This window comes from Eubalaena glacialis, chromosome 15 (assembly GCF_028564815.1).
Source record: "Eubalaena glacialis isolate mEubGla1 chromosome 15, mEubGla1.1.hap2.+ XY, whole genome shotgun sequence".
Taxonomy (NCBI): domain Eukaryota; kingdom Metazoa; phylum Chordata; class Mammalia; order Artiodactyla; family Balaenidae; genus Eubalaena; species Eubalaena glacialis.
Genome location: NC_083730.1, coordinates 14120368 through 14185596, shown reverse-complemented (window position 1 = coordinate 14185596; position 65229 = coordinate 14120368). Strand labels below are relative to the sequence as shown.

Genomic DNA, 65229 nt, shown 5'->3' with positions numbered 1-65229 from the left:
GCTTCTTTCTGTTTGGTTATATGTCAGCATGAATTTTTAGTAGAGCAGAAAAGTAATTTTAGTATTCATAATGGCTTTCACTACAATTGGGTTGATTAACAGCACGAAAAATAAATATTTAAGTCCACCTTCCCTCCAGGATTCTGAATACACATCCTCCGGTCTCTGCAGCTCAGCTCACAGAAATGTTTTGTTTCTTCAGCTTGGGGTTTCTCAGGATTAGACCCAATATGGCATTGCATTGGGAAATAAATCCACGGAGCTTTATAAAGACAATTTTGATGTACAATTTATTATCTCCCTCCGGCCTCCCAAAGCCTTGCACAGACTGTGGACATGCTTATTCCAGAAGAGTTTGTCAGCCGTTAAAATTAAATACCAGCCCGTATGCCCTGAAACAAATATACACATGACACAAAACACACAAGAAAGTGAGGCAACAGATGGCCAATAAATCAGATGTATTGTCTTGCCATTTTAACTCCTTTATTTAGACTTTCCAAGGAATTTATATGGGGGGAAAGGAAAGGCAGGGGATGTAAAGGATACTTGCTATAAACAGACTCTAGTGTTTCTTTATACATTCAGGGGAAGTCTGTTAGAAAGCAGAAGTTAGTCGATGTAAACTCTGTGGGCCAAACATTACTTCTGTAGTTTATTGATTAAGAACTGTGGTAGGACATGGCTGGTTTTTTAGAAGACTTCTAAGTACCATGCATGAATCAAATCGTATTCCCCAAAACACAAGCGCTGCAACAGACCTGATTTTGAATGTATGTGACTGTATTCTTTATTCAATAAATAGACATTTTAGAAGTGGTTCTGCTTTATTTGCTTAATGAAAACAACGATGGCTCAGAAGCTCTATTGTTTTAGAGGGAAACAGGTCAATCCTGAAGGCAAACTAGACAAAAACGTAGGTAACTCAAAAGTTTGTACGTCTCAACTCAGTTACCAAAGGCCTTCTCTTGCTACATCTTGGGCAAAGAGAGGAGACTGGAGGTGGTTGACAAAATCACCCCATGAACCGAAAATCTGCAGCCTTCTGCTGAATCCCCCCATTCCCTGGGAGGTTGCTTCCAAAACACTGAAGCAGGAACATGTTTTTATCAAATTACTGCCTTACTAGGATTGTTACCAATAATAAGAGCTACCACCTCATAACCATTGGGAGCTTGGTCTTGGGGGCTAGAGTCAAGCCCAAATTCTGAGCTGTTGGGAGGCAAGGGCCAGAGGACCAGGAGGGGCTTGAGCAGCCTGGAGGCTCTCCCAGCTGCTGTTGAGATGGGAGATGTCAGAGCTAGAATCTGTAGGAAAAAGAAGGGGTCATACCGTATGCTAACACATATATATATTGAATCTAAAAAAAAAAAAAAAAGGTTCTGAAGAACCTAGGGGCAGGACAGGAATAAAGATGCAGACCTAGAGAATGAACTTGAGGACACGGGGAGGGGGAAGGGTAAGCTGGGATGAAGTGAGAGAGTGGCATGGACATATATACACTACCAAATGTAAAATAGATAGCTAGTGGGAAGCAGCCGCATAGCACAGGGAGATCAGCTCAGCTCGGTGCTTTGTGACCACCTAGAGGGGTGGGATCGGGAGGGTGGGAGGGAGACACAACAGGGAGGAGATATGGGGATATATGTATATGTATAGCTGATTCACTTTGTTACACAGCAGAAACTAACACACCATTGTAAAGCAATTATACTCCAATAAACATGTTAAAAAAGAAAAAGAAGGGGTCAGACTGGGAGGGGCTGAAGGGCATCCGTTCATTCACATCAAAAAAACGCCAGTCTGGGGATGTACTTGGCAGGCTATCCAGACAGAGGGAGGCTGGTGTCAAGGAGATCCAGCTCAGGCTAACCGGAAACCGAGCCCAAGAAGGTTGGACGCGGAGACTTGGGATCGGGGAGGCAGGCAGGCAGAGCCCATCTGGCCTGTAGCATGGAGGGACAAGTCCGCAGGGGATCAGCAAAAGGTGACAGGCCAGGGTGTCCAAGATCTGGATTTCCTAATAGTTACAAATGCGGGGACTGCAGTGCAGAGAGCAAACCACAGGGTTCCTGGACGTGGAGCTCGGGATCAGAGTGAGACCAGCACAGGGCAAGCTTTACATGCTGTGTGAGGTCCGGGGAGCTGCACATCCTCTAATAAGAGGGTCATCCTAGAGCTGCAGCTCTGCCAGTGGGGGAAAAGAAGCAGAGAGCTTCTTAGAAGCAGAGAGGCAGGACAAGAGAAGGAAAAAAACAACAAAGGCACATCTTGCCTTCTGAAGGTGTAGGCCTCCTACAGAGAGTTTTCCAGATTCTTATTTACCCACAAACCACATTTCCTTAACCATAACTATGTATGTATGTTGCCTTTTGAGTTGTATATTTATTGCCATTTTGAAGGTTTGAAGGTGTACTGCAAAGTATCTGATGTAACTCAAGAATAAAGTAGGGTTCAGTTTAAGGTATACCTTAAATTAGATAAATTCCATAATTTTCTGCCTCACCATAGCCAATTCTCCCAGTAGCAGAATTGCTTATGCAACTTAAAAGATCTGTAATCCTAGAGCTGTGTCAAGCAGACATACCAGTTTTGGAGTGATGAAGGTGTTCTGGAATTAGACAGCAGCGGTGGTTGCACAACTTTGTGAATATACAAAAAAAAAAAAAAACCACTGAATCACACCCTTTGAAAGGGTGAGTTTCATGGTATGTGAATTATATCTCCATTTTTTAAAAAAGAAGACATGTCCAGGTGTAAAGTCACCGTAAGCTTAGGAGACAGATATGGATTCTAAGGAATAATCTGTGAAAATCTGTTTAAGAGCTAGGACATCTGGTCACCTCTGGAATCAGTCGCTTCCCCATTTTTGCTAGGAGGTATTACGCTCCTGGGTTAGATGGTGGATGGGTTGAATGAATCACTGCCACTCTCCTAAACGTGTAAACAAATTGTCCACATATTCAGGTCAATGATGCTCACCAGGTACCAGGATTTGGAGCCCAGGGCACAGCTTGTAGCACCTGACAGAGCTTCTAAGCTGCTGCTTCGGGGGAGTCCTTTTACCAAATTCCCCTAAAAAGAAGCTGTGTGTGTAATACAGACAAAGTCTGTGCTTATCTTACAGAGACTCTTGCAGCTTTCTCATGGGTCAGAAACAAACGACCTTTATCTCCAACCACACATTTCTCTTGTTTGCCTTTGTCATCAGCATCGCAGGAGCGCTCACATACCATCAGGCTCAGACAAATCCTGTTTGTGAGACGAAAGTTGCATTGACCGAATTCAGCTTCACCGTTTTGCCTCTGTGCATCTTTCTTCTGTGTGCACACATTACTGTGCCAGGCGCAGAGAAACAGATTCCTATAAAAACAAAGAGAAAAAGAGACCCAAAAGGAGAGGTGGGGTGATTTCTGTTACATCATTCTTCCTAATGTTCAGTGGGCTCACTGCACTGTCCACCAGACCCCGTCATGTGGTGAATGCTCGGGGAACATCAATCCATGTTTATCAGGGGTCCACAGACAGTGTTAGACAGGTCTAGGAAGCAAGTCCAAATACAACCTTCCTGGCATACCTGGCTCCAGAAGCACATTTGACCTTCTCATCAGCCTCAGAGTAACTGTCCCTGGCCCCAACCCTCCTGGAAGCCCTTTACCTGGCCTGGGGGAGGTCGGAGAGGTCCATACTGGGGGCCTCCTGCACACCCTACTCAGCTAGCCTGGGCTTTTCTGGGTGTGGTGCTCTCTCTAGAAAACTTCCTTCATAACTGAGGTATTGTGAGGATGCACGGCTTCTTCCAAGCTACACTATTTCTACACCTCCCATCCAAGCTCTTTAATAGGCAGGTGAAGCCCTCTGATTGCTCTGACAGTCCTTGGCCTCGTCTCCCAGGACTCTGCTGATGGTCTCCACTGCCAGCCCCACCCGACATGCCACTACAGGCCTCAGTATCCCTGTTTGAACATCTCATACTCTGCCAAAGACGGCTTCCTTGCCCTGTCCCCCACTTCCACGGGCCAGTTCCTTTTTCCTCATCTGGCTGAGTTCTTTTTTATCCTGTGAGCCTGTGCTGACTTGTCACACTCCTTAGGACACCTCCCCTGGCCTTCAGCTGAGGGAGGGACCCGCCTGGCTCCATCATAGCACTCACCCTGGTGTGCGGAAGTCCCTTGAGGGCAAGGTTGTAACTTTGGATCCCTGGGACCCGGCGGGAAGCGGGCCCTTGGTGTGCACAGTGTGAAGTCTGTGCAGCTGAGCCCAACGCTTCCACTTCATCGTTCAGTCTGTAACTCCACTGCCTGCCTGTCAACAGGAATGTGTGGGTTTTTTTTCTGACACTGAGAAAACTGATAAAGAAAAGAGCTTTTCTGTGGCAAACTGATAAGAATCTGAGTGATTGTAGGGGACTTGGCTTTTTGTTTTGTTCTGCTTAGATGAGCAGACTTGGAAATTAATATTGGTATTAGAATCATACAGAAAGGAGACAAGGTTCCAAGAGCTGAAGCAGCTTGTCGGGGATCCCTCAGCCAGCGGGCGGTCGGTCAGGGCTCCTGGCTGTAAGCCAGAAGGCTTCCTGTAACCCCTTGCTGTCCCACTTTTTCAGGTTCTCTGCATGTTTAAAATTTTAAAAGGTAAGCGGTATTAAGCATCTTTTTAAAATCAGAGCTAGCTTGTAAGACCACAGCTGGCCTCCCCTGGTATAAGACACGTATTAAGAGGCCCCACTCTGTCCTTCTGCAGTTGTATGACCAAAGTGGACTGAGCAAACTGTCCACCATGTGATGACACAGAAGTGGGACCAATGTCATACGTGGGTTGTGTAAAGCGGCTTTCAACCTTCTGTGTACCATTTGTAAATTTCCCTTTCATCCGGCCTATTACCATGAGCATGACCGAAATTGTTTTAAATGCTTAAATGGATTTTGGTGCCAGAATCATTGGTTTTGTACATTGTTAGGGAGAAATGGGCTAGAATAGGAAAGTGACATCTTTGGGAGGGGGGTGGTATTATGCAGAGCAGTTTCAGGACTGTTTATGGTGATTTCTTATACTTTGCAGAAATGTGAGTCAGTAATTCACTTTTTGTTTTCTCTAGAAAGAACTTGTGCCTAATCTCTACCTGATGCGCATTTTCTCTTTAGGTGACTTTTCAGATCACCTCTCCGTGTACTAGCGAGAGGCATTACGAGCATCTGGGACGATGCTGTCGCAAATGTGAACCAGGTTTGTACTTCGAAACCTCCTGTCATTGTCCTCCAGAAGTGGGTGGGGTTCTTTTTTTAATCTAAGGAACCATTTCTATCCTGCCAGACAAAAAAAGAAATTGGGTAGGCTTTTTACGGCAGTGGCAGGTAGTGGTGTTTGTCACTCTGAAGACAAAAACTTTTCTCTCAGTAGATGAAATCACTTAAAAATCAAGAGCAGTTTCAGAAACTGGTACTTGAATTAAGTACATGCTGGACCATGAATTAAGTACCAGCTTTCCAAAACGCTGTTTCTTGAGAAGGCAAGATGTTTTGTTTGTTTGTTTGTTTGTTTAATTATTTATTTATTTATTTTATTTTTGGCTGTGTTGGGTCTTCGTTTCTGTGCCAGGGCTTTCTCTAGTTGTGGCAAGTGGGGGCCACTCTTCATCGCGGTGCGCGGGCCTCTCACTGTCGCGGCCTCTCTTGTTGTGGAGCACAGCCTCCAGACGCGCAGGCTCAGTAATTGTGGCTTACGAGCCTAGTCGCTCCGCGGCATGTGGGATCCTCCCAGACCAGGGCTCGAACCCGTGTCCCCTGCATTGGCAGGCAGATTCTCAACTGCTGCGCCACCAGGGAAGCCCCCCATGATGGTTTTTGAAACTCTGTTTTAGAAGTTTGTGATTCAAACTCTCAAAATATGAGATACAACTCTTATTTAAAAGTATTATTTTGGGAAATTCCCTGGCGGTCCAGTGATTAGGACTCGGCACTTTCACTGCCAAGGTCCCAGGTTCGATTCCTGGTGTGAGAACTAAGATCCTGCAAGCCATGCGGTGTGGAAAAAAAAAAAAAAAAGTATCATTTTCACAGAAACTAGCAGGGGATGGGGATGGTAATCTATCCTAGAATCACTGCTAAAAATTACCGAAACCCTTTTATAACTCCTCCTCACAATACCTGCTGAGGGGTAGACAGTGGACTGGTCACCACTTCCCCAAAGTTGTTCTGCCAGAAGGTGACCAAGTGTTTCTATGGCCTCAGTGAAGCCCCACGTCCAGAGGGTCCTCACTCACTCACTGCTCTGGGGAGAGGAGGAGAGCTTTGAGGAAAAGGTGCTTACCTTATAACAAGATCCTTTAGATATTTCAGCTACAAATATTTTTGGGGGTTCGTAGAATGAAGATCCAGTGATTTTCATGCACGCATGTGTGTGTGTTTATGTGTGTGTGTATTACTCTCTGATCAAACTAAGTTAACCGTGAGCCCACAGTATACTTGGGACAAAAGAAGTTAACTCTCCAGGTTGACAGTAGAGGGGTTTTGAAGATGGGAGGGGAGGGGTGAGAGGAAGTTCCTCTTGCTTAGCCCCCAGGGAACCCCTCAAGTTCTGCAGGCACCAGTTTGAAAACCATAGTTCTTTTCCTTAGTCAGCAGAGGTTTGGGGTGGAAGGGGTGGTCTTTTACTTAGAAGATCTAAAAGACTGCCATGAACACAGGCACAGCAAACCCAGGAGAGGTTATCTGAGCCAGCCCGGAGGCCTGAGGAGCCCTCACTGTGAGATGTGGTCTTATCTCATGTATCAGTCTACCTTTGGGGGATGTCCTGGGATCATGGTCATGTAAGGGCTCCAGTAAATTGGTGCTTTTTTTTTTTTTTGGCCACACCCCGTGGCTTGCAGGATCTTAGTTCCCTGACCAGGGATTGAGCCTGGGCCCACAGCAGTGAAAGCACGGAGTCCTTACCACTGGACCACCAGGGAATTCCCAGATTGGTGCATTTTTGTTGATTTGTTGGCTTTTTTGGGAGGGAGTATTTTTGATTGGTGCATGTTTCCCCTTCTAATTTAAGGAAAGTACTTGTCTTCCAAATGCACTGCTACCTCTGAAAGCGTCTGTCTGTCCTGTGGCCCGGATGAATACCTGGACACCTGGAATGAAGAAGATAAATGCTTGCTGCATAAAGTTTGTGATACAGGTGAGTCAGTCATGTTGGGGGCTGTGTGGATAAATGATATTTTTAGATACAGCAATACTGTCTCTTTTAGGGGCCATGGGAAGAAGTTTTGACCACAGACCCCCAGAAAGATGTGCTTCGGATCCCAGAAGGATTGTGTTAAAATTCTTCATGTAGAACTTCTGTTCTGGAATAGTTTTGTTTTGTTTTGTTTTTATTGAAGTATAGGTGATTTACAGTGTTGTGTTAGTTTCAGCTATACAGCAAAGTGATTCAGATATATATATATATCTGAATATTTATATCTCCGATATTTCCTGTAAAGGGGTTATTAGACCTAGAAGGCTGATCAGAATCTGGGTTTTTCTGCTTGTTTTTGACAAAACTCCTTAAAAGGTGAGCATAATGTGGTGATGTCAGTACTCACAAAGTAGCTGCTTCTCTCTCTTTTGGGTGATATTAGCAGCTGTTGATGATCATGGCCTAGATCCATTTTCATTAGGGGCTGCAGAAAGGTGATGTTCTAATTCCATCATCCCTTCTTCCTTTATTGGCTGGAATGCTTTCTAAAGAGAAACTTCCCTCATCAACGGGTTGTTACCCTGAAGTACAGTATATACAGGAAAGGCAGAAAGAATGCTTGTAACTTTATTTACCACTTTTCAAAATAATGACTCGATCACCAAGTTGTCTCCAAAGGATTTGTATGAATATTATGAACTCATGCATTTACGTATTTGAGGTGTTTTAGTCTGTTGCGGTTACTAGTTTTACTGGTGCTTGGATTATCTCACCTCTCCCAGGTGGCCCCCAAGTCTTTCGATGTGGCCCCCGGTGTCTTTCTGAGCTCTCTTGCTCCCAGCCTCATCTTGGACGTTTCCTGCCCAGAAGCTGGAATCAGCCATTTCTCCAAGGATTTCTCATTGCTTTCAGCAGAACATCTTATTTAGCAACTTCAGTCTGGGTGCTGGGAAGGCTCCTTGCTACTGGATTGATCCTTGTATATAGGTTTGTTTTTTTTTTTTCAGTAGACAGAACTAGGAAATAAGCATTTTTCTAAACATCGTAATTTTTCTAAAGTGTTAGAGATAGCTGGCAGATTTTGTCCAGAGAAGGTAACATGGAAACTCCATTGAGCAGAAGCATCTGACCAAGTCTTTTTTCTTTCCCACTGCTTAGTAATGAGCTTGACTCATTGCTGTCTCTTGGAAAGAAAGATTCACTCTGTCTACTGCCAAAATTGATTAAAGCCCCAAACCTAGTGCATTAAGATATTTAAAAATATGTCAAAATTGTTCATAACCACCCAGGCTTATATGCACTTACTTTTATATATATATATATAAAACTTTATTTATTTTATTTACTTATTTTTGGCTGCGTTGGGTCTTCGTTGCTTCACGCAAGCTTTCTCTAGTTGTGGCGAGCAGGGGTTGGGGTTCGCGGGCTTCTCATTGTGGTGGCTTCTCTTGTTGCGGAGCATGGGCTCTAGGCGCACGGGCTTCAGTAGTTGTGGCTCGCGGGCCGTAGAGGACAGGTTCAGTAGTTGTGGCGCATGGACTTAGTTGCTCCCCGGCACGTGGGATCTTCCTGGACCAGGGCTTGAACCCGTGTCCCCTGCATTGGCAGGAGGATTCTTAACCTCTGCGCCACCAGGGAAGTCCACATGCACTTACTTTTGAGTGGGATACTGGAATTCGAATTTTCCAAGGAAAATGACACTTGTCCATATGTTCCAGACAGTATGTCCATGTTTATGCAAGTTGGTCTTGGTGCTTCAGAGCTGACCTGGGCCTCGGAGAGTGGACACAGAAGGGAGTGGAGACTTCTCAGGTTCACCCAGCTCTGGTCTGAAAAGAATGGGAACAGGAAGCATTCCCTCCCTGCTGGTTATAACTTGAGACAGTGAAGGAGGGAACAGGTTTCTGGTTTCTTTGTTTTCTCTTGGAACTCTGTCCTAGGCAGTTCAGGCTGCTATAACAGAATACCACAGACTCAGTGGCTTAAACAACAAATATATATACCGAACAGTTCTGGAGGCTGGAAGTCTGGGATAAGGGTGCCAGCATGGCGGGGTTCTTGGTGTGTTCCCTATTCCTTGTTTCAAGACAGCCACTTTCTTGTGTCCTCACATGGTGGCGAGCAGAGAGAGAGCGGAAGCAAGCTTTGTGCCATCTCTTATTATAAGGGCTAATCCCATTCATGGGGGGCTCCACCCTCATGACCTAATCACCTCCCAAAGCCCCCACCTCCTAATATCATCACACTGTGGGGGGGGGTGGTTTTAGGATTTCAACATATGAATTTTGAGGGGACACAAACATCAGTCCATAACAAACTCTGATAAGTATTCAGAAATATAAAGTACAAGGGCTGTTTGGACAATCCAGGTGAGATGGGGATGTATAGGAGGAGTAGGAGGTCTGTTTTAAATAAATGTTATTGTGTTGTTTCATGTATGCATGTGTGTGTGCAGGTGATTCTTGTTATTCATGGTAGTTATGTTCTATAAAGTAACCACAAACACTGAGCTAGCAAATACTGAACCACCACTCCTGGGTGGGTGAACATAACCTCATTTTGTGTGTGTTTCTATTTAAAGACACCTTATTTAAGAAAAATTTTGATTCATTAACAATGAACTCACAATAAACAGCCTTGAACAAAGTTTATCTAATGTATGGATTTTCTCCAGAAGACACATCATCGCCTTCTTGGACTTAGAAACACTCGACAGCACTTCAGCCCTATACTTGGGGGCCATTTTAAACAGTGAACTCACCAATAAAAAACACGAAAATGCCCAAAATAGGACACTAAATAGACCACAAAAAGGACTCTGATTTCCAGTGTGAGAGCTAAAACTAGAAGGCAGTGTCACCCCATTTGCCCTTGGCGGGGGACATGCATGTCCAGCCAGTGACTCAAAATTTTCGCTGTTCTGCATGTGTCGGAGAATAACTGCAAAAGCGCCAGGAGTTATTGATTTGGGGGTTACGATTAAATTTTAACCAGTAGGCGAAATTGCCAATATGAACCAGCAAATAATGAGGGTCGACTGTGTGTGAGCATTTACCTCTATTCCACAAAAACTGGAAAGGGCCAGGAGGTTTGAGATAAGGAGAGAGCGCTTTGCTATGTGTTGTGAGAAAAGAGACAACGAACGTGTTATCCTTAGTTTTGGGGGAGAGATTAATTTCCAAGTATGTCGCCAGGCCCAGCCTCCTTACTTTGCCCATATCTAATCCCACAGTGACGCCTGTTTTCAGGACTGAATAATCCTGCGGCCCTGCAGGATCCCAAGATGAATCCCCAGTCTCCAGAAACCCAATTCTCTTAGGTCTGATCTAGCATTGGTGTTAAGAATGTTTATCACATTTGAATTTACTAAAACTCAGGAAGCTGTGAAGTCGACTATTTTGCATTCGTCAAAATAGTCAATGATCAGAAACTCACCAGGCCTTAATCTTCCTACCAACATGAAAACTGACTTTTCAAAAACCACAAGACTCTTAATTATTGAGAGAGAGAGAAAAAAAAAAACAACAACAAAACCTTCTGGGATGTTTTAGTGCCAGCACAGGAAGTGTGAGGGGGAACTTGGGAGTTCCTGAATCCCGGCGTGCTGAGTGATTCATCCGTGCGCTGCGTCCGGGGGGTCTGGGTGGTTTGGGGCTGGTGGTGCTGGAGAGCGAGTGGCACGAGGTGGAAGGTGTGTATCCGCCCTTGCTCCCGCTGCCTCACCGCCCTGTCTTTCTCTCCCGCAGGCAAGGCCCTGGTGGCCGTGGAGCCCGGCAACCGGACGGCTCCGCGGCGCTGCGCCTGCACCGCCGGGTACCACTGGAGCGAGGACTGCCGCTGCTGCCGCCGCAACGCCGAGTGCGCGCCCGGCTTCGGCGCCCGGGTCCCGGGTACGAGCCGGGGTCCCGCGTCTCGCGGCGCTCCCCAAAGCCGTGCAAGTACCCCCAGGCCAAAGCGGCCTCTCAGACGGCTTCCCTGAGTCATCACATTCTGCGGGAGCAGGGGGCGCTGGAGGGGGCTGAGGGTTCCCTGGGAACGGACCCCCGGTTGTGCGCCTCCAGGGGAATGTGAGAGCTCGGCCCATGCGCTCTGCTCAAGGCTTCTCCTTCTGAACCTTCCCATGCCCACTAAGGGGGGAACCGGATCATGCAGGGGTCCCCAAACTTTTTTTTAAAACATGTGCACCCTCTTTGGAGAATTTTGAAAAGCCGTGCACCTCCTGCCAAGATTTTAAATAGACAGCTAAACATTTTTATTACAAATTGAAAGAGTCGCTTAAGGACTTAGTTTCCAGGGAATTGGAACAACAGTAAGTTACACTTTCTAAAATATTCAGCGGGATCAAAACATGGGATAGCAACTGAATAACCATCATCATCCATTTAAAAATGCACCAATCGTCTTTAACTGTTGGAAATTTTATATAGTTCTTTTCTCTCCTTTGATTTGTATCCATTTCACCTTCCCCACAGAGTTTTATCCTAATGTATTTTTAAGCTCGGGGGGTTTATACTAATCACCTTTTCATACTCTTTCACATGAAAAAAAATGCACCTATTTGAAATTTTAATTTTTAAAAATTTCTTGTGACTCAGGGTTCTAACCTTAAAAACATTTCTTCTGGACTGAGTTGTTACTACAGTTATTATTATACACAGTTGGTCCAAAAGATGAATATATTATATTTTGCTATACTATAATTATCAAAGTAAAACACAGGGTTGGGAGAATTAAAAATATTATTCATTTCATTTCATATGGAGGAAAATGTCCATCACAGAGTCTGACACAGTCAGTCCTTCAATTAAACCAGACAGGCTTTCTCGTGGGAAGAAGTCTGACGATTTTTTAATTACTAAAATAAATCTCCCTATGACAGCCTGCTCCCTTCTGAATTCTGGTTCTGAGATATAGGCAAGACCCAGAGCCTTTCCAAAAGTTTGTTAGCTGCATGAAAAAAGGTGCTGGTCCCTTTCTGCTTTTTTTTTTTTTTTTTCTGGTCAGTGTTCTCTCTGCTTTGCTCCTTTGGAAATGGTGCATTCTTCAGCAATAGGTGGAGGGTAGAGGGGGTGACGTGGATGACTGAAAATTTTACCCCTGCCTTGCAGTATATTTGAACTCAGAACAACTGAACCTGATCCCAAATACCCCATATCTGTTGTCACACCCTTGCCCTTAATAGATAGGGAAAGACAGAAGCTGTAATGAGGTGCTCTGAATGCAGGAGCTTTCCATCACCAATATTTTGACTTGTTGCTTTGTTTGGCATCTCAGAAGTTTGGCACTGTGGTAGGATTTAGAGAAGGTATGAACTGTGTGCCTTCTTTTATAAAGTGGGAGTGTGATTGTGAAAGGAAAAAAGAGAAAGGAGAATGCGCAGGATGCCCCCATCAGGTCAGTGTTACAAAGAGCAGACATGAAAGTCGTGTCCCTTCAAACTCTTCGTGCCTTGCAGCCCCTTTAGGAAGTCGCTTTGTTTTTAAGGGTTACTCTTCCAGAGGGTGTTTATCTTTTTAAAAGCTGTTTGAATTAATACGAGTGACTAGATGTTAAATGCACCTTTGTTGATATCATTTCAAGACAAATCAAATTGCTAGAGTAAGGGGTGGGTACCCTACTTATTGAGGCAATTGCAGAAATCAAGAATGTACTTCCCACTTGACTTTGGACAAAGAAAATGTAATTCCTTATTTTAGGGTTTTATTCATGAAAATAAACCACAGAAGTGCTACTAATTTCAAGAGTAATTTGTGGTTTTGGCACAAGCCAATTGCTTATTATGATATCACATGGTAGCCAATGTCCTTCTTTACTGGAATTACCAAAGGGTCATCTTGTGTCAATTGCAGTAAAGGTAATAGACATAGGAAATCTGAGACATTTCCTATTTTGATAATGTAGTTCATGTGGAATATGAGGGGGGTAAAGACCGCTTACTAACCAGGATCAATTCCTGCTTTCAGTGCTATGGCTTAAGGCGGGGGTCCAAAATCCATCCCACCACTTGTGTTTGTGTAAATAGGATGTTATTGGAACACAGCCCCATCCATTTTTTTTTACTCATTATCTGTGACTTCTTTCACACTACAAGTAATTTGCAGAGACCAGAAGGCCTGCAAAGCCTAAGATATTTATTGTATGGCTCTTTATAGAAAACTGTTACTACCAACCCTTGGTTTAAGAGAAAGAGACCTATAGTGTAAGTTGGTTCGTTTTTTTCTTTTTTCTTTTTTTTGAAAACTTTGTCAACACTCCGATACTTAGACTGGTGAGAGTATTGATCAGAAAGGGTCAAGACAAGAAGTTTCCTTTAAAAGCGGTAAATGGGCTGCCATTCTCTGTACCCAAAGCCTGGTGTAAGCCCCAAAGGGGAGACAGGGGAGAACAGACAGGTGCTTGATTAAAACAAAACAGATAGCAGGCTCCCTGGCCAGGAAACAAAGGATCGGTGACCAGGACGGTGGCTCTGACCGGCAGAGGGTCCGGACCAGAGAGCTGGATCTAATTCAGATCTAATTCAGATCTGGCGTTGGCGCCCTGACACTGAGCCAGTTCCCCTCTGGACACAGTGCTGTCACCTGCTGTGGGGTCTCGGGCCCTCTGAAGTCTGTGAGGACTTCAGCCACCGGCCGCAGGTGGTGAGGGCAGGAATGGGGAGGCAGGAGGCAGGCGGGGCGCTTCTGATCTCTGGTCCTCTGGACCGTCCTCCTGGCCGATCTCTAAGTGTCCTTGTTTGTCTTGTGTTCTTTTGTCCGTTGGTCTTTTTGACAGTGCAGCTCAACAAGGACACGGTGTGCGAGCCCTGCCTCGCAGGCTACTTCTCCGACGCCTCTTCCTCCACAGAAAAATGCAAACCCTGGACCAAGTAAGTGACAACGAAGGAACCCAGAGGGTTTGTTGATTTTAAACCCAACTCAGCCTCTGCGGTCTCGTCTGTTTTGAAAACAGACTGATTCAGTTTGATGAGGCTTCCTCTGGAAGCCAGGTTCACAACAGAAAAAGTCTGTCAATTGGGCGTGAGGGAAATAAACCAGTGCAGCCAATCTTCACCCTGATGTGTGACAGGAATTGTGTATTGCTTGTTAGATTCAGTTTGACTGAAGCTTTGACTTATAGTTGCAGCTGCTTTTTCCCTTTTTCTAACCTTATTTAGTTGCAAATTACTTAGGATGCTTATTATCACTCACCAGTCCCACTTTTCCCAGCTTCCCAGCATCACTGGTTTACTTGTACAAAGATGTGTGTGTGTGTGGTGTATGTGCAAATAGAAGCCTCCTGTTTAAATAAATGTTTACACACTTGAGGGTTTTTTTTCCGCATAATATATCCTGAAGGAAGCTCATTCCATATTAGTTCACTTAGATCTTTGTGGCTTTTTACAGCTACATAGTATGTCATCTTAGAGATGTACCATAATTTATTTAATAAGCTCTCTATTGATAGTCATTTAAGTGGTTTGCAGTCTTTTGCAGTAGTAAATAAGTTTGCAATGAATCATCTTTTCTATATACTATCTCACACTTATGTGAGTATATCCAGAGTGAAATTCCTGAGTCCTTTCATGGCATGCTTGTTGTTGAATACTCATAATCAATGTCATGATTCTTTTCGTTCCCAATAAATTAATTCTCGTAAAATATTTATTTTCTGATCCACTTATCCAAGTTTTATTTTGAAAAGATTTTCTGTGTTTTCAACTTCGAAAGGGTATTCATCCAAAGTTTATCACTTAGCTATGGTAATTGAATTTGGAATCTTCTTTACTGAAGACGCCAATCTTTTCTCTTTTGGACCATGCTCTCAGAGTAGTTCTTAGAGAACACTGGCAGTAGTTACTCTTGCCTTTGTCCACCTTAATGATGTGTGGATAGACACTGGGGATTCAAACATCCACAAAGACCTGGTTCCTCTCCTGAATGAGCTTGCAATCTAAAGGGATAGAACCTTTTGTAGCTTTTTTTTTTTTTTTTTTAATAAGAATATAAAACCAAAGCACTTACCTACCTTTCCCCTCACAGCTGTACCATTCTTGGAGAGACAGAAGCACTTCACGGGACCGATAAATCAGATGTGGTTTGTAGTTCTCTTCCACCTACAAAACCACCAAATGGTATGTTGAATAGAGCAGGTTGGTTGGGTAGATGTGCCCCAGTCTAGTCAGCTCTTCTAGATTTCTCCCGAATTACATGCTGTATCCAGAGGCGTCCATTTCTCCCTTCTCATCTCATCCTATCCATGGTCAGCTCAGTATTTCATTTTTATTAGTATTTTAATTCCAGATATGTTGTTTATTTGATAATTTTCTACTTTGGAATGGATAACTAGTAATTTATTCGTATATGCCAAAAAAAGAAAGAAAACTGAGGTGCAAACATAAATTAAAATGCCCAAATATGATAGGATGGTGGTGGTCACAGTGGTCACAGTAGGGTACCTATGGGAGATTTTGGTCACCAGCCAGAGTTAGCAACTTGTTAGAAGATAGCTATCATTATTTCTGGAACATCCTGTGGATCAAATCAATCTCAAGTACAGTTTCAATGATTGACAGAAAGTTGACAGTTAATGGCGGAAGCTGCTTACCCAGGTGAGCGAGATGCTGTGAAGGTGGGTCCAGGTATCACAGCACAGGAGGAGGCATAAGTGGCAAGAAAACCTTTCTAATGAGGCGAGAGAACCTAGGCCACAGAGCGATGGGGTTGATGAACATTGACTAAGAAAATCAAGGCCTTAGCTTTGACATTTTGGCAAACAGGAGAACATCAAAGGGATCTGGATAAGGAATTGCACAGTCAGAGCAGCACTTTAAAAAGGCCATTAAGAGAACATTAAAAATAACTGAGGGAATAAAAAATTGTCTCAAAAAAGACAGAAGGAGAGGACTTCCCTGGTGGCGCAGTGGTTGAGAATCCTCCTGCCAATGCAGGGGACACGGGTTCAAGCCCTGGTCCGGGAAGATCCCACATGCCACAGAGCAACTAAGCCCGTGCACCACAACTACTGAGCCTGCACTCTAGAGCCCGTGAGCCACAGCTACTGAGCCCGTGTGCCACAACTAATGAAGCCTGTGCACCTAGAGCCCAAGCTCTGCAACAAGAGAAGCCACGGCAATGAGAAACCCACGCACCACAACGAAGAGTAGCCCCCGCTCGCCGCAACTAGAGAAAGCCCGCGTGCAGCAGCAAAGACCCAATGCAGCCAAAAAAAAAAAAAAAAAGACAGAAAGAGAGGAAAAGCAAGAGTCCAGAAACCAGGTCATGTAAACCAAGAGCTTACAGTATAAAGGTACTAGCATTTAAGTGATCAAGGGGGGATGAAAAAAATGGTTGAGTCCACACTGTGTTGTAGATGAAGTACCTGAAACACTTCGCAGGATGGCTGTGGTTCTGTTCTCATGACCAGCAAAACCCTGGTGCCATGTTGTTATTTGGAAAGAGATTTGATAAGGGGCTTCCTTTTGCCTCCAGAGCCCATCCCTGGAGAGAGTGAAGTGTTCTGTAGGTAAGCAAAGATGATGGATGGTGTGGTCATCCCTATTAGAGTTATTCTAAAGTAGAAGCATTTAAATATGGTCCTGGGCTGGCCCCTCAGAACTATGGCAGCCGGCAGGACTGGGCTGCATTGTCGATTTCACCCTTCTGAACGGGAGCTCTCCCTGACAAACCTACAGTCAGGGTCGGGGACCTTCCTATTGCTCTTATATTCCACACCAACATCCTTGATTCTGGGGTTTGATTGAAAGGGTTATGTTTTTAAATGGAGAAAGTAAAAACAATCTTTAATGCCATTTTTCTCATTTTCTTCCAACACAGAACCCCAGATTTACTTGCCCAGTTTAATTATTCTGCTTCTCTTCATATCTGTGGCATTAGTTGCTGCTGTCATCTTTGGTGTTTACTATAGGAAAAAAGGGAAAGCACTAACAGGTATTGTGTCTATGGTGGGGTTTGAAAATGAATGTTAAAGCCAATAGATACGTTTCTAGGTGTATGCTTTGAAGAGGCATATATTGCCCTCTGACTGCCTCTGGTGATCTGTTTAAACTAAGGTGACACACGCTTTATACCTAATTCATTGTTCTCTGGCAAAACAAACAAACGAACAAACGAACAAAAATCCATTGTGCCTGTTTATGTATATGCAAACAAAAATATTCTAGGTGCAGGAAACCAATGACTGTTGTATAGATTATATAGTGTCAGATATGCAGAGGTTGCATTTATCCTAGAATACAAACACTTTTAATTACTTAAATTTAATTAATTACTTAATTAAAACAGAGACAAAATGTTCAGGTAAATGGCAGATGGAAAGTTTTGACTGGGGTGTTACCCTGATAGGTGAATTTAAAATTCTGAAAATAAGTGGTCTTATATTCAGTAAAATGCAGGTGCTCATTCTCAGAATGAATAATCAAGTGTCGTCTTGTTTATTGGGAATAGTTTTTCCACAAAAAAAAATTGTTTGATAGTGTCTTTTAACATCACATCCTGTTTGACTTTTATACTACAAAGCTAAAAAGTATAATTTTTAAGAAAGTGTTCAAGGCTTCACTAGGTTTCCTAAACCTAGTGCACATCATTGTCTTTTGAAGCACCTGTGGTCTCACCATCCTTTCCCATTTTCAGTTGCTCACTTGTTTTGTCCGCCTTTGCTTTGCTGTGATTCCATCAGTTCTCTCACAGTCACGTCCATAGACTTCATGAAATCCTGCATATCTTACTATTTCCATTAACATTCCATCGCCTAATGTAACACTGGGCAATCAAAAGATTAAAGAGGGAAGATGGTGACTGACGATGCCAGTGTTAAGCAGAGAGTATTTGAAGAGGAAAAGTTGGAATTAACTTTTTAAAAAGTCTATCATTATTGAATATTGTTATTTAATGCAACTTCACCTCCCCAACATTGGAACTGGGGATTTGAATAATGCATGTTCAGAGATGCTGATGGATTGCTCACTCATATAGCCATGTTTTCATGAGATAAACAGACTCCCAGTGTTTTATTCTTTAGTTTTTTTCTCTGTGATAATCTCTTTTGGCCATATCTTACCAATGCCAAAGGCAATGGGCCTGCCCACCACTGGGTCGGGATGTGTGACTGTCAGCTTTCTCTTCATCCCTTCATTCAACACATATTTTTTGGCCCCCAGGGACTGGACAGACACTGGGGTCTCAACACTGAGCAACAAAAACAGAGCCAGTGCCCTCAGGGAAGAAGCTTCTCTGTGAGCAAGGCAGGGATTGGCCCATACAATGAGGCTGAGTGTGGAAAGGGAGGTGCAAGAGCTCCAGGGGTGACAGAGTTGTCTGTCCAGCCTCGGGGTCGGCCAGGGCCTCCCAGGGCGGAGGCAGGGGACCTGAGATCTGAAAGACAAGTTGGAATGAACTAGCCCAAGGGGAGCTAAGGAGAATCAAAAGCATTCCATGCAAAGAGAATTGCATGATTGGAGGGAGCAGAGCAAGTTGGGGGGATTGGAAGGTTAGCGCAGCTGGAGCAGAAAGTCAGAACCAGTGTGACATGAAACTGCTAAGAAGTGCGCTCCCATCCTGAGCAGAGGGGGGCAAAACAACCCTGTGGTTTTAGTATCTGGCTATTTTAGTAATTAAAGCAAATTTGGGGCTACGGAAAGAGCGGATGCAGACCCACCAGTAAGGAGGGCTTTTGCAGTCAACCAGGAGAGTAGTTACGAGTAATTACCACCTCCGTGTACAAATGTTATTTTTAGTATCATCTGTAACTGTCTAGTCCTGATCCCTAAAAGGAAAGAGCTGCAACTTTCCTTTTATTTGGAGTATCTTTATTTTTATGTAATTTTAAAGTGATAGAAAATAAGCACGAATAATAACGACGATGATAGTCGTAACTGACATATTAATTATTTATCATGTGCCAACACTGCTCTACACATTTTACGTGTCCTAAGTCTCCACAACAGCACTGAGAGGGAGGCATTATTATTTCCCCCGTTTTATGATGCGGAAACTGAGGCTCAGAGAGGTTAAACAGACCAGGCAACGTCACATAAGAGGTATCATTACCTATTATGATGACGTCATTATCTTCCAGTGGAGAATGGACAACCTCTTAGCTTTAGTCTTTATAGTGAATTCAACATCACATATTCAGTGGAGGTGGGATAAAATTTTATCTTTGTATTATATACATTCATAGATTTTTTTTAATTCATAGATTTGACCTTTTAAGTTTCATCAGTTCTATTTTAAAAAGTTAAGGAAGATATACTTTGTACACGCCACAGAACATATTCTTTCTTCTGAGAAGCAGCAGGGTGAAAAAGATTCGGGGCCCGCTGGAATTCAGTGGGGCCTGACACAGCCTTCTGGCATGCACTTTACTTTTATCATACGTATATTTGTGCTAAGTCCCCTAGACCCACATCACCTTTGTTCCCCTACAATACCTAACAGGGTCCCTAATAGTCAAAGAAAAATTGCTAGGGGCATGAGAATGTCTGTAGTCAAAACAGCAGCTCTGACAGCCCTCAAATGTGCCTGAAGGTATTCGATGGAACATTAGGGCATCATATTTGGCTTTACATAGATCAAAAAGTTCTGTTTTTGATAGGAGGAGGAAGATGCCTTCATAGTCTTTAAATTGGTTGATTTTCTTTTAAATGTTTCACTCTCAGATTTGCAGACGATTGTGTTTAAAGACAATATTGATCTGACATAGTGGTCAATAATACTGAATTAGAAATAGGAAATAATAATATGAAGCGCTTATCCTTACTTTGTTTTTCTAGCTAATTTGTGGCACTGGGTCAATGAAGCTTGCGGCCGCCTAAGTGGAAATAAGGTAAATTTTAAAGTCTTAAGTGCCTCCTTTAAGTACTGTTAACAATTTGGGGGAATTCCCTGATGGTCCAGCGGTTAGGACTCGGCGCTTTCACCGTCAGGGCCCGGGTTCCATCCCTGGTCGGGGAACTAAGATCCCACAAAGCCAAGTGCACGAGACCAAAAAAAAAAAAAAAAAAAAAAAATTGGCTGATATAAATATTATTAGTCAAATAGTGAATGCGTACTTCCTTGAGAGGATGGAACCTCAAATCCCAGGATTGATCCCCACAGAGTAACCCAAAGCCCAAGTCGGTGCTCATCCTAAATGCTGTTTTCTTTGTATTTCATTCCATTTCTGTCATCTCTGTGCCCATGTATTATTTATATTATTATTTTAGTGCCAATCTCTATTGCCTAGGACAGATTCCTAGGAGGGAAGAACGGTCACATTCCTGTACTCTGTAGTTATTTTGGTGGCTCTTAATTTTGGTATAACTTCAAAATTGTCGGAAAGCAGTGAGATAGTACAAAAACTTCCACCTGCCCTATACTCAGATCCACCGATTGTTTATATTTTCACATTGCTTTATTATTTGCTATCTGTACGTTTGTATATGCATATGTATATTTTTTCTCTTGAACCATTTTTTTTAAATTTATTTATTTAATTTATTTATTTTTTGGCTGCATTGGGTCTTTGTTGCTGCAATCGGCTTTCTCTAGTTGTGGCTAGCAGGGGCTACTCTTTGTTCCGGTGTGCGGCCTTCTCATTGCGGTGGATTCTCCTGTTGCGGAGCATGGGCTCTAGGCGTGCGGGCTTCAGGAGCTGTGGCTCGCGGGCTCTAGAGCACAGTCTCAGTAGTTGTGGCACATGGACTTAGTTGCTCCCCGGCATGTGGGATCTTCCCGGCCCAGGGCTCAAACCTGTGTCCCCTGCATTGGCAGGTGGATTCTTAACTGCTGTGCTACCAGGGAAGCCCTCTTGAACCATTTTAGAGTGTGTGGCAGACATCATGTTCCTCTACGCTTAAATACTCCCATGTGAATTTCTTAAGAACAAGGACATTCTCTTATATAACCATAGTACCTTTATCAAAATCAAAAAATTTAGTAGTGGTACAATACTATTATATATCAATAATTTACATTTGATCTTGAAATTTCATTAATTATCCCATTATATCCTTTAGGTCTAGGTTCTTAGGTATAAAGATATATAAATTTTTAAAATTTTATTTATTTATTTTTGGCTGCGTTGTGTCTTCGTTGCTGCATGCAAGCTTTCTCTAGTTGCGGCGAGCAGGGGCTACTCTTCGTTGGGGTGCTCGGGCTTCTCATTGAGGTGGCTTCTCTTGTTGCAGAGCACAGGCTTTAGGCACGCGAGCTTCAGCAGTTGTGGCTTGCGACCTCAGTAGTTGTGTCGCACGGGCTTAGTTGCTCCGTGGCATGTGGGATCTTCCCGGACCAGGGCTCAAACCTGTGTCCGCTGCATTGGCAGGCAGATTCTTAACCACTGTGCCACCAGGGAAGTCCCTAAAGATATATAAACTTTAAACCTTGAGTTCATACTGATTTCTCCAATTCTGGTCCCAACACTACAGGATTTATTGTAGTCTTTCTTTAGCTGTATTTGAATCTTCCCTTCTCCAACAGTAAGAAACCCAGCTCCTATTATTCTCAGTATATTTACTCATTTACTCAGTTCCAGAATACACAGAAAGTAGTTTCAGAATCACTAAGCCATATCACAGCAAAAAGCAAAGCTACTAACCAGAGTTCAATATTTGTTCACAGGATTTTTAAATATTTAGATTGAGGGTATAGACAAAATCCTGTGTTCTAAAGTTATTTGGGTCAGCTCTCCCCCTTGCTTCAGTGTAAACATGCTATCCCATTGCAAATGCAGTTAGATTCATCTGATTCTGGTGGTACTCTATCTGAGGGTTCTCCCCACCCCCTAAACTTAAATAACGCAAATAAAGCGACATAGTGAGTATTCCATCTGTACTTGTTATGGTGGAAATAATTACTATAAACACCATTTTCAGCCACGTTTAGCAGACCCATGTTCTAACATTGCTGGTATTAATGCTCTGCCTTCTGAATTTAAATCAGCAGGAGTCCTCAGGCAGCAATCTTAGCTGCACTCGTGTGGAAGCCCCTAGTCAGCGTGAAATCTGTGAGGGTGTCTTACTGCTGACTCTGGAACAGAAGATGTTTTCTGAAGATATGTGCTGTCCTGACAGTGGAGGTGTGTGTGCAGGTGGCGGTCCCTGTGTGCCGGGAGAAGACGCCGGGATGCTCACCCTGGTCAGCGAGATTGAGGGGGACCCCTTCAGGAAGATTCCCACGGAAGACGAATACGTGGACAGGCCCTCCCGGACCCCAGACTCTATATTGTTCCTCACTCAGCCTGGAAGCACATCCATACCGCCTTTCCCTGAACCCCTGGAGGTGGGAGAGAATGACAGTCTAAGCCAGTGCTTCACTGGGACAGAGAGCTTCGTGGATTCCGAAAGCTGCCACTTCGCCGAGCCTCCGTGCAGGACTGACTGGATTCCTATGTCCTCAGAAAAGTACTTGCAAAGAGAAGTGGAAGGTGGCAATTGCCCCCACTGGGCAGCCAGCTCCAACTCTGCAGATGGCTGTGCAGGCTGCAGGAACCCCGCTGGGGAGGACCGGGAACCCCTGATGGGTTGCCCCCAAAGTGGACCCTTGCCCCAGAGCGCCTATGGCATGGGCCTTCCGCCCGAAGCAGCTGATGGGGCAGAGGCGGGAGGCCAGCCCATGGATGGGGCTGATGCACGGCTTCCCAGCTCGATGAGGGGAGGTCCTGGCTCTGGAGGCCCTTCCAGTGACCAGCCACCTGCATCAGGTAAGTGACTCTGCTGGTTTCTCCCTTCTGAGCAAAAAGGCCTGGTCTCTGTGCAGTATCTGGGGACAAGTGTCACATGCCGTTCAGGAAAGAGGGATGCTAACATGGGAAAAGTTCAGCTCGAGCATTTTCTCCTGATAAGCCTCTTTACATGCTGGGTTTTGAGTCAGTCCACATGTTGGGTTTGTGGATTGTACCCCTGGGGCTCTCTCTCTTGGTTTATACGTGCCCCATGCCCTTTTGCATTCAGGCTTCTCACAATGGGATTAGACCTCAAATCCCAGCATTGACCCCTGAAGACAATGCCAACATTGACCGCAGGACTGTCTGAAGTCAAGGCATTGCCTCAGATTTCTGGGTTTGGGTTTTTTCTTTAAAGCGACCTAGGCCTCAAATTTCCCCCCAAAAAAGCTCTTATAAATTTCAGGACAACAAACAAAATTGTTTAGTTAATAGTTGATTAATTAATATTTATTGAGTGTAGCTTGTTGATTCCGGGCCAAATTAATGGGGCAGTGGCTGTCCTTTGATGCTTTTTATGAGAAGCCCCTTTTATAAACACTGCATAGGATATATTTATGGAACCAGGAGGATGGTTTTACAATTTAAAATCATTATTGAGATTTATTGCTGCACCACTGCTTGAGCGTGAATAGGCCACCAGTTGTAATATTATAACTTTTTTCTGAGAAGGTAAAACATCCTCTGTTTTATTATGTAGTTACAGGGAACTTTTCTGCTGATGGTGAGGGCTTCCTCTGGTTCCGGGGATTGTTTGCTGTATTATGGGAAGGGGTGGTCAGGGATCTCTGAGAATTTTCTGAAAGCTATAGACCCTCTCTCCAGAAAAATGAATATATGCATATGTACTATTTAAGGGGCTTCACAGAACCCTCCCACTCTCCAAAACCACAAAGCCCGTTCATGGGCCACCTTTATCCTGGGATGCTTTTTCTTTTTCTTTTCTGCGTCTTTATTTAGACTGCCACCGGGTCTAGCAGCTGGTCTTTGAATTATTTTATAACCATGAGGTAGCTCGATCGGGCCCTAAGTGGAGACTGTTTTGCCCCATGCTGATGATGGCTCCTGGCTTATTGGGTAGAACAATGAATTTGAATCTCTTCTCCAAGGTTTGTGGTTTTGCTGCAACTACACAGATTCACTGATGGGTAAATTCTCTATCAGTTCTCAGTCAAACTGAAAGGAGGAGATAGGCCTGGGGATATTTTTCAAAGAACTGATATGTTTTTCCTCCAAAAGACCTCAACTTTTTTTTTCAAAGATTTTAAGTAATTTCCGTGTCTAAAAGTTTGGCTCTATGGTTCGGTTGTATTGTTCTCTTTCTTTTCTACAGGTTAATTTTCTTCCCACTGGTTGCCCACACAGAGAGAACACGAGTGTTTGGGGGTGTGGGGAGGAGGGAGGCGGAACCTCAGTGTGGCAGCTGCCACGTCTTGTGACACTGCCAGGGGACAGACCTGTTTTTCAGTTGCTAACATCAGGAAGGTGATGTTTGCTGCTGTGTGAAAAGCAGCAGCAGTTCTTGGAAGAACAGCACTGGCCAAAGTGAAAGAGATCAATTTTTTCGTAGTGTCATGAAACCAAAAAGGTGGATCCGAGCTCTCCTATAAGGAGTTAAAGCAGTGCCCATCTCTGCTTTTTTTATCTTTTTTTTCTCCAGCACTAAACATCTAGGCGTGGAAAGAAGGAAAAAAAAAAAGTGTGTCCTCAACTAAGTGGTGTTAATTTGCAAAAAGTTTACACTGCTTTTTCTGTCTTAATCTGGTGCTCAGCCATGTAAAACATCCGTAGAGAGTTGCCAGCAAGTGGGCCAAATTCATGTTGGCCTGAGGAGAAGTAACAGCCAGATTGATTTTTGAGGCTGTGCAGGTCTCTCCAGAATTACTTCTACATAAACAGGCCTTCTGATTCCTGGTCAAAATAGCACTTCCTCATTATTGTTTTTTTTTAATTGTCATAGTTTATCTTCTATAAAATGTGTGAAAGAGGATGGAACTTGGGTGAACGTTATAGGTGGGGTTAATCCTACATGATCTCCTGAAAGCCACTGTGCTCTCAGGACTTGAGGGAGGTGACCTTTTTATTGGCTTTTGGATTTTTATATGTGAGTATTTAAGAAGAAAAAAACTTACAACCAAATCAAGTGGTTTCTGCAGAAATGACAGGGTTGGGTGCCACCTAAGTAGGGAAAAGTATCTCCTTTACACCCAGCTTCCTTTTGAAGAGGATGATTGTTCTTCCAACAGCTCCACAAGCCTATCTTTCAAAAATAATACCCGACGGTAAGTCTGTGTTAGCAGTGTCACAGCTCTTAAAGCACAAGGAGAGTTATCAGCAAAAACCAATGAAAGGGGAAAACATACTTGTGGTTTTGTTTTGCGTAACCATGTCTTGATTTACGTCTTAAATTATCCTGATGACATGACGGTGGTTACTTTGGTTGCAAGCCCTTTCACCTGGAGTTTGGAGAATTCTGTGTCTAGAAAATGATGTCATGTGAAAGAACAACTTATGATTAATGTGTCACTAGTTGACCTGTGACTTGCTTCTTGCTCCTGAGATCACTTAATTGGTTCAGACACTTCTGAACTGGAGAGAGGTGTTTGTTCCCAGGGCCCACAACAATTCTTCATGAGCACCAGCTACATGATTCTCTATCAAATCTTTATTGAGGTTCCACTGAGACACGAAGACTTGGAAAAGCTTGGAAAACAAGTAGGGATTGGTGCTAGGGAATGGACAACACAAAGAGAATCAATAATTTGAGAAAGCAAGGCCCTCCGTGGCCAGCCCTCCTAACCTGCAGCCTGTTGGTCCTCTTCACCTGCTCACCCACCTAAGTTTGGCCAACACCAGCCTCAGCCATTTTTAGTGGGAATCTCTCACTTTCCTGCTTCTGCACTGTAACAGGCCTCCCCTAGTGTGGCTACCCTGTCCCCGCACGGTCCCCTTTTCCAGAGCACCCAGCTCCTCCTGACCTTCAAGTCCCAGCTCAAATGCTGCTTCCTAAACCAGGGATGCATGTTGGCTGCCTGGGTGGCCACTCTCCCCTTCCGTGCCCTCGGCAGCCCCTCGTAACTCGTCTTGGCATCTTTCTCACCGAGCCCAGCACACTCATACCTTTATCAACAGCCGTCTCTAGGCAGCCACGAACAGTTAGTTGGTAGGAATTGCCGTGACCTTCACCACTCCCGATCTTTCTCGTCTCTCCCATGGCAGCTTACTCACAGTATAAGTGAATAAGTGTTCATAAACTCATTCATTCATTCATTCATTCATTCATTCATTCCTCCATCCATCCAGTCATGAATAACTAAAGGAATAAGAGCCCATAGCTTCCTGTTTGTTCCCTAACTCACTCTCAGCCTCCTACCTCTTCGGTCTGTTCAGGGGAGCGGGGGGCCAGGCAGGGGATGGAAGGATGGCCGCTAGCTGTCCTGGGCAGACTTAGGTGTCCTGGGCAGAGGAGGCAGAGATGGCAGAAACAAGGATGCGCTGGTCCATCCAAGTGGCATAGACACACCTAGGCTAATGCCTGGGAGCCAAGGGCACTGGAGGATGAGGTACACGCCTGACTCCCACATCCCCCACCCTTGGTCTCCCATCCCTGGGCCCCACCCCGTCCTGAAATGACTATTCTTGACCATCCACTTCCATCCTGAAAGACAGATAAACGTTCTCTTACCCCAGTTTTCTTCCCCTTCCTCCCCTCCCCCTGAGCAAAGGACAGTCCTGTTTCTAACTTTCTTCTCTCTCCTGTTGCAATGCCATCCACTAACTTGTGTTTGACTTTTAGCTAAGTATCGTAAGGGCAGGTATTAGCTCACTGATTCTATAAGTTAAAAATATTTTTTAATTCAGTTATTTGGTAATAAAATTCAGCATTCATTGATGCTAAAGGTCAATGCATTATTTCAAAATATAAGAAAAATTTGTTCACTGGATCTTTTAGTTTAGCCCTACTTCCCTTCCTTCTGTTCTAATGGGGCTCATTTTGAAAGGGTTTCATTTGTGAGCCATTCTAAGTAATTTTCAAGCATGATTCAGAATGGAACTATTAAATACTGTTTCCCTTCCCATATCATCATAGACCCAGTTTCTTCCAAATGCCTGAAACAGATCTTGCATTTCCATAAAAAGGAAAATCACATGAGAAGCATATGGGTTAAATATAAAATAAGTTTTAAAAAAATTCCAAAAGAACCCAATATAGCCTGGGTAATTTGAGTGGATTTGTGTATATTTTTAGTTCTTTTCCTTGGAAGAAAATCTACATGACAATTGGGTGATATTATTTGCTATAGTTCTTGTGATTTAATATTCATACATTATGCATTTTAAACAACATAATAAGCCTTTGAGAAGACAAGTATGCATTACCTTGCTTAAAAAATGTAAATTGTGTCAAGGATTGAGATCTTAAAAGGAATTTTGTTCTCTCTGCCGGAGAAATAGGGATTCCACAGGGCCTGCTATGCAAATCAGGGACTTAGCAAACTATAAACATCTTTCTGGTCATGATGAGACACTTCATTTATTCATTGTTTCTGTTGACTTAACATGCTATTTTTAACTCTCTCAAGTGACCTGAAAATTTTTCTAGCTAAGTCACATTAAATATTAATGTTAAGCCAACCAACCCATTTTAAATGTTAGAAACTCTTCAGGTTTTCTAATTTAATAAAAACCCTCATGTCATGCTAGTTCTCAAATCATCCTTTTGGGTAGCCTTCACATAGAAGTCTATCAATCCCCTTGTGTTCAGAGACACATTAAGCCTGTTCTGACATCCTGAAGGTTGCATTTTTATCAATGACATTATAGGTATTAGTTACCAGGTGCTGGCTAAGTGCTTCGTGTAGGTATTACCTTCCTACTTCCTCACAGGAATCCTATGGGCAAGTTCCTCGCCCAGGACCACAGAGCAAGTCAGCGATGAAACCATGATTCAACTGTCTGATTCTGAAGCCTATGCCTTCAACCATGGCACTGTCTCCCCATGAATCAGTGCCAATGTTACTGATTTCATTTGTTTACCGTGCGCTGGAGAATCCTCACTGTGCTGTAGAATAAGGGCAAACTCGGGCTGGGATCATTGGCTACTCAGGCTGAGCGCAGGGCAGTGGCCAGGCCAGGCCCAGAAGGTTCCATGGGAAGGGGCGCTAGTGTCTATGCAGGAGGTGATGGCTACTTTGGCCTCTGAGTCCCCTTTCTTCTGCCAGTTGTCTCAGGAAGTTACTGTTTTCACTATCACCGATTCTTTTGGGAGGAAAGCTCTTTCTTCCACGTGCCTCCAACCCCATCTTTTTTTGAAAGTAAAATAAAATTAAAATAAATGCCAGAGGCAGCTTGCTGGGGAAAGCTGGAGGAAAGACAGCTTCGGAGAGTAGGGAAGAGGGAAGTGACGGGCCTGGCTTCGCTCGTTTTCCCATAGGTCTGTGGACTAATGGGACCTATGAAAGCCTTAAGCCTTCTTAAGGCATCTTGGACAAGCCTCATGCACCCCATCCCTCCCTTTCCACATTCCCCCCTTAACCAGCCACCAGCAAGGGAGAAGGTCTCCCCTGACATCAGAACGTCCTGGGGTTTCCTTGGCTGTCAGTGGAGAGGGCTACCCCTTCCGGGCATGTACCAGCTGCGGAAACCCCGGCAACCATGCTGATGAGGGGGCCCGCAGCACCCATCTTGCTGACATGGGGTCCTTTTGACTCGCCATCCCTGGGCCTTGCCCTCTCAGGTCCGTTCACACAACCGTGTAAAACCCTCTGAAAGGCAGAAAGCTGATTTCAAGGAACGATTGCTTGTAAACAAGGACAGTTCAGGACTGAGGCGTAATACAGGATAAGGATATTACCAACTCATTCAAAACCTTGACCTACTCTAGTGCTACATTCAACTAGCTGCTGACTTGCATGATGAGAAATGAGATGGTGGGGGATTTGTGTAGAATTACATAGATGAGTGTTCAAAACGGAGACAGTCAGAATGATGGATTATTTCAGCAAAGAAAATAAAAGTTGGTTAGATTGCTAGAGGTAAGTGCCCTTTCAGTCTTCAAGGTATTTTGAAGTCCTTCAACAAGACAGGGATGGAAAGATAACATGACCGCTCAGTACATTTCCCGAATCTCGCTTCCTGGGGAGTTCCATGAGCACAAACATTACATTCTGGGAGTAATGATGCCAGCATTGCACCTGTGAGAAATTCTGTGCTATTTCCCAAGCATTTTCAAATCCACTGTCTCGTTTGACCCTATGCCATCCTGCTGGCTATTCACGCATTCATTTATTCATTCATTTAACATTTATCATATGCCTGCTCTGGGCGGCTGCACGCTGCCAGGCTAGCTGGGCTTGAAAATTGATGCTCGTTTCATAAAGAGCAGACCGAGTTGTTAGGTAGTTTGTCCCAATTCCACAGCTAGTGGATGCCGAGCCAGGGCAGGACCAGAGCTTTCAGGGTCCTGCACTCTCCTCTGTCCCAACCCCATTTCTGTCCCTCCTGTACTCGGGCCGCCACTGAAACCACCACCCTTTTAGTCACCAGTCATGCTCTTTTTTTTTTTTTTAACATCTTTATTGGAGTATAATTGCTTTACAATGGTGTGTTAGTTTCTGCTTTACAACAAAGCGAATCAGTTATACATATACATATGTTCCCATATCTCTTCCCTCTTGCGTCTCCCTCCCTCCCACCCTCCCTATCCCACCCTTCTAGGTGATCATAAAGCAACCGAGCTGATCTCCCTGTGCTATGCGGCTGCTTCCCACTAGCTATCTATTTTACGTTTGGTAGTGTATATATGTCCATGCCACTCTCTCACTTTGTCACAGCTTACCCTTCCCCCTCCCCATATCCTCAAGTCCATTCTCTAGTAGGTCTGTGTCTTTATTCCCGTCTTGCCCCTAGGTTCTTCATGACCTTTTTTTTTTTTCTTTCTTATATATGACCCAGCAATCCCACTACTGGGCATATACCCTGAGAAAACCATAATTCAAAAACAGTCATGTAGCAAAATGTTCATTGCAGCTCTATTTACAATAGCCAGGACATGGAAGCAACCTAAGTGTCCATCGACAGATGAATGGATAAAGAAGATGTGGCACATATATACAATGGAATATTACTCAGCCATAAAAAGAAACGAAATGGAGTTATTTATAGTGAGGTGGATGGACCTAGAGTCTGTCATACAGAGTGAAGTAAGTCAGAAAGAGAAAAACAAATACCATATGCTAACACATATATATGGAACCAGTCATGCTCTTAAGAGAGTGAAACACCACTCTAAGCTGCTAAAAGCTCTTTGCTGTTGAAGTTGAGACATGTGAGACTAGGATGCCATGGATGTTAGTAGATTACTTGCAGGTGAGTCTGCATTGTGATGAGGCTGGAGAAAGAAGGCTGTTAGACAGTTTTCATCCCTGAAGCCATGTCAGTCATAGAGGGGGAAAAAGAAGCAAGCCTGGAATGCTCACATAAGGAGGAACTGCGAGCTGGTGTTTGTAATGCAGCCAGCCTGGCACAGAGGGAGCATGCAGTAAATTCCATATTTGAGGTGTTCCATCACTATTAGTATTGTAATAGTGATCTAGCTTAATCTTAATCTAGCTTCACTTAACCATAGATTAGCCCACATCCTCCTAACCCCTGTAGAGTGACCTGACGGAAGCCGACAGCACACTGATTACTCACAGCTAATGGGTCACTCTAGGACACCCCAGACCTTCTGCTCCCGCCCAGAGAATGGCCACGCTTATTAAAATCCACAGGTCTGCCCAGTCCTATGAGCGTGAGTTGATCCTGTTGTAATTTAAAACTTTAACTGTTGCATTAACTGGTTAAAAAAAAAAGATGAAGTTGATTAAGCATGAGAATTATTTCAATGAAAACTATTAAGTGCTTCAGGAAGATTCAAAGAATGAGCTGCTAAAATCTTTTTGCTGTTGAAGTTGAGAGGGTGAGGTGATGAAAGGCTGAGGCAATAAAACTCTAGAAGGATTCTGCACTTAGACTGCTTGGCAGCTGGCTTGGTTCTCATTTCACTTTAAAGAAACCAAAACGAGATCGGAGGCAAAGCCTGACAGGTATAATTGACACAGTCAGCAGACCTTTTCTCAAAGGGACAAGCCTCAGTTCTCTATCAGAAAGTGGGTGTTGAAAGTTTTATAGCAGGTGGCAAGTGGCTTGAACACCAGGGAAACATCATAGAGTCCACATTTTAGGAGCACCGGTGGGTAGCCTCTGCAACTCAGAGTTTTACCAAACGTTGAGTTCTTTATCAATAGAGAAAATTACATCGGCAAATGTGTCTGCAATATTGAAACATGTCCAACTTATGTTACCTCCGAAAAGAGTAACATTAAATTAGAGCATCAGTGAGGGGGGAGGGGGAAACAGAGCAGCACTCATCGCTGTCTGCAACCTGCTACAAAGTTTCCAGAGCCCAGTGAAAAGTGAATATATGAAGCCTCTTGTGCAAAAATTAGTAAGAATTTCAAGATGATGACAACAGAACATTAAACAAGCACGGGGCCCTTCTGAGCACAGGGCCCTGTGCGACTGCACAAGTCACATGCCCCTGAAGATGGCTCTGCTGTCACTTACTGTTACTGGCAAATAAGTAGAGCTTTTTAAAGTTTAGTCTGTACCAGTTTACTACTCTCATAAAAGTCAGTGTGAATGGAACAGACTTGGACTTGATCGAAGGTAGTTTTTGTCATTAATTGTACTTTCGATGAAGAAACACATGAAGAATAAAATTGTTTGAGAATCTCATACTCTTTCTAGGTAGCTTTTCTTTACATCCTAATCGTTCAGGAATTTAAAGGCCTTTTTTTGGTTCTCCCCTCCCTACTGTGCCTCCCACAAGAATAATATTCTTGATCCAGTCTATGGATCGAAGAATTATGAAATGTTTAAATATATTTCTTAGGAAAAAGGGTTTGAGTTCCATTTGGAAAAAAATATAGAAAATAAGGATATCGATCCTATAGAATATATCAAAAATATATTGTTGACCATGAGGCAAAGGCATGGAATGAAATTTTTTTTTTTTTTGGTTTTTTGGCTGCACGGCATGTGGGATCTTAGTTCCCTGACCAGGGATCAAACCCGTGCCCCTTACGTTGGAAGCGTGGAGTCTTAACCACTGGACCGCCAGGGAAGTCCCCTGGAATGAAATTCTTAAGAAGAAAAGTTTTGGACCGCCAGGGAAGTCCCCTGGAATGAAATTCTTAAGAAGAAAAGTTTAACACAAAATCTTGATGTGTAAGATAATGGTTAAAAAAAAAATGGGTTTTTATCTGAGTTCAGACAAACTGAAGATTCTGAAAAGGAAGGTAAACAACAATGGAGTCATGATGATGATTTGTTGGAAAATAAAATATTAAATGATGGAGAAATTATATATACCATGACATAAACAGATAAATCCATATGAAGAGGACAAAAAAGATATTAAATTCAAGACCATAAATCAATCACGCAGTGGCTAGCACTGCCCTGTGTGTAGGTTTACATGATCTTGAAGAACAACAGAATCATGATGTTCTTCAATGTTGGAACAATAAAAAGCTAAAGGAATTATACCAAGAAAAAAATCATACTTTAAAGCAACTTAAATTTGCTGCTCTTATTAAATAATCATGGTATTTTATTTTTTATTTTTTTATTTTTTATTTTTAAACAGTACATTTTAAATTGGAATATGGTCTATGGTATACACATATTATTTTTGATTTCTCACTTTGACTTTTTCTGTTAACTAGTGATCCCTCAACTAGGAAGACTTCTCCTGTGTTATTATGCTCATTCATGCTGCTGCTGCTACAGTAGAGACCTTATATCAGCTCTCATTTAGTAGTTGTTGAGTTACTTGAAAAAGTCATTTACAAGTTCACCTCTTCAACATCTTTTTAAACTTAAAACATATAACTTGCATTCACACATTGATTTTTTAGTATAGGGACATATGTGTTGGCTAAATATAGTTTCCTGAGCCTTTTTCACGTTAACCACACCATCTTAATTTCCAGGCATAACGAGGCTGAATGCAAACTCCTTCTGCATTTTTAAAGTCTCTTTTTCATTTTTTCTTTTAACAGCTGCCTTGTCCACGCCACCACACACCAGTTCAGCAGCTTGCTGATGTCTTTTGTTTTGCGTTTAGTGGCTCACATTTATTTGGGTCCTTGCAAAGCATTCACTTTAGTTTTCTTAGAAACATTTGCCTTTTTTTCACACTTACTTACATTTCACAACTTTACATAAAGATACAGACAGACCTTGGAGATACTGCAGGTTCAGTTCCAGGCCACTGCAATAAAGCAAACACCACAATAAAGTGAGTCACACGAATTTTTCTGGTTTCCCAGTGCATATAAAGTTATGTTTACACTATACTGTAGTCTATTAAGTGTGCAATGGCATGTCTAAAAAAATAATGTACATACTCAGTTTAAAAATGCTTATTGCCAAAAATGCTAACCATCATCTGACAATGCAGGGTTGCCACAACCTTCAACTTGTAAAAAACGCAGTATTTTCAAAGCACAGTAAACCCAAGAGCAAGAAAACGAGGTACACTTGTATTTCATTAGATTTCCTAATAGGTTCAACTAGTTAAAAACAGACTTAAGAACTAACTTGGTAACTGGTGAGAGCAGAAAGACATAGGCATAATAGAGAGTAGACCTGTAGCGTGGAGTATGCTCGATGTTATGAGCACCTATGATTTTTTTTAATTTTTATTTTATATTGGAGGATAGTTGAGTCATAGTGTTGTGTTAGTTTCAGGTGTACAGCAAAGTGATTCAGTTATGCATATACATATATCTATTCTTTTTCAAATTCTTTCCCAATTTAGGTTATTGCGAACATTGAGTAGAGTTACGTATGCTATACAGTAGGTCTCTGTTGGTTATCTATTTTAAATATAGTAGTGTGTATATGTCAATCCCAAACCCCCAATTTATCCTCCCCCTCCACCTTTCCCCTTTGGTAACCATAAGTTTGTTTTCTAAGTCTATGAATCTGTTTGTTTTGTAAACAAGTTCATTTGTATCATTTTTTTAGATTCCACATTTAAGTGATATCATATGATATTTGTCTTTCTCTGTCTGACTTAACTTCACTTAGTATGATAATCTCTAGGTCCATCCATGTTGCTGCAAATGGCATTATTTCATTCTTTTTAATGGCTGAGTAATATTCCATTGTATATACGTACCACAATGGATTTTCTTTATCCATTCATCTGTTGATGGACATTTAGGTTGTTTCCATGTCTTGGCTCTTGTAAACAGCACTGCAATGAACACTGGGGTGCATGTATCCTTTCCAACCATAGTTTTCTCTGGATATATGCCCAGGAGTGGGATTGCTGGATCATGTCTGTGTATTTTAGAGGGAATGGAGAACATGGGTCAATCTGCCTAGTTGGTGAATGGAATACTAGCTGTACTTGCCCAAGTCGCTTGGGGGAATTAATAGGCAAATAAATCCCTGCCACCACCCATTTGGAACATCCCCAATACAACTGCCAACGGGAGAAAGAGCGTGAGTCACAAATCCTTCCTTGTGACTTTCAATTTGTTGCTCATATTTGAAATCTGTTTTCATTGAAATCCCTGTAATGGGCCACTGTGCCTGTCTCAGGATCTCTGAATGTACCCTGTGGGTGGAGGGAAGGCTCCTGGTATTTCCTGAATGCTGTTGGTATTTCAGTCAGACCATCCAAAATATGCCTTCCACATTTGGGAGAAATCTCTTCATGGAGAGTAATGACAGAAACGATTTTATTTGTGTAAGTTATTATTAAGCTTTGTCGCAACACAGAAGAAAAAAAAAAAGATGAGGTTAATAGTGAGGCACTGTTTTTATGTTCACCTTCCCTGGTCAGACTGAAAGGTTCTGCTTGTGATGCTGAGTGTTGGGGCATTTCTGCATCTGCTTGGTTTGTGGCATTTATTTTCACCTGGGTCATTTGTAGAGCATCAGTCTTTAACATAGGAGAATAAGAGGTAGTAGGTTTCCTAACAGTTGTTGAACTTTCTATTTGTTTTTCAAAAGGCCCACTAATTAAAGACTGGCTAAATCCAGTCACCCACAAAAAGTGATGATAGAACCCCCTGAGGACAAAACACCTCCCAGGGATCAGAAGGAAAGAGTGATTTGTAAGATTGTTTTTGTTTGGTTGGTTGGTTGGCTTTTCTCCATTTTAGTCTTGTGAATCTCTTTTTTTTCTAGGAGTTTAAAAAAATGTTAAGGAAATTAATTTCTGCTAAATACTGAGCCCGGGTGGCTCCATGGCCCTCCAGGGCTGAGCTTAGGGACCTCTCCAGGGAGCGTGAAAAGATGTGAAAGAGTCTGGTCAGAGAGGAGGCTGGGCTGCGGTGGGCTCCAGGGTCCTAACGGGCAGCAACCTTCGCTGCAGCCTTTGCTTCCCTTCCTGATGCATTTGACCATTGCTGAGCCATTGGCTGTGTTTGCTGCGTATCCATCACGTGCGCACACCCTTTTGCAACATCTGAATCCCGTCTGTGATTCTGCGATGCGGGCGGGCTCTCCTGCCAGTGTCCCCCGAGGTCAATGTGGCCAACGACAAAACTTGAGGATGGCCCACTGTCGTGCTTCTCTTCCCTCGTCTTCTTTCTCTCTCCCTCCCTTTTTCCTTCCTCCACCTCAGTCAGGCCCGGTGAGACGGCAAAGGAAGGAACCACGGGGAGCGCCCCATGCATTTTAGGAGACGGGTGGGTGAGGAGGGGCCGCCCGTGAGAGGGCTGGGGCGCCAGCGCCCCTCCATTCATTGGGAAACTTTCCTCTCACAAGACCAAGTTCTCGCCCAGAACTGATGATGACTCACCCTCTGCGTGTTCTCTCTTCCTCTCCCCTTGTAGGAAATGTGACTGGAAACAGTAACTCCACGTTTATTTCCAGCGGGCAGGTGATGAATTTCAAGGGCGACATCATCGTGGTCTACGTCAGTCAGAACTCGCAGGAGGGGCCGGCGGGGCCGGGCGGCGGCGCCGGGGAGCCGGTGGGCCGCCCGGTGCAGGAGGAGAGCCCGCCGTGCTGCGACTCGTTCGCCGGCCTCGGGCCGCGCTTCCCGGACACGTGCGCCGGCCTCGAGGTGGGCCCGGGGCTGCAGGAGCGAGGCGCCCCTGGGCCCGACAAGGCCTCGCGGCCGGTGCAGGAGCAGGGGGAGGCCGAGGCCGGCGCGCCCGAGACGCGGCGCTGAGCAGCCGAGAACCCGCTGCGATTCGCAGCGCCCCTCGGAGCCGCGATGCAGCCGGGCGGGCGCGGAGCTGCGGGCCTTCCATCCCGCCCTCTGCGCCGCGCACGTCGGGAGCTGCGTCCTCACCTCACGACGCCGCCGCGCACCCGCGCCTGGGCGGGGCTGAAGGCGGGGCCTGGGATGGGGCGGGGCCGTGGCCCCAGAGGTGTGCCTTGGCGACCCTCCGTTCGGTACACCTGCGTCAAATAACCGGACGTTCTTTATCCATCTTGTTCTAAAGAGTCGGGGACTTTAAAAACAAACAAGCAAACAAAAGTACATTTGTTATTACTACTCACTTCCATCCACAGTCACGTGTCAACTAATTGCACAGGTACACGTTGCTCTCCTCGGTTACTCCACTTTTTACTTCCTTCTATAGTTTTTCTTCTTCCACTTCCACCTCCCATTATTAGTTCATCAGTAGTTTGTCTCTTTATGGCATCTGTTTTTATGGCTGTCCTGTTCTATTTGGGTCTGTATCCCTCCCCCCACTCCGTCCTCCATGTTTGATATTTGTATTTCATTGTGTCTCATAACGTTTCTCTTGATACTGTCCGCCCTTTTTTCTTTTTACTATTTAACGATTTTCTTGAAAAGTCTCCTAAGGGTGATGGTCTTCTTTATACGTTTTCTTTTGGTCCCTTCTCACAAGTAGATGCCTGTGTTTGGGTGACGGCGGGGGCGGGGAGAGGTGAGGAATCTGCACTACGCACTTTTGGAAGAAGGCTGGAAATGTGAAGCCTGGGGGAGGCTCAGAGAGCAAGAGGAGGGACTTTTAGCTTTCGAAAACTTTTCTGAGTTCTCAGTTTTCTAAAAGAAGGAAAAGGGGAAACCCCATTTTCCCCCTGAATGTTTTTTAAGTTTGTGTCAATTTCTAGGCAGCACTAAATTGCAATTCGTGTCTGCCTCCTTTACTCCGTCTCAAAATGGTTCATTCCCCCAGGATGAATGCAATACCCTTCCCAGCAGAGGCAATCAGGTACTTGGGAAACTAAATCTCTAAAAATCCAAGTTGCTGCACTTGGCATTCTTATTCTTGATGTCTCCCTGGAAAAGATGTGGAAAATGAGTAGGACATGGGATGGCCTGCACACACGGTGAAAGGAAGGTGCTAGGAAAGTTCAAGAAAGGAAGAATAAAGTTGTGCATTTGTTTTCTTTCTAAACAAGAATAGCATAAATGTGTTTAGGCAGTAGGCACCATTTTCTTCCTAAAAAATCGTGTATCTGTAATTTAGCCTTGTAGAAGTGGAAAACATTATTTTCCATGCGTTTACATTAAAAACCAAATCCTTATATTGTGAATTTAAGAAAACTTATCATAGAGGTGCTTTTCTCTTAGCATCAGTGCTCTTGTGAGGAAACATACAATGTGAGTCAGATTGAAAGGAATTACCTAGGATGTTTCATCTGTTGTGGCCAGTGAGCATTTGTTCTCCTCAAATACTAAGGTTAAACTATCTAAGCACATTAAAATTAATTTTGCAAATCTGGTTGGTTTTAAGAGTGCTGTTAGTAGTCACTGCCCAGACTTTAACGGCCACAGATGCCCAGCTGAAGGGAATGATCGTTGATCACTAGTTTCTCCCTGTTGGTTGCAGGTCTCTTGGAAATGCTAGAATAGTAGGCATCAATTATGACTTTTAATAGAGAAGCAGAGGTGGTTCTATAATTTATGGGGCTTCTTAGCGGACATGAAAAACTGCAGGAAATGACTGTGTTGCCAGGATGATCCGTTGGTGGAAATTTACTGTCTGTGCTGCCCTTTTAGTTCACATCCATCCAAAGAGATGTTATAAAAATGGAAGAAACCATTAAACCTTTTGACATATTAAACAAAGTATAGTTCACAAAGGAGAAGGCTGAGCTAAAGACCCAAGTTTCTACTGTGACTGTCATCATCTCACTGATACTTTCCTTTTTTTTCCTATAAAAAGGCACTAATTTTTGACATTTTCCCAAACTAGAGATAACATAAGGATGCTACAGTGAATGTTAAAGTATCTTGAGCTCCTTAAATAAAAGGTGCTAAATAAATACATAAGAATCTACTTTCAGAAAAAGGTAGTATTCTTTCCCACGCTGATCCCTACTAATTCTATATTGATCCAAAGACAATTAAATGATAGGAGGTATATAGCAAATATAGGTCTGTGTCTGTGTATTATAGAGATGTATATGAAAATGTAAACAATGAAATGAAGACAATAATGAAAAACTGGGGAATGTGATAAAGAGATTATTAAACTTATATTTGATGATAAAAAATTTTTTTCATGGCTTGTTTAAACAAAGCTTTTTGTGAAATAATGATCTGACTTCTTTCTGATCTCTATGATGTGCTGTGGTATCAAATATTAGTTATATGGTGTCATTGGTGGAAACCTCAACAAGAGTTGGGACAGAAAGTGCCTTGTTTTAATAATATATCTACCATTGATCTCATAAGTAAAATTCTTTAAAATGTAGGTTGGCTAGCCTGTGAAAGAGTTGAAACGGAAATGGAGTCTCGTGTTTTCTACCCATACCTAATTCAGCTATCAGAAGTAGGAAGAATTAATTTCTTCTCTCTACCTGCAAGCACAAAGAGTAGTTTGAATGTGAGGTATTGGAACCTTCCTATGGCAAGGGAAAAGAGGGCTCTTGCTGTGTAACAAGCTACCCCAAAACTTAGTGGTTTAAAACAACCACCATTGATAGCTCCCAGCCCTGTGGGTTGGCTCAGCTTGGTTGGTTCATTAGGCCTGGAGGAGCCCAGCTGGGCTTGCTGACCTGCGTGCAGCCTGCAGGCTGACTGGCTGGGGGAAGGCTGGCTGGACTGAGCCCTGTCCACGTGGTCCCTCATCCTCCCAGCAGGCTGCCCTGGCCTTCTTCTCATGGTGGTGCCTGGGTTCTGGGAGCAAACAAAACCATATCAGGCTTTTTGAGACCTAGGCTTGAACTGGTGTGCTGTCACTTCTGCCACATTCTGTTGGCCAAAGTAAGGCACAGGGTAGCCAGATTGAAGGGGTGAGGACACAGAGTTGCAGGGTGACACTGAGAGAGTGGTAGATACAAGGAGGGGAGAATGGGGCCCTTTTGCCATCTCTACCACAGGAGCATTGTTCATATTCAAATGGTGCTGGGGAGAGTGCAGCTGGGAGCAGGAGAGGAACGTTTCCCAGCCCCCAATAAGTGCTTCCTTCTCCGGTGACCAGATTCCTTTGATGCAGAGTACAGTCAATTCCTACAAATGAGAGACTCCCACGTTCATATTTAAGTACTGAGATTCCTTCCAAAGCCAAATATCCATGATGAGGGAACTGGGTCTATGGTACTACTGCATTCCATTGGCACAGATCGTGGAAGAGTGACAATTCGTAAAGTCAAGAAAACTGGTGAGATCCTTTGGGTAGAAGAACCTGCTACATAAACAGATAAACGATGTCGTGTTCACCCTTTAGGCTGATTCAACAAACAAACTCTTTATGGTTAGGTACTGGGCAAAAGGGTGAGCTTGAGCAGAAGTACTGTCTTTGGTGGAAGAGGCATAATTTTGAAATGTTTGCTCTTTGACAGTCTCTGATGGCACATGACTCTCCTTGGCCATCTGCTTTGGGGACCTCTGGGGTGCTCTGGGCATGAGTTGCATAACCTCCTTTTGCGAGAAAGGATAAATCATTAAAAGGCCTAAACATTCGGTTGGTGAGTCATCATTTTTATTTAATGTGCTTTTGATGCTTGGGCCCCGAGCATCCCTGAGAAAGGAGATGAAGATAGCTGCAGAGTTCCAGGGAGTCTGGGATGTCCTAGATTTCTGGGGAAGACTGTGGACATTGCTGTGCTCCAGGGCACAAGGAGGGGTTATCTGTGGAATTCCTGACTCCCCAGGGCTATGCTGGTGAACAGACTACTTTGCGACTACTAAAGCCTTTCCAAAAATAGGTGGGTAGGACTTCCCTGGTAGCACAGTGGTTAAGAATCTGCCTGCCAATGCAGGGGACACGGGTTCGAGTCCTGGTCCGGGAAGATCCCACATGCCGCGGTGCAACTAAGCCCGTGCGCCACAACTACTGAGCCTGCGCTCTACAGCTCGCAAGCCACAACTACTGAACCCGCGTGCCACAACTACTGAGCCCCCGTGCCACAACTACTGAAACCCGTGCACCTAGAGCCCATGCTCCGCAACAAGAGAAGCCACTGCAATGAGAAGCCCACGCACCGCAACGAAGAGTAGCCCCCACTCGCCACAAGTAGACAAAGCCCACATGCAGCAGCAAAGACCCAATGCAGCCAAAAATAAATAAATAAATGAATGAATTTATTAAAAAAAAAATAGGTTGGTACCTGAAATTGGGCAGGGGTGGGTCAGCAGTGGGCACAAGCATGTAAGGTGGTATCACTGAAGCCAAGCTCAGAAGTGCAGGGGAGCCACAGATTCTGGAAACACTGGACCAATGCTCCCATGGCAGCCCCTGCTAAGGAGCTGAATTAATATAATGAAATGGGTTATTCCTTCCTTCATAACTTTATTCTATTTAATTTAAAAGAATTCCTTAACCCTTTCAGCCTACATTATGGCTTGATATCACTGTTTATAGTGAAAATTTCTCCAAAAAACTTTTTGTATAGAAATAGTTATATTTATAATTTAGACTCTTTAAATATTATAGCATAATACCCTTGAGATCCATCCAAGTTATTGGGTACATCAGCAGTTAGTTCATTTTTATTGCTGAGTAGTATTCTGTTGTATGGATGTACCACTGCTTATTCACCCACACTTGGATTCTTTCCGGCTTAGGGCAATTACAAATAAAGTTGCTATAATAATTTGTGTGGACATGTGTTTTCATTTCTCTTGGGTAAATACCCAGGTGTGGAATTGTGGGATCATATGGTAAATATATATTTAACTCTATAAGAAACTGTGAAATTATTTTCCCAAGTGGCTGTACCATTTTACATTCCCTTCATTTCATCAGCAGTGAAGGAGAGTTCCAGTTGCTCCATATCCTCACCAGCACTCGGTAGCATCAGTTGTTGGTTTATTTTAATTTTAGCCATTCTAATAGATGTCATTGTGACTTTAATTTAATTTACATTTTCAGCCCATGACTGAGCATCTTTTCATATGTTTATTTGGCCATCTTTATCTCTTATTTGGTGAAGTGTGTGTTCAAATCTTTTGCCTATTTTTTAATTGGGTTGTTTATTTTCTTATTGTGTTTTGAAAGTTCTTTATATATTCTGGATATGAGAATATATAGGTTTTTAGAGCCTTTTATTTCAATGACAAAGAAACCATGGAAAAATACATATTTAAAGCTTTTAGAGCATTCTGAAAGTATATTTAATACCGTTAGTAAAAAAGTAAAGATGTCGCAATTTTTCATTTTATTAAAAAATTAAGGTTCAGGATATGTATAGCAGTAACATTTTTTCAGAGTAAATGTTTCTACAATAAAACCTCTTTTCACAGTGGGACTCACAGTGTCAGGGCCCAGAGCCGTCGCTTGCTCTGTGGGCTGCTGTGTCCTATAAGGCTTTATGGAATGCATCAGTCACGCTTCTAGGGAACACATTCACCCATGGAAACTGTGAGTTTTGTGTTTTACTTGCTGGTATAAATGTCTTTATTTGGTTGGAAACGTGGAATGTTTTTCTGTTGATATTTTCTGATTTCATTATTTTATATATTAATAATAATATTATAATAATGAGGTGCTGGGAGAGGGAAACCATGAAAACCAACTCCAAATGCCACTGTCACCTATGTCTGTGAGCTGGAAATAGAGGGAGCTGGTAGCCATGGGATAGATTTTGTTATCATGGGAAAGGTTGTCTGGTCTTATGAAGTTAAGGCCAGTTGGTATCTGTTGGCTGGAGTGTAATGGGATCCGTTGTGCCCTGACAAAAATGCTCCACAGTTGCCCTTGGTCTGCAGAACTAGTGGAGGGGAGGGCAGTAAGGCCGGGCTGCATGGAGGCCCAGCAGCCTCCTGAGACGTTCCACACTCAGGAGCTTTGTGAAGGGATTAGGAGCATCCATGTGAGGTCCCCTGGGAGAAAGGACACCAAAGGTTCTGAAGAGCACTGGGCTGGTGCTGAACAGTTGGTGCTGACAGGTGGACACTCCTGCAGGCCCAGCCACGTCCCACTCAGCTCTGGGGACAGTGGCTGAGCATGAGCGAGGTAAGTCCAACATTATCCCTGGAGGCTCTCCTCCCCTCAACAACACACAAGTATCTATATGTGTGGGACAGTGCTCGACAGTGACCAGAGGCCGTGACAGACCACAACTGAGCTCACTAGCTTTTCTCATCTTCTCCGGGGTATTTGGAAGGAGAACATTTCCCCTTGGGACCAAGTAAGACCTTGGGGTTCTTGGATGCCTGGAGGGGGAGGCTTTAGATGTGAGCGGTTTGACATATGGGGGCTCCAGCAATTAATAGGAAAAAGAAAAGAGGTACAGCTGTATTTATACTTGCAGCTGGTGAAGCAGGCATGCCAGAGATGGACAGATAATGGAAAAGAGGAATCAGGACTTTATGAATTTGACCACAACTACCCCAAAGAGATCAAAACCTTTCACATGGACTCCACGGCCCCCAGCCCTCCAGGTTCATCCCACACCACCCTCCTCCATTCCAGCTGCACTGGTCTCCCAGTGCACACGCTGCAGAATGGTGCAGTCAGAGAAAAGAGCACGTGTGAAGGGGTAGGATGTGTGTTCCCCTGGTCCTGACTTCTTCCCTCTGAGATAGACTGGGATGGTATTAGTAGCTCTTTTTTTAACCAATCAGAAAACAAGGACAATCTAGATGGGGAGAGGCCATGCCATGGAGCAGGGGTCACCGATGAGAATGTGTCAGAACCAGGGACTCTTGTCTCTGTGTGTCTGCCCCCCATCCTCCTGCACTCTTCCTTTCCAACTTCCCTAACCTCTTCTCTGTCCCCTAATTCTGTGTCGCTTTCTCCCTCTTTTCCTGTTGCTCAAGCCATTCTCTGACTCTTCCCCCAGGCACTTGGTCCACTTCCCCTTTTCCATCCTTCCATGTGGCTCCCACATTCCTTATTGTTCCCTCAACGCCTCTTCTGTTCCTCCCTGCCTCCTGGGCCCTCAGAGCCTCCCCTGCCCAGATTCCTCATGTCCTGTGTCCAATCCCCGCTCTGGTCCCCTCTGCCAGGTCCTCCATTTCCCTCCTCCACCCTGGGACCTCGGGCTGCAGAGGGTGCTGTGCTGAGGTCTTGCTGAAGCTAAACCTTCTACCCATCACTCTCTTAGAATGTGACTTTTTCTTGGAAATTACCCTGTTTATTCCTCTTGCACCAGTGAGCATATTGCTTTCATGTCAAGGCAAAGTCCAGATCCCATCTTCCTTAGGAAAGGACCCCTCAGACACAAAGGTGGGGTTTGGACTCGAATCTCACCATTTCAACCTCTGGCTGCATGTATGGATCCATAGCATTGTGTTTTATTTATTTTTTTAATTAATTAGTTTACTTTTGGCTGTGTTGGGTCTTCGTTGCTGCGCGCGGGCTTTCTCTAGTTGCGGTGCGCGGGGGCTACTCTTCGTTGCGGTGGGCGGGCTTCTCATTGCGGTGGCTTCTCTTGTTGCGGAGCACGGGCTCTAGGCACACAGGCTCAGTAGTTGTGGGTTGTGGGCTCTAGAGCTCAGGCTCGGTAGTTGTGGCGCACGGGCTTGGTTGCTCCGCGGCACGTGGGATCTTCCCGGACCAGGGCTTGAACCCGTGTCCCCTGCATTGGCAGGCGGATTCTTAACCATTGCCCCACCAGGGAAGCCCAGCATTGTGTTTTAAATGGTTGTTTAAACCCTTAAAGCCTGCTCAGTGGTAGTTGAAACCAACAACTATTTCTGACTGCCTCAAAGTCAAGCTTGCACAAAGGAACCCACTGTGGTGAAATCAGGTCAATTCAGGGAGGGATTTCAAAAATGAACCTTAGATGTTGGAAGGGCAGGAAGGAGGCAGCTCCAGAGACAGCCCCTCTGTCCTTGCCCCCTCACATTCCCCCTCAGACTCAGTTTCTCTCTGTCTCCCTCGTAGCTTTTCTATGCGTGGTGCAGGTAATAGCTGCTCTCTTCCCAAATCATCAGCGCCCAAATCCTTTCATTTCCAGTGTCCACTACCCACTGGCCAGTTGTATTTGTGTGTATGTGTATATGTGTATAGATAAACCTTATAGATATAAACTACACCCAGTTTATACATAAGACAGTTCCAAATTCCAAGAGATACACTTTAGGTATCTCAACACAACTTTCCAACCAGAATACCATTCATAGGTCACATGGATCAGTCCAATCAGTGGCCAAGGAGGGCCACTAACATAAAACAAGGCACCTGTTTTTTTTTTGTTTTTTTGTTTTTTTAAAAAAATTATTTATTTATTTATTTTTGGCTGTGTTGGGTCTTCGTTTCTGTGTGAGGGCTTTCTCTAGTTGCGGCAAGTTGGGGCCACTCTTCATCGCGGTGCGCGGGCCTCTCACTATCGTGGCCTCTCTTGTTGCGGAGCACAGGCTCCAGACGCGCAGGCTCAGTAGTTGTGGCTCACGGGCCTAGTTGCTCCGCGGCATGTGGGATCTTCCCCGACCAGGGCTCGAACCCGTGTCCCCTGCATTGGCAGGCAGACTCTCAACCACTGCGCCACCAGGGAAGCCCAAGGCACTTGTTTTATGAGACAGTCAGGCCTGTGGGCAGAAATGTGTCCAGAGGAAGATGGAGGAGGCTGGACCCCTGAGCCATGTGTAGCCCCGACTGCTGAGGTCTGATAACATGAGCAAACACAGTGAGGACAAGATCATTATAGGACTTTCATTGTCTTCCAATTTCTGTTCTATCACTAATGACTCAAGAAAAGATACATCTTTCTAGTTGGAAGACACAATTTAAGGTTCTGCTCTGAAGACGTTGGTGGGAAAGTGGGACTATTTAGAAAAGAGTTCTTCGTGTGCCTTCCTTTTTAAAATAAGCATTTTTATTAAGCCAGAGCTGGCTATGCTTCTGAAGGTAAAGTAAGGATAGAGCAGTAATTCCTGACAATATATTACTCAGCCATAAAAGAAGAAGGAAATTCTGCCATTTGCGACAACATGGATGGACCTGGAGGGCAGTATGCTAAGTGAAATAAGTCAGACAGAGAAAGACAAATACTGTGTGATGTCACTTGCATGTGAAATCTAAAAAAGCCAAACTCACAGATACAGAGACCAGAAGTAGTTGCCAGGGGGCTGGAGGTGGGGAAATGGGAGATGCTGGTCAAAGTTACAAAATCCCAGTTATAAGAGGAATAACTTCTGGAGATCTAATGTGCAGCATGGTGACTCTAGTTAGCAATACTGTATTAAATACTTGAAAGTTGCTGGGAGAGTAGATCTTAAATGTTCTCATCCCAAAAAATTATGTGAGGTGATGGAGGTGTTAACTAAGTTTATTGTGGTAATCATTTCACAATATACATGTGTATCAAATCATCACGTTGTATATGTTAAACTTAACGCAATGTTATATGTCAGTCAATAAATCCGGGGAAAAAATAATTCCCAGTGATAAAAGAAACAAACCTTAGGCGCCACGAGAGTTCACATGTCAGGACTGAGGTGCAGTGTGACAGCAGAGCCAGGGGCCCTAAGCTCTGACCAGAATCCTTGCCCAATGCTGAGCTGTCCTTTGTCACTAAGCCCCGGCCTCTCACACTGACAGCGGACTCTGCTCTTGACCTTCAATTCCTGCTGTAAATAAATCCACTTGTGGCGGCCTCCGGGGGAGGAGCAGCAGTGATCACTGACAATCCTCTTACAGGAAGACAAGAATGTGGGTTTGACTCAAGGTAAAGAGAGAGCCTCACCTCACGTGGGTTATACGTAACGTCTGGGCAAATAACTACCATTTGTTGAAGCCACCTGCAAAGTTATATACATATATATATATATATATATATATATATAATCCCATTTAATCATCACAGCAAATCCAAAGTGACTATTGTTATCTTTACAGTAGAGAGAATAGGGTCAGTGAAATTAATGAACTTCCACAAGCTCACAAAACTAGTGTGTGGGTTTTGCACCCAAGCCCCAAGGTTTGCGTTCCTGCCCACTATTATAATGACTTTGTGGATTGTGGTCATGTTTATATCCACTCTGTTTTGCTTCCTCCGAAGTGTTCTGTTTTTGGCTATAGCAAAGTTATGTACACTAGAGTAGAACTGATGTGGGTGTAATAAATCAATGATGCGAATATTTTTTTAAAACCCCAAACCCTCTTATTATAATCAGACTTAGTTTCCCAGATTCATTAGTGAGCCCTAAAACTTTGCATTAGACACTTTATATCCTAAGCATACAGTCTGTTGGCCCTATGTTCCCAAAGGGATTCCTTTCTGTGAATAGGACGATGCTGGTTTTCCTTTTTTCGCACCTAGAGCAAGTGTAGACTCACAGGCAACGTCAGAAGGATGAGCAGCCCCACTGACGGCAGCTCATGGGCACTTGTCTGTGATTGTATCCACTGGGTGAATGCTGCAGGGCCCTATACATCTGTGTCAATGACTGTATGTTCATTACAGCATTTACGATAAATAATGAAACAGCCCCCATGGCATGGTTGAGAGATCTTTAAAGTCGAGCAAATACAAACTCAGCAGTTATCTGACACTTCATATCTGAGCATCCATGGATGGTGTGGGTGGTGAGCAGATGTCCACGGGGTCGAGGACCTCTTCCAGGAGGGGCAGATGGTGACCTCTGTTCTCCAAGAGCACTTCAGTCAGTCAGGGCCCTGTCAACCTGTGCATCTGTCTCCTGCTCAGATGGAAGAAAGCAGCTATAGCAGAACATCTGGGCTAGTTATTTGAAGAACAAAGGACCTGCCCACCTTCCCCACACTTGTTTGCATCAAGAGTGTTAATGAAAGCTTATTCGACATCAGCATGATACTTAGGAAGTCACAAAATGACTGGTTTTTAAATCAGTTTTATTGAGTCAGTATAATTTAGTACCTGCAGTAAAATTCACCTTTTCTAGGACTGCAGTTCTATGAATTCTAACAAATGCATGTCGTCATGTAACCACCACCATAATCAAGACAGCATTTCCATCTTTGCAAAAGTCCCCCCTTGCTCCTCTGTAGAAAACTGCCCACCTCCCGCCAGCCCCTGCCACCTGCAGATCCGTCTGTGTCCCTAGAGCTTTGCCTTTTCCACCATGGATGGAACCATCCAGTGTGCAGCTATTTGAGTCTGGCCTCTTTCACTTAGCACAGTGTTCGTTTTTGCATCTATCAATAGTTTGTTCCTTTTTATTGCTGAGTGGTATTCTTTTGCCTGGATATAGTTTGTTTATCCGTTCACCAGATGAGTGACATTTGGGTTATTTTCAGTTTGGGGTAATTGTGAATAAAGCTGCTATAAATCTTCACATCCAGGATTTTGTGTGGATGTAGTTTTCATTTCTCTTGAGTAAATACCTAGGAGTGGGATTGTTGGACTCTCTGGTAAGTGTGTGTTTGCAATACGGCAATGTATGAGAGTCAGTTACCCACCCTCCCTCCTCGTCAGCACTTGGTATTGTCCACAACCTGGCTGTAAACACAGTTTCAAATATTTACTAATGACGAGCGGACTTTGTATTGTTTTGTTTCCTAAAAGCAAGGCTTCTGAGGGCTTTAGATCTATCCGAAGAAGTTAATAATGAGGTAAATTATTCTGGGTAATTGCCCTCTTAAATTATGGCTTTTTCCCTCTTATTATGTAATTAAAACTTTTACAACCAACATCCTTGATACCCATGCAGTAAGTAGTCTAGCAGTTGATCCTGTGTTCAAGGGGTATTTTTAAACATTCAAATGAGGTTATACTTTCATTAAAAGGAAGCTTTCGACCTCCTTAATGCTGTTTTGAAAAGAATGTGAAGATTCCTGTGCTCTGCGGAAAACTGAAACCATAATAAGAACAATGGTAACCTTGGACTGTTCTCATTTCTCTTGTAGGAAATGGCTTTTTTTTTTTTAAAGCTAGCTGTCTATATGATACATGTGGATTATCTGCTTCCAGAATTCTGCACAACCAATTTAGAATACATACTGAGTTGTCCCCAATTTGCCTCTAATTCCCCTCATTGCCCAACTGATTTTTTCCTAGTCAATCCAGGCATGCTACAAACAAATTTTAAATAATCAGCATTAGTGCAAAGGGAACATAATTAGAGAAGCAACACTTTGTAATCAAAATAATTATGTAAACCAATATCAAGACAGAGACTCACAGCTTGAAGTAGTCACCATCTTTGGAGCATGGATTGGGCAGTTCTTGGTTACCCAGGGAAATTGAGAGTAACGTGATGTTGTGTCAGCCACAGGGTGACAGGGAAGCACGTGGAGAGCCACCTGGGCAGGACTCTCCCTTCCCCCTTGGCAGCAATTCACAAGCCAAGCGAACATTATTTGTAAAATCAGCACTTTACAAACAAAACATGGAGGCTTCTGTGATGATTTTAACTAATTGTCACTGGTAGAGTTGTCGAGTGTTTGAATTACTAAGTAGGCAAGGGGCTCCTGGTTTAGTCTCGCTAGAACGGCCTCCAGATGGGCCCGTTATCTTCAGGCCTGAAGGGCTGACCCGCGAATTGTCAGTCAGGTTCTGACTCTGAACTACTGAAGCCCCACAGAAGCTGAAAGGGAGAAGATGGAAGTTTCACAAGTGGCTAGAGTGCTTACCATATCCCTCAGAATTCCAGCAAAATTGTTTCCTCAGTGATTGATCCCAAATAAGAGAGGGAGATGTGAGGAGAGGTTGGAACTAATGTTGATTAAGCAACTACTATGTGCTAATTTGTGCTAGAGTCTGTTTCATGAATTTTCAAATTTAATTCTATCAACCACTCATGAGGGAAGTGTTATCTCCCATAACTACGTAGAGCTGGAGAAGTTGAGTCTCAGTGAGGTTAGTTAACTTGCTCATGTCGCTAATTAAGTGACAAAACTCAGTCCCACCAAATCCGACTCTAGAACTTGTTTGTTTCCCACCACCCCACAACTGCCTCCCCGAAGACCTGACAGCATCCCTTCAAAAACCTGCCTTCACTTGGTGTCCCAGGAATACACAGGATACCCAGTTAACTTTTCAGATAAACAACAAATACATTTTCAGTATTTGGATGTCCCAAATATTGCATGAAGCATGAAGATTCTAAAAATTATTCCTTGTTTATCTGAAATGCAAATGTAACTAGGCATCCTCCATTTCTATTTGCTAAATATAGCAACCCTGGCCCTCACTGATGCTTTCGGGCCATAATGGAGATGCCAGTAGTCTGCAGGTCACTCTTCACTGCAAAAACATATTTTCCCGTTGTATATTTTGGGTGGTGGAGTGAGAAGGATGGGCTGTAAAGGAGACCTCCATCTGAGCACCATCACATGTGTGAAAATAACAAGCGTTTCCCTCTTCAAGGATCACAGAACTATGATCAGGCTGGAAAACGCCGGGCTGGATTTCCATGATCCCCACGTGCCTGGTTTAGAGCTTTGCAAAGTTTGTTTTTGTGGAGTCCTAGCCCATGAGCGATTTTGTGGAAAAATAACTTTGGGAAATGCTGCATACGGGACCCCCTGGGAGAGTCCTGGAGCACATTAGATCATTGAAGGTCCTGAGAAATCCTATAGGAAAGACTGCTGTTAACTTTCTGAAGCTGAGAGCTTCTCAGTCTCTCCGAAGACAACAGTTGGAGCCCCTGCCTGTGGGATGACTGGAAACCCAGTCTTTCCTCAGGTTCCCCTCTGAGAGCGTTTCTGAGAATCTGCAAGGAATATGTGTACGTATACCTTTTTATTTTGGGGGTCTCAGAATGGAGTTGAGCCACCAGTACTCAGTTGCTAACACTGAGCTTACACAGTCTATAAATCCTTAGAGGTGTCGGCTCTCTGGGCTGGGCTGTCTCCACCTACACGTCACCTCTTTCCACATTGTCACCTGCTTGCTCAGGCTGCTGGGCTCTGCCATATTGATTTGTCCTGTGTGTAGACACTAGCCTGCTCCTTTATTCCCTTTTTCCAGCACAGAAAAGACAGTCAGCCTTGGAAACCAAACAACTCCCAGAGCCAGTAGTTCAATCGCCTGCACAGTGCTCCCCATCAGTGGAGGGCTGGTAGATATTTAACAACTGGATGGAGGGGGCTGATTTCTCTTCTTTGCACTTCCCATGGTGTACATCCCACCATGGCCAATTTCAAGCTGCCAACTGTGATGTCATTGAATGGAAGTTGGGAAGAGATGTATGGTAACACACCCTATGTAACCTGATACAGTATTTCCACCAACTGACACATTAGACTTCGAGAATATAGATAATAGAAAAAGTAGTAAAATAATTATGAAATGATGAGCTCGAGTATTTATTAACTTTGTTTTTAATATAATTTATTTAGTTACACATTTACATAACTTAATTTTTAATGAAGGTCATGTTTATCAATTAGCTTGCAAAATTCCTGAGAAGCTTAAAATCATCTACTGCAAGTCCACACAGCCGGCTCCGGTACACACACTACTGCCTCTTCAAGGTGACATCCTCCTTAGCCTTCAGCCTGGCTCCATTTTGCATGACCTATAATTCCCACCACCCACCCCTTCCACTTCTCCCACCTCCACCCCAAGCAAAGGAATGCGCTTGAAACCATCTTTGCCCTACCCAGAATCCAGGCTTAACTGCTTCCCCCAGAAACAATCTGCAGATTAGTGACGACAGATTTTTATATTACCTAGAGGTCCTTTTATCTTGAGCTACCCTATTTCAGAACAGGATATTTGCTCTACTTTCCACAAACAATCAGCGTATTTTTCCCAAAGCAAAAGAATCATCTGCCTCCAAAGATGACTTCTAGCCTCTAGCAGGGAGTCAGCACAATGGAGAACCATTGAAGCTTTGGAATTTGGGGGTCACTTTTCCCCCCAGGATATCAAGGACTTCAGGATCCAGTCTTAGATGGGGCCCCAAATCTCTCACTCAGGGATCCCTGTCCTCAGTAACTATGGAAGAAAGGCTTTTCCCATATAGGAGGCCCATGGGGGTGTTGTAAGTTGAATTGGGTTCCCCCCAAACATGTTGAAGTCCTAACACCTGGCACCTATAAATGTGACCTTATTGGAGGAGTGGGAGGTTCCTGCCTTCTGTCTTACCACTGTGGACTGCATTGCCCCAAAGAATGTAGAAGCCCACCCAGGACTAAACAGATCCCTCTACATAATTAACCCCTGGGTGGTTCTGTCCTGATCTTAACTTATCCTTGATTTGTAACCCATGCAAATGGGAATTCACCTCTACTCCAAAGGTTTGTCATTAGCCGTGGACAGCCCTCTTCCTCCCCGCCCCCCCACTGCCTCCCAAATAAATCACTTCCCAGAAGGGGCCTCAGAGTTCTGGAAGTCTCAGGATTTAAAATAGTTTACCTTGGAAATTCTTAATTCAGTTGACTTTTTTTTCATAGCAAATGTTATATAAATATTTGATTATGAAAGATATTCTCAATTTGCATAGATGTTTATACCATGTTAAAGGAGATGAGAAGAGAAATGATATAATTACTGCAAACTAATTTTACTAATTATTCAGAGTGTGACATAATCAGTGGTTTCAAAAGAGCAGAGAGAAGGAATTTCCTGGCAGTCCAGTGGTTGACTCCACGCTTTCCTTCGATGCCTGGTGGGGGAACTAAGATCCCACAGCAGTGCGGCCAAAAACACAAGAAGAGCGGAGAGAGGCCCCGAGTGCCGAGCGCTGAGGATTCGGGGTGCATGGGGGACCAAGCACTGGGTGTGTGAGGTGGGGGCAGCAGCCAGGGTCCTTCACCAGCGAACTCAGGAGCCAGTGGTGTGGCTGAGCCTTTCCTGGTACCGGCTCCTAGGCCTGCAGTGGTCCCCTGCCCCCAGTCTGGGTGGCCAGGCCCACTACCCCTGGAGTTCTAGGAGGAGATGGAACTCCTGAGCTGACCTAATAAGCTCAGAGGAGGTTGTTGACCAGAAGCCATCAGCTCTTTCCATATATTGCATTTGATTATTATGTCTCAAGTCCTTTTTATTCTATTTATCCTATTATAGACTTTTTTTAAAAAATAATGCCATTGATTTGTTTGAAAATGAGTCGTTTAGCCTGTAGAATGTTGTACATCTGGGACTTATCTGATTCCTTCCTCGGGCTGTCATTTAACTAGTTCCTCCTACTGTTTCTCCTGTAAAAATAATATTTACAACTAGCATCACGATTAGATTCAGGTTTAATTATTTTAGGCAATTCCTGGGTGGTGGCATGTCCTTCTTATTGCATCTTGTCATGAGATATGTTGTGTCTGACAGTCTCACGTTCTTCTGATGCCTGTGTTCTAGATGGAGCAGCAGATTCGGCTGGTCTGACGATCACTCCATTAGAAAGACTCTTATTTTTTTTTAATGGGAATGTTTTATTGTCTTTTCATTCTAGTCAGCAACAAATATTCTAAAGGAGGTCAATACCTCAGAGAAAGAGGAATCTGTATAAGGCAACTCTAAGTAGTCTGTGGTCATTTTTTTCTTTTGTATTTACTATTTTTTTATTGAAGTATAGTTGATGTACAATATCATATAAGTTACAGGTGTACAATATAGTGATTCACAATTCTTAAAGGTTATGCTCCATTTATAGTTATTATAAAATATTGGCTATATTCCTCGTGTTGTACAATATATCCTTGTAGCTTATTTTATACCTAATAGTTTGTACCTCTTACTTCCCCACCCATGTATTGCCTCTTCCCCCTTTCCTCTTCCCACTGGTAACCACTAGTTTGTTCTCTGTATCTGTGAGTCTGCTTCTTTTTTGTTATATTTGTTGTATTTTTTAGATTCCACATATAAGTGATATCATACAGTATTTGTCTTTCTCTGACTCACTTCACTTAGCATAATGCCCTCCTAGTCCATCCATGTTGTTGCAAATGGCAAGATTTCATTCTTTTTTATGGCTGAGTAGTATTCCACTGTGTGTGTGTGTGTGTGTGTGTGTGTGTGTGTATATATATATATATATATATGTGTGTGTGTGTGTGTGTGTGTATATATATATGCCACATCTTCTTTATCCATACATCTGTCCATGGACACTTCAGTTGCTTCCATATCTTGGCAATTGTAAATAATGCTGCTATGAACATTGGGGTGCATTTATCTTTTCAAATTAGTGGTTTTGTTTTTTAGAAAGCCTTTATCTTTGCGACGTTCTTTCCTAGAAGTGTCATCTCCTCCTGCCCTCAAAAGGCTCACCTGATGGTTGCAGCATCCACCAGTGAGTGCTGCTTAGTTCTATTATTTCAAAGTGGCAAAATGGCAATTATTATATTCTATTATCCCCTCTAAAGTTATCGGCTAGAAGTCTTTTGTTAAAACAAAAAACCTCTCCTCATGAACTCTTGGGCAGGAATCCATTTTAGTGCTATTCTTAAGTGTGTGATATTGCTTGATTAATGTTTACGAAGGTACCTCTAAAGAAAAGCATGATTTAAGCATCCACAGCAGCAGAGTTCGGGGAGAGCCTGGCCTCTGTGACTGTGTGCTTGATGCCTTTCTCTTCTTCCATGGTCTTTCCAAGGTTAAGCCCTTGGATAGTGCTTTAAATTGCATTTCCTGCTACATCACTTTGGACCTTGCTATAGCAGTTGTACTATTTGATCTTTGTCTTTAAACTCTATGTCTTGATAGTTTCTCTCCTCTGCCTAAAAATATATAGTCATTTTCCCTATTCTGGAAAAAAAAATCCTTCTCTTTTGCTCTAGTGCTGAATTCGTCAGCCTGGCATGAGGCTTCCTTCTGACCTGAGCCTCCCCGTCTCTCCAGCTTGGCTTCCCTTCTTCTCTTCTTACACCTCATGCCTTGACCCAAACGAATCCTATTATCCCCCCAAAATGGCCTGTGCATTCTTTCCATCACTCTTTTATTCATACCTTCTTCTGCCAGTAACATTCTTCCCAATGTTTGTCAACCCTACCTGTGCTCAAAGACTTGGTTCAAATGCCATGTCTTCATGAAACCATTCCTGGTGATCCTGCCAGAAGAAAAAAATCCTGACCCTGATCGCCCCAGGAAGTGTGTACCTCTTCAGGATATAATCTACTAAACTTTTGAAGAGGATCAACTAAGTGAAAAACGGATTCAAAGAGACAATAACAGACATACACAAAATGTAATGAAATAGAAAATACAGATTAAGGAATAAAGAGGATGTAAGCATACCAACTATTCTGGTGAACAGAGTTGCTGGGCTATGGATCCATTTCTCAGCTTCCCAATAGCTTGAGAAAATGAGGGAAATGCTTAAATTCTGTGATTTTCATTACTGAAAGAAATCCCTTCAGTTCTATAGTGTTCTGGGAAATTTTTCTTGGCCCCAATTTCTGAAACAGACTTTCCAGTTGGCTTTATATAGGTGGTGTAGTGAAGAATATTTTATAGCAACTGCAGAAGCAAATTTCATATGACCATTTCCTATAGCAACATCAGATAAAAGCTAAGGCAATTAAAGATAATCTTCTAATGGGCTAATCTAATATACTTCAAATATCGAGGCTTCTGGTGTTCTAATCTGATCAAAGGATAAAACTCAGAATACTTAAAGGAATAAATGGAATGCACAAGCTATATAGACAATCAGCTCTGTTTATCACATTACCAATCCAGTGATAAGAGCTGAGTGAATGCTAGTTTAAACTGAACCTATTGGTGAGAATCTAGAGTGCTTGTCTCCTGTATTGCTGCATGAGGGTAGATGCATATAATTTGGAAACCAAGTAAGTAGATGGTAGGGTTGATTACCCTCTAAGGGAGTTGAGAAGTTAACCTCTCTTTTCACTCAGATGGAAGGTCATTTTGCCTGTAATTAGCTGTCCAGAAAGCCAGCAGTCCCCTAAAAAGGCAGTTTTTATTGGCTCCTAAAATTGAACACAAGGATCTCTAGAAAAAAAACATTTTAGGGCCTAGAAATTTTTCAGAATTAAAAAAAAAATTCCTACAATAATATAAGACCTCGGTGGTGTTCTCCTAGAACAACTGGTTCTCTGCAGTTTGGCTCCTGTCTGCCTCCATGGGAATGGCCCCATGCAAGCTTTCTTTAAGGAATTATTTCGTACCATCCAATTATTCAACATTGGATTTTGGAGAATATCTGACAAAGATGATGATTTGCTTGCTTTAATTTATAAAAAAATTTTATTCTGAAAGATTTCAAAATACACAAAAGTAGAGATAATGTAACAAACCCCCAGCTTCAACAATTATATATATATATTTTTAATTTGCTTGTTTTTAATTATAACAGTACTAAGCACACATAATAAAAAAAATCAAACAATGCCAAAAGACATTAAATTCAAAGTCCCTTCTACCTTCTACCCCAAGATAACCACTTTTACAGTTTCTTGAGTACCCTTTCAGAAATGTTCTGTGTATATATGTGTGTACATTTGTCCTTTTAAAAGTTTGATCATAGTGGGGTTTTTTTTAGAGTTTTTATTTTTTCCTCTCTTTTGGCCTTGCCCTCGAGGCTTGTGGGATCTTAGTTCCCAACCGAGGATTGAACCCCGGCCCTTGGCTGTGAAAGCACAGAGTCCTAATCACTGGACCACCAGGAAATTCCCATGATCATAGTGTTTTTATATGTTTTTTTTTCTTTTATGCATAAGAAAGGTGTTTTTCACCTTTCTTATGCATAAAAAGGTGTTTTTCACCTTTTTAAACTAATAATATACCTTGGAGAGAAAGCCATATCTTCATGTATAAATGCACTTCATTCTTTTATTAATAACACTTTTATGTACTCCTGTGTACCTGCAATTGCTCATCTTTCTTTACATATTCTTTACTCTTAATTCTCACAACAGCTCTACAAGGTAGGTACTATTATCCCATTTTATAGATGGGGAAACTGGGTGGGGAGGTAAAGTAACTCACCTGAAGTTACACAGCTGGTGAGTGTCAGAATCTGTGTTCTTAGCCACCACACTAGCCTGCCTCTGTGTAACACAATGTTGTACATCTGTGTGGTATTCCATTGTGTGGACCTACGATGCTTTATTCCTGTGGGTGGGTGTTTAGGTTGTTTCCAATTTTTCTTGCTATCATAAGCAATACTGCTGTGACTTCCATTTAAACACAGATATTTGAACTTGTATTTATTGCCTCTCCCCACTGAAACCCACCAATGTGACAATAAAAGTGTACACACACATACACACACGGACAAAGATAACAGGGAAAACAGATGAAAGCTCTAACATTTGGAAGCTGAAAAGCATATGACTGGATGCAGATGGTAGTTGACTGAGAGCAGATCAGAAAAAGTTGAAACCTTCACTGGTAGCAGGTGAAACCAAGAAGCAGGTCTGTTGGTGTTTTAGAATCCCAGAAAAGCTCGGGCACCTGGAGCCTCTGAAAGAAAGGGTGCAGGTGGGGCTGGGTTTAAAATGTTTGAGACGATAACACTTTAAAATGTTAATAAAGCAGAATATAATCAGCCTTCCAAATCTATGGGTTCTGTATCCACGGAGTCAGTCAACCTCAGATGGAAACTATTCAGGGGAAAATATTCCAGAAAGTTCCCAAAAGCAAAACTTGAATTTGCTGGGAATTCCCTGGCGGTCCAGTGGTTAGGACTCCGTGCTCTCACTGCCGAGGGCCTGGATTCGATCCCTGGGTGGGGAACTAAGATCTCATAAGCTGCGTTGCGTGGCCAAAAAAAAAAGAAAAAAGTCACCACAGAATTTGCTATGCACCAGCAACTATTTACGTAGCATTTACATTGTATTAGGTATCATAAGTAATCTAGAGATGATTTAAACTATAAAGGAAAATATGCGTTGGTTACATGCAAATACTATGCCATTTTATATAAAGAACTTGAGAATCCAAGGATTTTGGTATCTCTGGGGGTCCTGGAACCAATCCCCCAGGGATTCTGAGGGATGACTGTATTGTCATGTCTTTAAGGAAGGATTTCATAAAGAAGACACAAAAGGCACTAATCATAAAAAAAAAAAACTGGTAAATTCAACTACACTGAAAGAACTTCTCTTCATCAAAAGACATCATAGGGGCTTGCCTAGTGGTGCAGTAGTTAAGAATCCGCCTGACAGTACAGGGGACACGGGTTTGAGCCCTGGTCCGGGAAGATCCCACATGCCGCAGAGCAACTAGCCCGTGCACCACAACTACTGAGCCTGCGCTCTAGAGCCCGCAAGCCACAACTACCGAGCCCACATGCCACAACTACTGAAGCCCGCGTGCCTAGAACCTGTGCTCTGCAACAAGAGACGCCACCGCAATGAGAAGCCTACGCACCACAACGAAGAGTAGCCCCCATTCGCCGCAACTAGAGAAAGCCCGTGCGCAGAAACAAAGACCCAACGCAGCCAAGAATAAATAAATAAATAAATTGTTTTTAAAAAAAATTTTTTTAAAAAGGCATCGTAAAGAACACAAATGAAAACCAGAATGGGAAAAAATATTTGAAATACATGTAACTTACACAGGACTAGTATTCAAAATATGTAAAGGATTCCTGGTAATAAGAAAACAAACATTTAAAAAATAAACATAAGACTTAAACAGGTACTTCACAAAAGAGAAAATCCAAATAGTTGATAAACATGTGAAAAACTACCCAATGTCATTTTTCATCAAGAAAATGCAGAGTAAAGCTACAATGAGAGATCATTACATACCCAACGGATTGGCAAATTTTGAACATTTCTAACAATAACAATGGTTGATGAGGAAACAAAGACACAGGCACTTTTTACACTGCTGGTGGGAATGAGAGTCAGGAACAGCCACCAAGGAGAACAGTCTGGTGTTATGACAAAGCTCAAGGTACGCATCCCCCATGACCCAGAGTTCACTACCAGCTGTACATCCTAGAGAAACCTTTGCAGACATGCAACAGGACACACGAACAAAGAGGGTCCGAGTGTCATTCCTCAAAATATCCCCAAAGTGGAAACAACCCAAATGACCGTTAACAATAGAATAGATAAGTTCTGGCATAGTCCTTCAGTGGGATTCTATGTGACAGTGAAAATGAATATACGATTCATACAATAATACGGATGTACTATATAAAAAATAGATAACAAATAGGGACCTACTGTATAGTACAGGGAACTCTACTCAGTATTCTATAATGGCCTATATAGGAAAAGAATCTAAAAAAGAGTGGATATACGTATATGTATAACTGATTCACTTTGCTGTACCCCTGAAACTAACACAACATTGTAAATCAACTATTCACCAAAGAAACTTTTTAAAAATAATAATAATATGGATGAACTGCAGAAAAAGGTTGAAAAAAAGCAAGACACACAAAAATGCAATATGATGCCACTTATAAATCTTTTGAAACATCTGGTAAGAGCTGAAAAATATTCTGATAACTTTATTTTATCTAGTTGAGCAAAACACAGAATCTAGTCCCTCAGGGAAATACGTGGAGCCCAAGCTCCAAGCTGTGTCCCGTGGACCTTTCCCAGCATCTCTGTGAATCCCCGATCTCAAGAGGTCTCCTGGCCCTCTGCGTCCGGGCTGGTTCGTGCTAATCTGGCCGCCTGCCAGAGCTCTTCTCATCTCTCTGCTGCACCACCCTAGGCAAGAGCCCAGCGGGCTTTTATTGCCCAGCCCTCTCCCCAGAGGCGCACGCGTGCGTGTGTGCGCGCACCAGCACAGCGGACCTGCTGACATGTGGTTGGGTGGGCAGGAGGGTGGACGGGGCCCTGGGCTTAGACTTGGGGTCCTGGCACCATCACCTAAAGGCTTTGTGATCCTGAGCAAGTCACTTAACCCTTTTGCACTTGCACTGTCACCCCCAAAACAAGCATATTAACAGAACCCACTTCATACTGGCTCTTGTGAGAAATAAATGAGGTAAACCACATAGGGTGCCAGGCACAGCCTAGGTGCCTAATAAATATTCAATATTATCAGCACCCGCAGAAGTACAAATAACGTAAAGGAATGTTATCCGGGCCTCCAGTGTTGGGCATTTCTCACGGGGCGGACTTCTCTGCAGCCTCTGTTATCTTTCTTGTCACGTCCGTAGCCACTCCCACCCCCAGCCAAGTCTTTCCCAAGGCTGTGCTTTTCCAGTTCTGGACTTGCTTCGCCCCTAGCCTCCGTCTCAGTTCTGTTATTTCTTTTTTTTTTTTTTTTTTTAATTTTATTTATTTATTTATTTATGGCTGTGTTGGGTCTTCGTTTCTGTGCGAGGGCTTTCTCTAGTTGCGGCAAGTGGGGGCCACTCTTCATCGCGGTGCGCGGGCCTCTCACTACCGCGGCCTCTCTTGTTGCGGAGCACAGGCTCCAGACGCGCAGGCTCAGCAATTGTGGCTCACGGGCCTAGTCACTCCGCGGCATGTGGGATCTTCCCAGACCAGGGCTCGAACCCGTGTCCCCTGCATTGGCAGGCAGATTCTTAACCACTGAGCCAGCAGGGAAGCCCCAGTTCTGTTATTTCTGAGAGCAGTGTAGTCCCCTCCTCAGCCCCTGGCCTGCCTCGGCACAGCCCACGGCACCCGTGTGCCCCTCTAAGCGCAAGGCCATCCACTCCGGGTGACAGCCAACAGGTGAGGCTGAGACGCTTCAGTCTCCCTGGCTCTCCACCCCCCCCCCCATTGCCCATCCCTCTACGTGGACTGAGCAGGAGGGAATTTATTTTCCCACCAAAATGAATGATGCCACTGCCCTTCAAATGGAGAGGCCGCTACAGTCACCTCAGGTCTTAAATAACAAAATTTTCATTCTCGCTTATAAGTAAGCCGGTCCAGGTCCCTGTTTGATTTGCATCCACTGTGCTCTCAGCTAAACAATTCCCGGCGGCGGCATGGTGAGACTTTTGCTCCTTCCGCTACTGTATTTGCAGCTCTCGTCCCTCAGTCGCTGGGTGGCGGCAGCCTGTGGAGTCCAAGACTGGTCAGGCCTGAACCTGAACCTGAAGGCACACCGTGTCCCTCTTTCTCAGGAGGGGAATTAAACTGGGGGAGCGACAGAGGGTTCTTATTACAGGAGCCTGGGAGCTCTGGTCTGGCCCACTTGGTACTGAGATTAAAGTGGCCAAACCACAAGGCATGTCTCTGCGTGTTGCTTTTTGGATTTTTTTCCCCTGTAAACTAGAAAAGAAAAGGACCTTAAGCCTTGGAGATAAGAAAATTCATTTTGTAAAACGCAGGCCTCTGGGAGCAGGTAATCATAACGTGATAGGAAAGCTGACACGTCAGGACATTTGCTTTAGAAGCCAACCATGCCCATCTCCAAGCAGGTGTGACTTGGTTCCACATTCAGGAGCAAAACATGTCCTATTACTACATCTTTTTCTAAATCAAATTAAACGTGACCCTGAGCCTCCACTTGACAAGGGTAGTGAGAAATTCACTACCAGCCAGGTTATGGGGTGCCTCTCTGCCTACCTGGGGAACTGTGAGTCTGTCCAGAAAATGTGGGGAGAGCCTTTGGTTTTTAGTCCGTCCTTGATGGGGCTCTGGATCCTCACAGGCTTACTGTCCCAGTTCCCGTGGTCCTCAAACATGGGCTGCCGCGTTCTTCCTGAGCGGAGCTTGCACACAGAGGTCTTTAGTCTCATGGTTTAGGGACTAGCCTTCTGGTTAACCCATTGGAATATCCCACTGGGTGCTGTATAGGAAGGGGGTGGGAGGAGAAGTGCACCCCACTCGGGCTTGGAAAATCTAACCCCTCTCTCAGGGGTCACACCGGTGTTTCCTCACTTCCTCAGCCCCCTCAGCCCCTTAGTCGGCTGAGTAATGGTCTCCTAAGATGTCCACATTCTAATTCCAACCTGGGAGCTCCTCCATGGGTGTCCATTTCTGCCTCCCATGGCCAGGGGGTGGGATAAGCCCTTTTACTCCCCAGGGCGACTCCTTAGAGATGTCTGAAGCTGACCCTTGTTCCAGTCCTCAGCACTGAGTTCAGAAACATCCCTGGACCAGGCTGTGCTAGCCTGAATCTCAGGATGCTAAGTGAACTGTGTACTGTAGCCTGTATAACTCTGAGATGGATCAGGTGCACCCAGCGCAGGTAAGATAGTTTCCGGCATATACGCAAATTAGGCTACATCATGCCTGCTTTAACCATATATAAATGGTTAGGTTTCCAGGAGGTGTTGTGTGACCCTCATTCTCTCAGACCAAACGTGCACACCTTTCCCTGATGAGGATTTAATAATCTAAATCTGGGCTGTGGCCATTTACATCTAAATGATTTAAAATTAAATCAAATTTAAAATTCATTTGCTCGGTGGCACTAGCCACATTTCAAGTGCTCAACAACCATATGTGGCTGGTGGCTACCATATTCGACAGCACAGGTTCGGAACATTTCCATCATCTCAAAGTTCTGCAGGACAGCTCTGATCTAGATGCTTGTACCTCCGTCTTTGATAGTATTTCTGATTTTCCACAGGTCCCCTAGCTGATCTGACCTCCTTCTTGATCCTTTAGAGATGAAATCCTGTTGATGTCATACAAACCATCTCTGAATCTGCTCTTGTCAGAAGTTTGTGAGCCTGTGTTAACATTTGTCATCACAACGTAGACCATCATGCTTCATTTCTTAAGTGCTGGCTTTTCTGACATTTTTGCCGATTTTATATTTTATGCATAATATTTCCTTTCTCAGTCACAGTGATGAATGAAAAATTGTCAAAATTTGGAGAAAAATGTACAAAAACGAAAGAGAGCCATTAGAGAGATGCATTAGCTCGAGGTGTGGGTACTGACTGGTGACTTCCGCTGGCTGTTAGGCAGACATGGATATGAGTTTGGTATTAATGAGGGTACCATTTATGATAAAGGAGTTGTGACAGCAAGTGTTACAAGTAGTCATTATATGCCAGTGTTGACTAGACACACCGTAATCACTACAGCCAACATACTTGATTTCAATGTCTTCATAGCTGGATATTCAAATAAATTGGTAGTTAATGAAGCCATGCCCATTGAAGATTTCAGTCTAGAGTGAAAAATCCGTAGTCCTAGTAGAAGGGGATCACAGTGAGGATTTTTTTCCCTTTTCTACCTATGCTGGAGGATGCCTATCAAAGCATCTCAGACTATAGAAATTGCCTTCTCCAAGTGATTTTCAGGGGGGCAAAACCTGTTCTCCTAAAACACTACTTTTAACTATTCAATTATAATCCTCCTTGAAATGTATTTTTGTTAGTCAAATAGCAGCATCATCACTGCCCAGGCAATTCCCCGAGGATCCCCATTAAGGATATTTCTGGGAGTCTTTTTCCTGAAGAGGTAACTCTTTAAAAGTTATGCTCAGACACCTAGAATTTCCCTGAAAGATTACAGGAGAATACTCCTGGCAGGGGTTTGACATTACAGCACGTGCTAGCCGGGCTAATAGTTACTACCCATCATCTTATGCAGGAAGGTGCTAGCATACTGTATGAATTTAAATTGAAATTCAGAAATATGGCTGGTGTGGTAATAAAAAGATTTTGGCAGAAACAATGTGGAGCCCTTGACAATTACAGTTGAGAAAATATAGTGAGATGGCTGGAACATCAATTACAAAATAACCTTCCAACTTGACATTTTTGGAATTTCCTATTTTCCAGGGTTCCAAACGGGAAGACAGACTGCTCTCGTAGTCAGACTTATCTTTCAGTATAGTCAGTATATTGAGAAGCCAAAGTTAAGGCAAAAACATAGTACATATGGACAGAGAGAAGCAGGCAGACATGGGTGCTGGTTGACTGCTGTAGTGAAGGCAAATTCTTGGGGCCAAAGTTTCCAATCTTTTATGAGGTATGAGATAGTAGGAGGTTAAAGACATTGGATCAATCGTTTATTCATGCATTCATTAAATTATTTATATATTCAATTGATGATCTGCTTGTGGAAGAATGGAACTTTCTCTCCCCCTTACAGCCTGCCTTCCCTCTGCTCCTATCCCAGTGTGGAGAAGGTTTCGGAAAGACAGCCGAGCTAGGCAGACATGTTAAATATGATAATATATATTTAGTGGTCAATCTTAGCAAGAAGGGTTTGTCTTGTTCACGTCTTGCTCTGAGAAACCCAGAAAGTCTTAGGACTTATGCTAAGCAGGGCAGCAGGGTGGGATGGAACTCTGCCTTCCTGGACGGGGCAGGATGAATGTCCCCCATGACCCTGTGGGCTGCTGCTGGGATGATGCCGGGATCCTGGGGAAGGGGCGGCAAAGGAAGGAGAAAAGGGAGCAGAGAGAGCAGGGACCCTCTCAGGAGCCCAGTGAGGAAGGCTCCCTATGAAGGGACACAGATGGAAAAGGAAAGAAATGTCTGGCCCCATCTTTTGGGCCAGACGGTTCTGTAACCAACACTTGGAAAATTACCGGGAATCATGAAAGAGGAAAGCTAGTGTTCGTGACAAGTATGAATTTATTCAGGAACTCTTCAAACATAGAAAAGGAGTAGGAATAATATAATGAAGGTCTATGTAGCTGTCAAACAAGTTCAATAACCAACAACATGTGGCCAATCTTGTTTCTTTTACACTTCAACCCACTTTCCCCCATCCTCAATGCATTATTTTAAAGAAAATTCCAGACAAATATTTCATCTGAAAAATACACCAGTTTGCATCTCTAAAGATAAGACTATTTTTTTTAAATTTATTTATTTATTTTTGGCTGCATTGGGTCTTCGTTGCTGCACGCGGGCTTTCTCTAGTTGTGGCGAGCGGGGGCTACTCTTCACTGCGGTGCGCATGCTTCTCATGGCGGTGGCTTCTCTTGTTGCGGAGCATGGGCTCTAGGCGTGCGGGCTTCAGTAGTCGTGGTACACGGGCTTAGTTGCTCCATGGCATGTGGGATCTTCCCGGACCAAGGCTCGAACCCGTGTCCCCTGCATTGGCAGGCGGATTCCTAACCACTGTGCCACCAGGGAAGTCCAAGATAAGACTGTTTTAAACATACCATAATATTATCCCATATAAAAATAATAATTCCTTAATATCATCAAATGTCTCCAATTCTCTTATGAGCTTTTAACAGTTTGTACAATCCAGGACCCAGACAAGACTCATACATTGCAATGGGTTAGTATGTCTTTTATGGAGGTTTTAGTCTCTCTCTTCCTCTTCCCTCTCAAAAAAAAAAGAGGGAAAATCGTCTTGCCATCTATTTATTTAAATACACTGCATCATTTGTCCTATAGATTCTCCTACATTCTGAATTTTTCTGACTATATCCTTGGTGTCATTTAACATGTTTCTCTGTTCTCTGTATTTTTTGTAAAGATACAAAATACCTTTATAAAATTTTTGAAATATTGGCTGGAATTCTTCTATAAAGAGTAACTTGCCCTTAGCAAATATTTGGTTACCTTAAGGTATCACTTATACAGAAAAGATAAGATACACACTTGATTCTTTCCCCGTATTTACCAGTTTTCAGAATAATGAGTGGTGCCCTAGCAATCTTCTAAAGCGACCAATAGAAGCTTTTTATGAACTCATGGATTTTAACATAATGTATGTGTTTCATTTTAGTAGTTATTATTCTTTTTGATGCTCAAGTTTTCCTATCTTTGGCCAGTGGGAACCACTTCAAACTAGTTTCTGTGTCCTTCAGGCAAAACTCGGTAGCCTTTGAGAACTTCCTTGATTTCTTGTATAAGAAGATTTTCCAGCTTGGCTTATGCATCCCCTGACTCTGAACTGGAATCCACCATTCCCCAAGGAGCTTGCTTCTTTTTATTGGGAAACAGTATTTAGAGACCCACATTTAGCACTAGGAATACTCATAGTTACTGGGTTGGTCATTGTTTTTAGACCTTTTTAATGGAGTATCTAGGAAACATTTTTTTTTTTTAATTTATTTTTGACTGCATTAGGTCTTTGTTGCTGCACGCGGGCTTTCTTTAGTTGCGTCGAGTGGGAGCTACTGTTTGTTGCGGTGCGCAGGCTTCTCATTGTGGTGGCTTCTCTTGTTGCAGAGCATGGGCTCTAGGGCGCGTGGGCTTCAGTAGTTGTGGCGCGGCTCCAGAACGCAGGCTCAGTAGTTGTGGCACATGGG

The 65229-nt window shown here is 43.5% G+C and overlaps 1 protein-coding gene across 1 annotated transcript; it reads left to right on the top strand.

The window, feature by feature from the left end:
- Positions 1-4918: 4918 nt before the first annotated feature.
- TNFRSF11A (TNF receptor superfamily member 11a) lies at positions 4919-36103 on the top strand. The gene is made up of 10 exons (XM_061169223.1): positions 4919-4948; positions 5145-5226; positions 7039-7164; positions 10911-11054; positions 13936-14029; positions 15183-15274; positions 16977-17090; positions 19934-19986; positions 22083-22842; positions 35763-36103. Exons 1-10 carry the CDS (start codon positions 4919-4921, stop codon positions 36101-36103), a joined length of 1836 nt encoding a protein of 611 aa, XP_061025206.1.
- Positions 36104-65229: the final 29126 nt, after the last annotated feature.

What these genes read in the sequence shown, in the direction of transcription:
- TNFRSF11A (XM_061169223.1), top strand. Translation starts at nt 4,919, where the DNA reads ATGGATTTTGGTGCCAGAATCATTGGTTTT. An exon ending in ACCTACAAAACCACCAAATG is followed by an intron (nt 15,275 to 16,976) that starts GTATGTTGAATA and finishes CTTCCAACACAG; the next exon opens with AACCCCAGATTTACTTGCCC. An exon ending in AAAAGGGAAAGCACTAACAG is followed by an intron (nt 17,091 to 19,933) that starts GTATTGTGTCTA and finishes TTGTTTTTCTAG; the next exon opens with CTAATTTGTGGCACTGGGTC.